The sequence below is a fragment of the Crocuta crocuta genome, unplaced genomic scaffold (assembly GCF_008692635.1).
Source record: "Crocuta crocuta isolate KB4526 unplaced genomic scaffold, BGI_CrCroc_1.0 scaffold452, whole genome shotgun sequence".
Lineage (NCBI taxonomy): Eukaryota > Metazoa > Chordata > Mammalia > Carnivora > Hyaenidae > Crocuta > Crocuta crocuta.
The window spans coordinates 1,872,930-1,945,018 of record NW_027528851.1 but is presented as its reverse complement, the minus strand read 5'-3'; positions in this window follow the sequence as shown (position 1 = coordinate 1,945,018).

Genomic DNA, 72,089 nt, shown 5'->3' with positions numbered 1-72,089 from the left:
TGCTATCTGGCTTGTCAAGAGTAATTCCTAGGAGCTGGTATAGTGTGACACAGAGGTTCTCAAAGTGTGGTCTCTGGACCAGAAACGTCACATTACCTGGGGACCTGTGAGAAATTTAAGTTTTGGTCCCCTCTCCAGACATACAGAATCAGAAACTCTGGGGCCAAAGCCCAGAAACCTGTGTTTTAACCAGCCCTCAAAGTGATTTTGGTGCACTTTCAAGTTTAAAAAAATCACTAGAGTAATTAAAACAGACTGAAGCCATACTGCCTGGGTTTAATTACCAACTCTATACATTGCTCACAGTCAGGCAATAGAACTTTACTTAACTTCTCTGGGTCTCAGTTTCTTCATCTATAAATTGAGAATGATAATGTTTAAGGTTGTTATAATGATTCAATGCCTTAATACACAGGACGTACTTACCACAGTACTTAATCAATTAATGATTCTTAGTAAGTATCAGCTCTTATTCTTACAAAATCACTATCCTCATGAAATTTATGCCCTATGAGAATCTATTTTTATGCTGGCCAATACAACTGCTAGAAAGTTTGAGGAGAACCAGGGATGAGCAAACAGGACTTCTAGTTCACTCGAGGCCACTTGAATTGCTCTCACAGGTCCATAATTATACATGAGATTCAGTAAAACAAAGAAAAAGTAGAATCTGTTTTCTACTCTGATTAATTGGGTCAAGACTAATAAACACTGCTTTTGGTTTTTATAACATATCTTCTTAGTGTTATAATCTCTTTCTTTATTATTCAGTAGTTTTGTGCTTGACAGTAGTCACTGCTTATCAAATTGAATGCCATCTCCACAAAAGAAAGGCATTTGAAGAAAAAACACCCCCAAAATGCAAAATTGTTTAAAAAATATTTAGGCAAGAAAATGTTTTGATGTAGGCAGAATATTTTGAAACACTATTTTTCTGGAAAGCACAATGCTCATCCATTCTGCCCATTAATAGATCCTGTGCAGCTTCTCGACATTTTCCAAATACTTAATAGCACCTCTATATTTGAATTCTTAAAATTAAAGAGATAGTATTAGAGCAGCCAAGTGACAAAGTATACAGGTACAAAATTTTATGGGAAGATGACCAGAAGTATTTCTTGCCTTCATTACCTGTGATAAAAAGGCATTTATACTTATTTTTGTTCATAATATTATTCAGTTAGGTATACTAATTTGCTTTTGCCACTATTATCTTGAAGAAAGAGAAAATCATATACATTAGCCAAAAACATATGCATTCATATACCACAAAAAGGAGCTAAATTTTAAAGTGTGCATGTTCCCTGGTAATACACATAAGCAACTATCTTAAGGTAATCACCCTTTCAGGAATATTTTAAAAAAGCAACTTCTCTAGGACTGAAATAGGTCAATGATCTGACATACAATCCACTGCCCAACAATTCATAACCTTTTGTTTCAGAAAACTTCAGGCAAGGTATTTTCAGATTTCTTAGAAATCTTTTTTTTTTTTTTTTGGTCACATAAATAAACATTCATTTTACTGATGTCTCAGCACAGTGTAAGATTTATCATTCAAAGAGTTAATATGGACTTGGAGGCTTGTACTTCAACTACGGAATTTAAATTATTTTGAAGGCATCATAACTAGGACGTGATTGAAAATGAAAACCCTAAAAGTAGTAAATAATCTTGTGATTAATTCTGTAAAGAGATGAATAAGGCTACAGTAAAAAAAAAAAAAAAAAACTCGCTGAACAGCATGTTTAATTTTGGTATCCCAATTTGAGAAGGCAAATTAAAGAAAGTTTCAAAAATTCAAAACGATTAAGAGAAAAGGTGACAGTAATTAATGAAGAAAGCTTACAGGATCTCACCTGATAGAACATGGCGAGGCAGTGCTTAGAGGTAAAGATGATAACTTACTGATATTTAAGGAATGTGAACAATGAGAAAGAATATCACTTTCTAAAAATATTGGTACAGTGGGAATAATTAGGGATATTAGGAGGAATTTTTAAGGGGAAAAATGAAAAGAATCCAAGAAGAAAATTGGATGATGATATGAATTTATAGCTTAGGTCTATAATACTAAAACAATCTGTTTCACTAGTTTACTAATTCACATGTCAACTGATTTTTGTGTGTATAAATATAGTACAGAGAGTAATACCTTGCTTACAAACACTAAGTTACTATTTCAAAATCTCTGACAATTAGTCTTACAATGGTCCTATATGTTAATATATCAGCATTAAAATTATATTTTAAAAAAAGTGTCCTCTGGCCAGACAGAAAATTCCTATCACCGTGAGAAATCTTGTGAGTTAACTTATTAAGGAAACTCTTTAGTATATCTCCTGAAAGGTGTATCGGACTTTAAATAAAATGTTGGCACAGAAGTTTCACGTATAAGCTGCCTGATACTAAAGACAATGCAGATAAAGTTAAGAGAGAAATGCATAAGGATTCTGAAAACTGGATTCTAGGATGGGTTTGCTCACTTTACTGGCAGATCTGAAGCAAGCCATCTTCTCTACAAGTCCCTGTGTTTCCATGTCTATAACGAAAATAATGATACTTGCCTGCCTAACTTAGGGGGGGTATATGAATCATTTGGATGATAATCTACACCAAATGCTCAATAAGATAAATCTCTAAATAAATAAAATATGTTCAACTTAAATTTTGATAAGAATCTTCAGTTTTGAGTAAAAAGATCATGCAAATAACTTATTATTCATCCAAGTTCTCTGGTTTCTTAAAATAGAGAAGTGAGCTTGTTTTGAACTAAGATAAAGCTATTTATTGTATGAATTGCATGGATAGAAGTCATTATATAGTATTTAATCCTATAATTTCAGTCATTACTTACAAATAATGATTTGTGTATTTAGGATGCTTAAGTGTCTGTTTTATGTTATCTATTGCCACATAACATGTTAGCCCAAAATACTATTTTATCATATCTCATGACTGTGTGGGTCACAAATTCTGATAGGTCTCTGCTGAGCAATTCTCGTGCTCCACTGGCATCAGTGAGGGCATTTGGTAGTATTCTGCCAGGAGGTGATCTGGTCTCGAAGCCCCACATAACTTCATTTACCTCCCTAGAACCTTGATGAGGATGTCTGGAGGGATGAACTCATTAGCACCAGTCTTCCTCTCAATGTATCCCTACTGCCTCTCCACATGGTTTCAGCAGCATGAACTTTTTGCATAAAATTGGACCTCTTATATGGTAACTTGGGGCTCTAAGAAACCAAGGTGGAACTCCCAGTCCTCTTAAAGTCTTGTCCAAGAAATAGCATTGCATTACTTCCAACATACTCTCTTGATCAAAGCAGTCATAGATCAGCTCAGATTGCAAAAGAGAGAAAATAGACCTATCTCTTGAAGGGAGGTGTGTCAAAGAATATGTGGCCATCTTTAAATGCCTTTTAAAGAGAACTAAAATATATACATAATTATAATCTCCTTCACTGAATTTTTTTTTCAGGTAAACTGAGAAGACTACGGCTTTAGACTTAAATATTTCTATTCAACCAAATCAATATAAGTCATTTTGTCAGAAATAGTTAAACCAGTTATGTACTTTGCTATGTCTTGACTTAGACTAATAGTTAACAGTACAAGATTAAAAGAACAGTTCAATTTATTTGCTATAGTCAGATACATGATTAAGCAATGGAATCTGTGGTTATTTAGCTTAAATAAACTGTTCAAGTCACCAAAGAGTCACTCTGCTTGGGCTACACAGCTAAATTTACAGGTCCTTAAATTCATTAATAGATCTATATGTAATCATGTTTTAAGTAGGCATATATATTAATAAAAATGCTTAATTTATAGAATATCAGTTGACAATACTGTATTTTTATATTAATGAACAATTTTGCATTTTGATCAAGTGTGAAGGTATTTTCTGACAGTAATTTAGCATATGTTCTTTAATGAGGACTTATCATAGATCTTAATCACTAAATTATTAACTAACATTACCTAGAATTATATGCAAAGGCAACACTATGCTTGCTTTTTATTAAGAAGAACATTTCTGAAAAAAAATTTAGTTAACACAGGGGTTTGTGTATTTGTAATATTCCCAGTATAGTCTACTTTCAGCTACAGAGTGTTCATTGCCTAGAATTCTGTATTACCTGGTACCTTCTCATATCTATAATTCTATGACTTAACTTTATAATGATCAACCCATGACACTAAGTACCCTGAGATAACATTTTTGCATTAAAAGGTCAAGTAATACATTGTTTTAGCATTACATTTATATTATTAGCTTTTAACAAATCTATCAAGTATGCATGATAAATGTATACATATATATTTACACACAGACACATACACACTCACAAATATTTATTCAGAGGTATAGAAGTGACACAGAAACTCACAGCCTGACAGCTTGTAAAATGGCTCTCTTGCTCCCCCTTCCTCAATTTTTTATCTTCTACTTTTGTAATCTTAGTCATATAAATATAATACTAAATATCAAGTGTAAATAATTCTAGATTAACGGGGGGAAGCATCTCTATTTTTTAGTGTAATGGTCATTGTCAAAATCTAACATGTGCATTACTATTCCTGACTACTGTCAGTAGTTGAGAGTGTTGAGTGGCTGAAATAAAAAGAAATAAAAGTAGTACTTAAAAATCCATGTACTTTATAAAATTGTATGTGTTTATGCAATCAATTACTCATTCAACAAACTACTTGCAGGCAATGGACCAGGCCCTGGGGATACAACATTGTTTGTACTCCTGAGTGAAAAGGCAGGAAAAAGAGAATAAAAGACATTCCTGTATCCCATATAATGACCATCACTGTGCAAAGACACAAAGATAGAGAGAATGATGGTCTGGGAAGTTACAAATGGCTGGGAATGAACAGATACTTGAGTGCAGTGTAGGGGATGGCAGTGAAAAGTAGGAACAAAATCATAGAGATTCTTTTGTATCATGCTAGGAGGTTGGGTTTTATTTTTTATGCAAGTGATGAAAATTAATGAATAAATTAATTAGCCATGGGGTCTGATTTGTCATATAGAAGTTTTACTCTGGGGCAATTTAGAGCAGGAATCAGGAAACTACAACCCACCTGCCAAATCCATATGCTGCCTTTTTTGGCAAAAGTTTTACTGGAATATGCCACATCCATCTTTTCACAAGTATTAATGGCTGCTTTCCAGCCAAAACCACAAAGTTGAATAGTTGCAACAGAGACTATATGGATGCAGAGCTTGAAATATTTACTATCTGGCCCTTTCCAGAAAAGTTTGATTCTGATTTAGAAGATTAAAGGGGCAAGGTGAAATTTGAGATTGAAAGAATAAGTAGGAGGGCACCTCAGCGGATCAGTTGGTTAAGTGTCCAACTCTCGGTTTCAGCTCAGCTCACCGTCACAAGGTTCATGGGTTCGAGCCCCGCCTCAGGCTCTGCACTGGTGGTTGGCATGGAACCTGATTGGGATTCTCTCTCTTCTCCTTCCCTTTGCCCCTCTCTTGTTATTGCTCACACGCTCTGTTTCTCTCTCTTGAAATAAACATTTTTTTAAAAAAAGAAAGAACAAGTAGGAAGTCAAAAATTGTGATGGCCTATACTAGGTGGCAGCAGGAAGGAAGAGAATGTTTATAGAATAGAATAGTGAAACTTTTGGATTAAGTAAGGAATAAAGGAAAATCTAGAATGGCTCAAAGATTCTGGGCTATGTCACCAGTTAGACTGTGGTAAATTGAAGTGAAATGACAGATATTTAATTACACGTTCCTTTTAGAGAACATTTAAATGAAAGTATCTATTAGGCCTAAATTTTAGGAGAAAGTTCCAGGACATCAGATGGTAACTGAAGATTGGCTTTGCTGTGGTCATTAAATGGGATGTGTGAGAAGATGTGCTGAGTAAGTAGAAAACCAAAGATGGAACCCTAGGACATAGGACAAGAAACATTTATGGGGAGGGAATGAGCTAGTGGGAAGAAGCTGGAGACAGGACTAAACTGTTTCTGTTAACAATCATGTATAAGAGAACTTTATCTTATTTTAAACCGTGATTTCTTTGATAGACAATGGCTTGATATTTTAATATGTAATCATGTAACACAATTAAGTCAAGTTCTATGTAAAAATGAATTAAACTGTAAGTGGCATATAATGTCTTTTGACACCTTTTGAAAGTTGTGCAGATAATTGGTATTAATATAAAACAAGAAAAAGTTTAACTCNCGAAAGTCGGACGCTTAACCGACTAAGCCACCCAGGCGCCCCGGAAATAAAGTATTCTTAATCATGTTGCCAAGGCAGAGGTTTTATGGAATATATACCTCATAGTGGTGTTTGGGAATTGAACTAGTAACTGTATTACATCAGAGCTCCACAATGCATAATTATTTCCTGAAGATTTACATTGTAATTATACACGTTGTATAAAAATCCATGTGATAAATGCCAGGTTCCAATATGATTCTTTTATGATTGTAAACTCCGAGGCTTGTCATTAATTTACACACTTCAGATAAAACTATTAATAACATTATATTTCATCAGAGAAGCCTAACATTTATAAAAGTCTTTAACATATGAATTTATTATGAACTCACTTTATTTATTTCAAACATAATCTTATAATTATTATTCTAGAACTTTAGAAGTTCAATTTTTAAAACGTTTAATGATTGCCCTGTATTGTACTATAAAGTGAAAATAGCCATATATGTGAATCATACTAATAGTGATGATTTATGAAAAGTTAAAGGGCACTTAGTTGAAAAGATATAAATAATTTCACTTAAGCAGTAAGATAGTGATATAATCAAGGTTAACATAGCATATTCTCTGCCAGTAATATAATTTTGTACAAATAAGATTTTGATGAACTAGAATCATCATTTAAACACATTATAATATCTGTATATAATGCTACACAAACTGTAACTGAGATTAAAATAGTCTATTTAATTTTATGAAATTCCTTTTTATCATACTCTAGTTAGTAAATGTGAAAACATGATAGAAGTTATTAGGGCAGTAGTTTATTTTCATTATAAATAAATTATAAATAAACCCATGATTATAACTGATATCAAAGAAACTACAGTTATATTTTTTTTTGAAATTCACCCTTTAAAAAATGACCTTTGCTAACTCTGTAATAGATGATGACTACATCACCTTGGACCATGCTGTCAGTTAAGTTACCTCTACAAACAGGGGTGGGGGTGGGGAGGTTTATATTAAGAAGAGAATACTGAAATATTTCTTTTAGAGACAGGCTCTTCTATAGTTATTTCATTTTCTGGTTTTCAGATGTCTTGCATTAAATAAGAACCTCAGTCGATAGCTTCTGCATTTGCCTGTTTCTGGTGTTAATTATCTTTTGTTTGCCCTTGATAATCCTGAGGTTGGTATGCAGATGATAGGAAGGCTGCAGAATCATCTCAAAGTGTAAAAAACAATGGCATTGTCAATTCTGCATCACAACACTTTATAAATTATGAATGTTATCCACATTAAGGAGAGTGGTAGACTTTTAAAATTACTTCCATGAATAGATTAAATTACAAGTATTATTACATTTCATTTTATTAAGTGCATCTTAGTAGTTATTAGAGCAAATGAACATGTTCTCTCAATTACATAATAACATTAGAACTAAAAATTATGCATCAACACTCCCAGATGCATAATGGAGCATTGTATATTAATCACTCTAAACAATATTTTTGAGTTTATATAAAGGCAATTATTACCTATTGAACAATAACATTATTTTATTGGTTTATTAAAATTCAGTTTAAGAACTACCTCTTTTATAAAAAGCTCTATTTTCAATTTTTTCAAAGAAACATAATGTATATAGTAGTCCAGTTTACTTACATTTGATAATGCTTACTTATCTTACTATGAAATCATAAAATTGTATAATAGAATGGGAAAACCATCACTAAAATATGATATCCTATATTATTCATATTATATGAAAACTAATTGACAATTGTATTACTAAAAGTTTTACTTGCCCAGTTTGAAAGTTATAGCTCAATATCATAATGAATACTCTAATATATGCATATTAGTGTTATTAGACTTAAAACTAAGAGTGACAAGTTATAAATAGGATTATAATCAGCCTAGCTTTATAGGATCAATTTTTGCTCGTCTAGGTGATTCATGAGTATCAATTTTTAATAGAAATATTTGTATATATACTTAATATTCTAAACACATTTGTTCTGTTTAGTTTGCTTTAATTACGGGTCAGTGGCTTAAAAGGGATGATCACCGAATATTACAGTAGAATACTACTTCAATGTTAGAAATTAAAGTTTTTCTTCTATTTCATAAACTGTTTTTGCTTTAATGTTAGAATCTTATTTATGTCAACAAAGATTTTTGTAAATTTAATTAGAATTGAAGATAACAGTTTCCAATATCAACACCCCTTTGCAGATGCACAAAAAAACCATCAATAACTTTAAGTGCCTGGAAGACAGCAGTTAAGTTATTATAATGTAACTGAATCAAGTTGCTTTATATTTTTTGAACAGCTATGGAACATGGACTTTATATTAAGAATATATGGCAACATCAACTTAATTGACCAGAAATTTGAATCTAAATTTAAAATAGTAAAATGAGTTAGTCTTTCACACTGGCATCTTTATAGTATTATTATCATCCTTTTGATTTAGCAGGTACATTATTTACAATAAAAGTAAATTGATGATTTATAAAACAGGAGAAGGAAATTGTTATCTACTGTCTAAATAGCATTACTTTACTTGTTTATTAAAATGCAATTTAAGATTTACAAAGAAGTATCTTTCAACTATGTGTATTTATATGTATATAGGTATATGTTTTATTTAAACTTTTTACATGGATATGAATTTCTTAATTATACTTTTTCTAAATAAGGACTGCTTTATTTATAAACTTTTCTAATGCTTCCAGAAGGGGTAAATGTAAAATATTTCATAAGAAGAAATATCCTGAGAATATACTGACTACTCACATTTAGATATTTTTATTACTGTTGAAAGAGATATGAGCCACTATGATTCATTCACCCAAGTATTTAAATGAACAACAAAATGATCTCCAAGATATTTTTAGAACATTCATCTTTTTATGCTTCTCTCAAAATGGTATACACAATTTTTAGGATATATAGCACAGCGTAACTAAATTTGTCTTACACTGCCTCCAATTCTTTTTTGTTCTCTTCTTGCTTGAGAAGTTTCAGATATGAAAGTGTTAATAATGTCTTTAAAAATTACTCTTATTCCAGAAGAAAAAATTATGTTACTTCGTAATCTTTCTAATTCTCTTCTCATAAGATGAACTTAGATTTGTTTCTTTAACACTGAATCCTTTTATAAAGACCTGATTTCTTTACTAATGAATTGGGGAAAAAAATGACATCAGGTTCCTAGGTAAGTCCCATTAACAAAGTCACACACAATAGTAATACAGTTTCATGTGACAGAAAATAAAAATTTGGTTCAGTTTACTGTATATGTGCTTTTTTTGTAAGCAGTGATTAAGATAGGTAAATAGTATGCAAAAGATTAGGCAGTAGTTTGTAATCTGCCTTTCGAGCATCACTGAAAAATTTCTGCTAGGAAATGAAAGCCAAGCATAATTCACTAAAATTACACTGAACGCCTCTTGATCAATAGAGATAAATCTAGTTTTGTTGTTAAATCGATTTTCTCCTTTATAGAGATATATTGTCCTGATGGTTTTAAGAATAACTGTTTCACTAAGGATTTTTATGGTGATTAGGAAAAAGTAAACAAGAGAAAACTTAACGCAGCTCCCTGGCATTGCCAGCATTTCAAGTTAATTTGTTAGAGATAGCAATTGAGATTTATATCATCTTGAGCAATAATGTTTTCCTCAAAGAAATTCAGTGAGGTCGATTTCCTTTCAGAAATAAGCAACCACAGTGTTTGTTTTACTTCTATAAAATTTTCAGGTCTTGCCAATATAAATACTCACTAATGCACACTCTCTCTTCCAGCTTTTATCACTTTCCTTGATTTTTTGGCATAGATCATGTTTAAAAAGTCCAGATAATTTTTTTTGTATTATAAAAATGTTTAGACTAGACTCTGGGACTAAGGTAGACTCCAAGGATTGCTTACAGTGGTGTTGCTGAATTATTTCTTAAACCTAAATGTAAGTAAGAGCTGTGTGTGTGTGCATTGCATCCAATTTCCAATTTTTACTAAAACACTGTATATTTAAATATTCCATAAACAATATTCATATCCAATACACTTAAACACTGAGGATGAAAGAAAAAACAAATTTAATAAATGATTGTTTTATTTTTAAAAGAACTGAAACGAAAAATATTTAATTAATTTTCCTGAATGGTTTTGGTAAAGCGACCAATATAATGCTAGATACATATAAATGGATAATAAATACAAATATAACTTGATTTAATTCATATATTTGTATATTATCATTTATATGTCCATTTATGAAAAGTAAAATGTGTATTTTACTGGAACTGGAAATATTACTTATAGAATCTTAAATTAGCAAATTAGGTACTTTTGTAAATAATATAATTTCTAAATAACATAGAAGAGCATCATTTTGAAATTTTATTAAAGCCTAAAGTTTAATGTGAGATATTTCTTTGGGTCAACAACAATCTCACTGGTATATAGGTAAGATAATTATACTTCAGATAAACAAGTGCTATTTTCCCATATTAAAATATACATTGAGATTAAGTTGTAATATTTTAGTAAGAAATCAATCTTATGCTTTCTTCCCACTTGTATGCACATACTGTAAAAAAGAAACAAAACATTTAATCAATGAATCCACGAATACAGCATTTTGAATTTATCAGTATTTTTGCTTGTATTAAAAATAGAAATCCTAAACAATACTACAGCATGGCTTCTTTTGAAAATGTAAAAGAAATATTATACTTGGCCTGCAAATTTTTCTGAAATATTCTTATTATTTTTAAATGCCAAGTAGATTTTAACCCATAATAAGCTATTTAAAACCTTCCTGAGAGGAATCTTGTATGTATGCATGGGTGCACACGTGTGTGCACGCACGTGTGTGTGCATGCGTGTGCACACACACATGCACACTCACGTGCACACAAAGTTGTTCTGCCAGTAAAGTTTTGGCTTTTCAACAATTGCTTAGGTTAAGCTCTCAACTTTGCACGGATTTCATCATATTTTCTGCAAATTTTCTTTAAAACTCTTCAATACTGAGGAATACACAAATTGTCTTACTTATATATATCTTAAAATATAAATAATTTTTCCTTCAGTGAGCTAAAATCTGTAGTAAATAAAACTCAAGGAAGGGAAGTGAAATCGAAGTAGTTGTGACTTCCAAATAGAAAACAATGTTGCAAGTCAAAGACAGGAGAAGATGACGAGTCCTCAGGCAGGGGCTGGTGTAGGAGCTGTGTATGGCATTGTTGTAACATTGAAATTTATGAAACGTACTTCTCTGCTATATTTGATGTGCTTCCTTTGACCTGACCCCAGAACTGTGTGTAGAAGCTGGCTGCAAGGTAATTCTTTCCTTGATTTCTTTGTAACAGATATATATGAAATAAAAATGGTCCCATTGTATTTAGAAATGAAACATTTGGTGCAATATAAAAGGCATACTTGTAGGCAATCGGTACACATATTTATTTAAAAAGGTGTTTGCTCCATTGCTATAGTACCTGGATAATGGTTACTGCTCACATCACCTTTATAAACACTTCACTTCAGGCTTTTACAGTTAAAAATAAAATTAACCCTTTAAAAAAGCTCCAAATTCTTTGTGGAAAATCACATGCCAGTGGTTATTTTTTCTCATGGAAATGTGATAAGGCCAGAAGATACGCTTTGAGGTCACAGGCCACAAGTAACCTTATACATATTAACTATTCTGCTATATATCAATGCACCAAGATTTCAGCAGGCTCTGGAACATTAAACCTTCTGTCATTCTTGTCCCTACTGAGTTTGATTCTGCTGAGGTTTAGTGGAATTATAAACACATATGAAAATATGCAGAATATATTTCTTTTTTGAAGTGATTATAATGTGATGTTTCTGCACTGCCAGCATTCATAATAAAGCAAATGTGATGTTTCAGTGCAATATGACATCCACCGTAATCTTATTAACATGTAAGCAGCGTAAGACAAAACATGCACTGTATTACCTGCTGTATTTAAAGACATAGAACAAATAGATTTATTAATGTAAACTTTTACTATCTTTGGCAACAGACACGTGCCATCAAGTTTGGAAATCCTTGCAGTTTGCAGGCAGGTTTGTCAAATGAAGGGTTTTTAACAGTTGTTAAGTTCTCCCTCACAAATAAAACAATAATATCCAAAGTAACTAAGTGTAGTTTTAAATCGATTGATCATTTCGAACACCCAAAGAAGATGAATGACAGTGAGCAACATTTACCTGACACCTTTGAATATTTCACAGAGACAAGTTGATATGAGTTTGTATAAATACTAATATTAAGCAGAATTAGCTTTGGAAAAAAATAAAGAAATTGTACTGAGGTGAAAATTGTCACTGTCAGGAGAAATGAAGTTATATCAGAGAACAAGTGACATACAATTTTCTCTAGAGTGTTTTTAATAAAAATAGCTTTTCTTTGAATATTTTGAAGTCAGACATGAGAGGCAATCTGGGCGTTTGTCAGAGTTTGAGAGTGTGAAAAATTGCTGCCTTAAATCATTTAAGCTGAAAAGCAACTTCTTCCTGCTGAGATAATTTCACATTGACTTACCGTGCAAGCCCTTCAGGCATTCCCAGCTCAGAGCAGAAGTTTTCAAGGTAAAAACATAGAGCGAGAACATGGGAGAAGCTGGGACAAGGATCAGCAGCAACTCCAGGCGTTCAGGCACATCTGACTTTGATTAATTAGAGAGCTGCTTTTCTATTTCCACATGTACCGCCTGATGGAAAGGTAGACTGGACCGGGATACACAAACTTGGAGTTGACTCTGTTAGATATCAGCGGGTTTTGACATCTTCGACTGAGCTGGCGGAATCTCTGCTTAGGAGGACTAAATTGCTGAAGCACACTTTTAATTTATTCATTTTCCTAATGCAGAGAAATTATCTGAACTGCAATAGATTTGATTTTCAACACTGAATAAATCAGTTACTGTAAATGTTTAGGTTAGATGAATAGGCAACTATCTTGCTGCATAATGAAGGATTAGTTATTTCCACTTTTTTTAGAAAGTTTTTTGACATAACAATTCAATTTTGTGTTTAAGTACCACTCAACATGATTTTCCTTTTATTTTATTGAAAAATACTTTAATATGTGGAAAATCTTTTCATATTTCTCAGTTGTTTTATATCTGATAAAGTGTTTTCTTAAACCCTATAAATTGTTAAAATTTGAGAGATATTCTACCACTTAACATTTTATAGAAAATTAACACATAGGAAAAATCACTTTAGAATACTGATATAAGGCTACTAAAATTCAAATAATAAATATAAACTCAATTAAAAAGATCGTTTGTTACAAGTCTAAACTATCTTATTTATTATCTGACATTTGGAAAGATCAATATGAACGCATTCTTCTGGTATAACTTCATTTTAATTTCTTATTTCAGGAAAAAAAATACTTAAAACTAAAGCCTCTTGTTTTCCAGAAAGACAACTTTAAAAAAAAAATTAGTTTTCTGGGGCGCCTGTGTGGCTCAGTCAGTTAAGCATTGGACATTAGCTCAGGTCACAATCTCATGGTTTGTGACATTAACACCCTGTTGGGCTCTGTGCTGACAGCTCAGAGCCTGGAGTCTGCTTCAGTTTCTGTGTGTCTCTCTCTCTCTGCCCCTCCCCCACTTGTGTGCGTGTGTGTGTGTGTGTGTGTGCACGCGCTCTCGCTCTCTCTCTCAAAAATCAATAAACATTTAAAAAATTAAAACTAAATAAAAATAAAAAATGAGTTTTCTTAAATCCTTCATTATTCTGAATGCATTTTTGTTACATGATGAAAGTTCTCCCCCTGCCTTTTTTTTTAAAATTTTGCTTATTATGGAAACTGATTTTTTGTTAAGTTTCAATTTATCTAGTGAATTTCATGATTGCTTATTACCTTCTTATGCTTCAGTTCCTAAATAAATCTAGCAGGATAAGTGACAGCTTCAGTAAAATTTCTATGTGATTCTGTTTCTTAGACCGTTAGGCTCATAAGAGTTAAGGTTCAAACTGATCTTGATCAGCATTTCCTCCATTTCTGGTTTGGTGATATAATGGATGAATACAGACTTGATATCAATCACTTCTAAGGTAAATTCTGAGAAAGTCTTGCTGTGCATCAGCTAAGACGTAGAGTCCTTAATGAAATAATAGGATCCTTAGTTATTATCATAATTTTTTTATAGAGAAGTCCTCACATCAGACATTGTCCCCTGCCTCTGTCAATCACATACTGCAATTAACTTATTAAATTGCACTTGAATTGGACTGACTACTAGAGAGGGGAAACTAGAAAGTTCTTGAAAACAGATTCTTTTTTATCCTTCAAACACTTCTGAATCACGGAATGTGGAATCTTGGTTTCCCTTTTACAGCAAATTAATTTTTCACTTTTAACTTAAAGGAGAGATTTTTTAAAAAAACTTCTTCAGTGAAATGGATACTTAACAGTGTATCCCTCATCCCTTCCTCCCACCCCCACCCCAGAAGGGAAGTTACAATTAACATGATGATTGAGATATGCTTAATGAATTAACTATTGACCCTCCAATTCAACTCACCAAATACAAATTTAGCTTAAAAATATGTGCAAAACACAAAGATAACACAGAACTTATGCCTCCAAGTATCCCACTATTGAGTTATGTAATAAGAAGAGTATGGGACGTCTGAGTGGCTCAGTGGGTTAAGCATTGGACTTAGGCTCAGGTCATGATCTCGAGGTTAATGAGTTCAAGCCTTGCCCTTGGACTCTGTGCTAACAGCTCAGAGCCTGCAGCCTGCTTTGGAGTCTGTGTCTCCCTCTCTCTCTGTCCCCTGCTCCTTCATGCTCTTTCTCTGTCTCTCTCTCTCTCTCAAAAATAAATAAACATTAAAAAATGTTTAGAAAAGTAAATGACATATGCCAGAGAATTTAGAATAAAATTTCTGGTGAGTTCCACAGAGGACAAAATCGATTAACTTTTAAATCCAGCCACAAAATATTTACTGAGTACCTGGTGTGAGTCTGACACATATGACATGATTCCTAACCTCTAACAGCTCACAGTTTTATGGTGGAAACACGTGTTTAAGTGTAAGTATACAAAGAATCAATATCATAATAAAGGTGTAACAGAATGTTAAGGGGAGGTACAGGAAGATATGGAACAGTGCAGTGAGGGTCCTGGGAGACCTAGAAAAGACTTCACCATGGCTATGACAGTTCAGAAGGATCATGAAGGTTTCCAGGAGAAGCAACAGCATTAAGCTAAGGCACAGAAGACAGGATGGAACTGGTATGTCTGGGGCATGGGGGGACCACCTGTTGTGTCCCAGACATAATCACAGGTCTGTACACAGTTCATAGGGGGACTAGGAACTGCCAACATGAAATCACATAATCTTTAATATTACATACTTCTGAAACTTCACCAAAGGCATAATTTTCTTTGTAAAAAAGAAAGATAAAATGACACATGTGTAAATTAGGAGTAGCTTGGGCTGCAAGAACCTGAATAACTGACCTCAAGTTTAAACAAAGAGCAGTTTATGAAGGAAGGGGGCAGCTGGCCAGAATTTCTATGATTTCTTTGGTCACAACATGTGACATTTAGGAATAACATCCAAGTTCAAGTGAAAAAGAGGTTGGAAGGATGAAGAACTTTCTCCTTTTATTTAGAAAGAGAAGCTCCCTCTGCAAACTTCTACCCAACTTTTTCTTAGCCAGAACTAGGCCCCACGTGTACCTCTACCTGCAGGGGAGACTTGAAAATCGACTTTCCAGCCTCATAGTAAAGTGGGATGTGGAAGCAGTGGTTTGAGAACAAGAACTGAGTGAGACAACCTGTGGCATCTGTGATGATACACTCTCGCTGTGCTGTCGTTGGTGACACATTTGTAAAATCACATGAGCTACATTTTTCCCAGCCCAAGCTCCAGATCCCAGATCCAACGTCTAGGAGTACTAGAAACCTATTCATTCCTTTTAGGTAAAATAGATTTCCTTCATCTCCGTACCATATTCCATGATCTTCTTAGGAAGACAATAAGAAAATACCTTAAAACCTTGGATTGCAAGTAACTTGTTTTGTGAGTGTTCCACAAAACAAGCAAATATTTCCAATCAATTTTAACTTGATAAGTGAGTTGATACCTTGCAATATGAGTAGTAAGTGATGCCGAATGTCACATGATCACTACTGAGCCAATGGTTCTTGAAATTCGCCTTGATAGGTGAGTGCTTTGGAATACAAGCACGTTTACGGAACAAATTAGGCTCACAAGCCAAGGTTTATTGTATTTTATTCAGGGGTCAGGAACCTGTCATTCATGGTACACCTTTTATCAAGGATAGAACAATAGCCAGCTGTGTGGCCACAATTACATCACTTTTTCCTTTCCTGTCTATGCTTCCCAGTCCCTCACTGAAAGAAAGACACCAAAGGTAAATAAATTCAGCAGAGTATAATGACCCATGGGGGAGGCTGACCTAAATGAGAAAGAAGTGTCTCTTATTCATTCCCCAAATGACCTACCTGAGCCTGTTTCCTTACCAGTGAAATGCAAATTGGTCTTGAAATTAGGAACCATAATAAAGACTTTGGCTCCGGTGTGATATATGGATTAAATGAGATAATAAATGTAAAGTACTGTGCACAGTATCAAGTGCATATAATTGCTTAAAAATTTTTTAAGGTTCTATCTCCATTATGAAAATTAAATGCTCTCCCACTCCTTTCATATGGTAGAAGCTTGAACTCGGCACCCCACCTCTTAAAAGTTTTTTTTTTCCTAAGTCAATAACTTACATCATATCTCTTTATGTTTCCTTATAAATTAATGTAATATCTCAGAAAACTAATCATTGGTGGCACCAGTAGAATTATTTCATATTCATCACAAAGGACCTCTGCTTTATGGTATATGATGATGCTGCCATTTCTTTCTGGTGTATGTCTTACTGGACTTATTGGGCTGCAATGGGTCAGATATTTCATGGTCAAAACAGAAGCAACAATGAGAAGTAAAGTATAAGGCTTTTATAGGTACTGAATGGCAAGTGGCCTTTAAAGCTACAGAACTAGGTAAGAACAATTTACACTGCAAAGTTTAAAAATGTATGAAGTCTCTCTTTTTCTTATTAAAAAATTATCATGACTTATAAATAAGGGAGAGGGTAACACCTCCTCACATTGCTTTAGAGATGTGACAAGAATAGACTTCAAAAATTTCACAGATAATATCACATTTGTGTGTACAAGCCCACAGTCCCTTATCCAAAATCATACTTGTATTAGTAAACGTGGTATTTCCAATTTTATAAAGGAAATAGTGTTTATCTACCATATATTCCATATATTCCACAGCACAGGGCCTAAACAGCACCCTATAATCAAAGACATTTTATGATTCAGAGAAATTTAAGAATATTCACACTGCTTATGATAAACCATGAACTTTAGTTTTATGTCAACTCAGATGATATTTTGTACAAAACTACTTGCAAAACAGAAAAGGTTTTCAGAATGTTTTGCATTTTAGAATTTGAATAGAAGCTATGGATGTGTACGTGTGTATATAATTTATTATTATAACAATGATAATAGAAGAAAATGTTTAACATTAAATGAGAAACATAATGATGTTTTCCTCTCAATGGACCCTAAGATGTAAACTGATCTTTGGATTTGAGATGTATTATATTTATTATATTTATAGAGAAGTCTTATGCCTCTTTAATCACGGATTTATTTATATTTCATTCTGACGGATGATGATGTTGGAATAGTTTACAAAAATATAAAAAGAGTTTTTAAAAATGGTTGAGGAAACTGGACCAAAGGAAAAAATAAAAGTGAGATATCAGTAAAGCTACAGGCTGGACTAGGATGCATAAATGCATTTCTTTTGGCCTCTACATTTGCTAGAAGCAGATAACATAGGTAGTACTGAGCTTCCCAGAAGCCAATGCAAAAAGAGTAAGGATATGAGCTTTAAGTTTCCCACTGTCCATAAAATAAATGCAGTGCAATCTTTTATGCACAGAAGAGTACTTTGTGAATCTGAAGTTGAGAGTTTTCTTTTCACAGAGTTCTAAAAATTTCTTTAGCAGCAGAAGCAACAGATTCTTCTCTGTTGTTTGTCCTGCCCTTAAATGTTGACTTGCAGTGTAATAAAAGCCATATTACACGCAATAGCCAAATAATGAGTGCACAGACCTCTAACCTGTAAAAGATCGATGGACAGAATTATTTCTTTTTTTTTATAACTGTACTTCTTACTATTGGGCTTTTGATACCGATTCAAACTTATGTAGTCTAGTGTTCTCCAGTAAGAACCATTACCCATTTCGGAAAATTTAACTTAGGAGGAAGAGATTATCTTCTAGACATAAAACTGAGATGCACAACTAAAGCTGCTTCCGGTGATCTATCACTACAATCTCTGTTGGAAAAGGTGTGTTTGGTGTTTTTGAAATTCTTAATGTCTGATTTACTTCTCTTGTTGCATTCCCTTCCTGCCTCTCTCTCTGGAGATCTCAAAGCAGGGAGCAGCTGCCTCTGACATTAATAACTATCAGGGTTGAGGTTGCCAGGAAAGACTGCAGAGGATACGTACTGCACACATCATGGTCTATAAACATGGTGGTCCTCAGAGCTGGCAGCTAATAGTTAGAGCCCTACATGGCTGCTCTCCTGTATCTGTAATACTCTCCTCTCTTCCCCCCACCCCCACCTAAGACAGGCTTTACAGATGGCATCTTCTCTGACCTTGAGTCAACTGTGTAGTTTCTGCCACAACTCTGAGAATTCTTCTGCTTCCTCTCAAACTCCTGTTTCATGTCCAGCGTTCAACCTCCTTTCTATTTTCCCACTGTATCATTATAGGAGCCTTTTATTTGTGTCAAATAGAACAGCATCAATAATTATAATTGACTGGCACCAGGTGGCTCAGTCAGTTAAGTAGTTGAACAACCGACTTCAGCTCAAGCCATGATCTCAGTTTGTGAGTTTGAGCCCCGCATCGGACTCCGTGCTGACAGCTCAGAGCCTGCAGCCTGCTTCAAGGATTTTGTGTCTCCCTCTCTCTCTGCCCCTCCCCTGCTTGTGCTCTTTTTCTCTTTCTCTCTCTCAAAAATAAATAAACATTAAAAACATTAAAAAATAATAATAATCACAACTGACTTATATACCCTAAGTTTTCCAGTCTCTGAAGTAAAAGCTGGCAAATCACCACAGATATATCCTTATTAATATCATTACCTTCATGTATTACTATACTAGACTACAGTAATAATGACAAATAATTTTTAAGAATGGGACAGAAACAAAAAAATAGATTGCATGTCTTACAAAATCAAAATTATTTTGTACCAAGTTTTTATTAATATTCACTTTAAATAGCCTGAGATCAAGTTCACAAAATGTTATATTTTGGTGAGTTGTTACAAATGCAAAGCTGAATGTTATTTTAACGTTTATTTTTGGTGACTTAGAAATCCACAAAATACTAAACAGCACTTCCTACCCTACACCCTTTCTCCTTAAAGATCATTACTATTTTCTTCCACTTATGAATTAAGTTTATAAATTTAGTACTGATAAACTATGTATCAAAGCAGCAATTCCTCCCTACAGTATTACTAAAGAAGTAAAAGACTGTCTTTAGACTTTCCTACACATTTATATTTGACTCTTACAAAGAGAAAAATATGATTTTGACAATGCCACAAAGTTCAATTTTTGTGGAATTATTGATCAAGAAGGAGAACAGGGTTTTAGGAGATTATTTCTCTGACTCTGGTCTCTCCACTTTCTAAATGTTTCTGTTTTAAGTTAGACATAAAGAAGTCTTGATTGATGCAGCTGATTGGGGAAACCTGGTTGCAAGTCTTTCGCTGTTCATATAGTTTCTTTGGCTTAAATATAAAGTCTACAATGAGCTCATGATTGTAAATACACTCATTTCATCAACTTCATGCTGTTCCTAATCAGTGTTTTTTTTTTCTTTCCCCAATTTTTTACATTGTTATATGTTTTCCTATGCTCTCTCTGCACCCCACATGCCTCTTTTATAATTAATTACAACTGCAGTTAATTACTTATTTAGGCTCTGTCCCCCTGCCGGATTACAAATCCCATGTCTCCTTCACTGTGGTCCCCCGTTCTTACAAAAGAGCCTGGCTAATCAGAGGTGCTCCACAAACATTCGATATGAGGGCAAGCATGAGGGAGTAGAGACAGCAAAGCAACACATTTTCCAAAGGGACCGTTTAGAAGACATTCTGGTTTTAAACAAATCTCACATCTATTTGGTTCAGCTTTCTTTCTTTTCTAAGCCTCTGTACTTTGAAGGCAACCTAACATATGTTTTTATTAATCTATACTCAATTATTCAGGATGCTCAGAAGAGCCTGTTTGATGTCCAAGAAACTTAACAAAAGAAACAAAAAGATACATTTTTTATGAATGACATTTATTTTTCCCCCTAAGCATAGCTTACCACTAGACTTATTTTGTGGTCAGGTGAGATCCACTTGAAATCTGAATTTTAATGAATTTTCAAGGTTCTCAGCATCTAAGGTTGGCATTTGTGGGAAAACTATTCCAGGAGATTAAAATTTGCTATAAAGTAAGGGGACTGGTATGTTTTTAATCCACTTTTATCAAAGTTATTAAATTTTTAGCTTACCTAAACAGGTATAGATATTGACTACATTTCATACTCGACCCTCTTAGACTAGAGCATGACAGACACAGTCACCTGAACTTTTTCTGAAAACAATCATCACCACTACACAAATTCTTCTTAGCACATAATATCCTCTCCATCATACTAACAGCTTTAGAGAACTGATGTTAGAGGGCACAGATTTCCCTCAGTATCTCTTCTCTAGTTCTTCCTTCATAATTGCAATGCCTAATTTTTAGCTAGACCACAGCGAAAAGACTAAATCACCTGGCCTCCTCTTGTACAAAATGAATACATTTTGACCAAAAGAACTCACTGAAAAGCTTCTGCTTCCACAAATTTTTCTTACAGGGAGGAGTCATGCCCTCTCCCAGCTGCCTTCCTCTTTCCTGCTGGCTGGAATTCAGCACAAGGAAGAAGGCTGGACCTCAAGCAGCCAGTGAGAATCAGAAAGGAGAAGCCATGAGCTAAAGATGATGGTAAAAGCAAGCTCAATTCTAAATCTCTGAGTATTTCATGAGGCTGTCCTGCACACTCTGGCTTACCTATCTCTAGACTTAGTATATGCAAAAGAGAGGTTAATTCTGTCTTCTTCGGGCTACTATTGTATTTGATTCCTTGACCTTACGGACTAATCTAATCCTAAATTTAAAAAAAAAAAGAAACCTAGGAAATAATTTAAAGAGAGAAATATGATGAAAATGGTAACAAAGTCTTGTCTGCCTAGGACATTGCCCAAAGGTAAAGACACAGGATTCTGGGAAATTTTGAAGAAATTAGTTACTGTTTTATCATTTTCCTTTAAATTATTTCCTAGATATGCCAGTAAGGAATAGCTTCACTGTACTACACTGAATAGCTTCACATATCAGGCTTCTTCTGCCCTTCCAAAGAAAAAAAAAACAAAACACTTTATGATCGGAGTGAGTATCAAGACATCTTAACCTAACAGTCACACTAAACTTTATTTATTCTGATTTGTTTTGCATTTTATTGTATATATTTTCATCCTTAATTATTTTCCACTTGTGGTCTTATTAACCTTTAGTCACCTTCTGTGTGGGAGGATCAGGAAATAAATATTTTGATGATGACCTGATGTATCAAATTAAATGAGGAGACTCCCTCTTTCATTTACAGTGCTTTCTCTAAGGCCAAGAGGCAGGTTATAAAGAGAGTGATGCCTGAAGGACAAAAACTGTCTTTTCATCATCCAGTAGAATATATTTTAGGGCAAAGGAGTAGAATGTATATGGATTAGTTACTAACTATTAAATGTAAATTGAACTTATTCTGCTTGAATACAAAATTTTTCTCCTTTAATAAAGTGAAAGACTTCATTCTTGTGAAGAAATTATTTCCCTGCCTGTGAGGGGCTGGCATGCACATGGCACCTCACCACCAGTAAGGGTTGCTATGGGGTCTGAAGATTCCAGTGTATAAAGACTAACTTCGATTTTACCTACATAAAAATATCTGAAATGATTAAGACATGATGATCCCCTAGGATCTTCACATGTTCTTCCTCACATCTCTCTCATTGTACCAGATTTATTTGTACATGGGCAAATTTGGGGGCAATACAGAGATCATAGTACATACTGTTATACGGGCCAGCCATAAAAGATCTCTCATAAGCAGCACTTAGGACACGAGATAGAATAACTTAAGTAAATCTCGGACATGTCTCTCTTCCCTATCCCTCTTTCCTTGCTTACAGCTTTTGGGTTTTTTCAGTGTATCTAAGATCTAGAAGAGAAGGATCTCTCCTTGGCATGTCCTGTGGATTCTTTCCGATTGCAGAGCTGCTGCAGAGGACCAGCTAGTTTGTCATTACTTCTTAGTTTCTAAGCCTGCAAAATGGGCTTGAAAACGAAAAGATGGAAAATCCAGTGTAGTATGTGAAGTTCATCATTTCAAAGGAAAGTACATTGAAAAGGCAATATAATCCGTATCTCAACCAGAATAAATAAAACATAAGAAATAGTAGAGTCTCTGGGGTTTAAGAATCCGCATGGCATCTGGGTGAGAGACCTGCATGTTCAGATCTCTGAGTAAATGCCTGATTTTTATCAATGTGCATTCTGCCAGGTTTTAGGCAACATCTAACGCCTTCTCTTCTAGCAGAGGAACTTCTGTATTTTCTGAAAGTGTTAAGGTCATGAAAAGCAAGGAAAGTGAAGAAAATGTAACCAATCAGAAGAGGTTAAGTCCACATGACAACTAAATGCAATGTGGTACCTTTGACTGGGTCCTCCAACAGAAAAAGGACATGAACGTAAAAACTGGTAAAACCTGAATAAAATCTAGTTTATTTAGTAGTATTTATCGATGTTAATTTCTTAGACTTGACTATGGTTATGTAAGACGTAAACATTAGGGGAACCGAGATGAAGGGTACATGTGTACAGGAATTACACTACATTTGTACCTCTTCCGTAAATCTAAAGTAATTTCAAAATAAAAAATACTTTTAAAGGATATACAAAAATTGAAATAGAACTTCACTTGGAGGATGGGAGAATAAGAAAGAGTATAAAAGCTAAAATCTTCATATCCTTTTGGAGGAGCAAATAATTTTTTAATTGATTAATCAAGAAAAGGCATAAAAACACTACAGTCATAGTATGTAAACGTATTAAGTCAACATGTTGTACACCTTAACCTTACACAATGTTATACATCAAATTTATTTCAATTAAATAAAAAATAAAGAAAAAAGCAGTCTACACATATATTGAGAAAGAGAGACCCAAATACTAGATATTAGGTTAAAAGAACTGAAAGTGACTATCTCTGAGAAGTAGGGACTACAAGAGAGAAAGAGGCTACTACCTTTTCTTTATTATTATTATAAGCCTTTAGAACAACTTGACTGTTATAAGATAGTGCATATATCTGTTTGACTGTAAAGAGTTAAAGTACTTTTAGAAATAAACAATAGACCGGTAGATTCCTAAGAATTCTGAGTCTGAGATAATTTCAAGGATGAGGACAGGACACCAGGTGCCAACACCAGTTATTGAGCATAAGAACTACTGCCTTCCAACAAAATTGCAGCATCCAGCACTGATTAACACAAATACACTGCACTACTGAAAAGTCTTATATAATGTTACGAAAATCAACTACCTGGAAATGTTGTGAAGCTCATGAAAATCAAGATATCTTAGAAATGTAATGGATCCTTTAGAAGCCTGACATTCTGCCTTCTATTACAAAACATGGGGAATTAGATGCTTGCAAAAGGTAGATAAAAGCAAAATAAATATCTAGTAAAGACGTTTTCCCTGTAAAGACTAGGATTAGGACCTGATGGAAATGAGATGCTATGGACTTTGAGGGCATACATTACTTGTGAGGGAAAGGGAACTAGGGAAGCTTTTATTTCAATTTCAAGATTTTGTTTTTTAGTGTTTCTATTTTTTTTCTCCTTTCCTGCTTCCAGTCATTATTATCCACTCGCTTTCTCTCTTCTCCTTCTCTTTTTATTTATAATTTTTTCATGTTTTCCATCTTCTGTAAAGGAGGCCTCTAATAGAACAGGAATAAGTAGCCTTTAATGTAGTCAGAGTAATACTGTTTTCCTAATATTTTGATGGTATTTTGGTGATAATCACACACTATACATAGAAGACGTCCCAAGGATGTTTGAAGTTCTTTAAAATCTTTAGAGGCAGCAAATTAAAATAAAATGTTTAGAGGTAAAAAAATGTGGCTATTTTACTGCTATTTTATTATTTTTATCATTTTGTTTCTTCATAATTATTCTGAATTATTAGATTCCAAGAATATTCTTGAAGATTGGAAATGTAGAAATTTTTGAGGAGAAATGATACATGTTACTAGTTCCTATGTAATACTCCAATTTCTTTCCCTGTGTTTGTTTTTCTGTTTTATTGCTAGATCCATCTGTAAAGAAAGGCTGGAGTCTTTGCCTGAAGGAAGGAGTATATGAATATGTAAATAATACTTTAATGTGATGAGATTTTCTTATTTGAATATAAATTTGATAGGTAGTGTTATCCTAAATATCAACACAGTTCAGAACCAGATGATCACATTCTGTTAACTATTTCTAGATTCCATTTGCAACAGTGATTTACTGAACACGTATATGAAGATTGAAACACGAAAACTGTATGCTTTTTATTTAAAGAAATCTGGGCCTTTTTTTTCACCTCACATATTTTATTAAGCATAGCTGAAGGCAAAAAGCAAAANCTAAGCGAAAGTCGGACGCTTAACCGACTAAGCCACCCAGGCGCCCCAACACTGCATAGATTCTTATATTATAAATTCTTTTTCACAGTCTGATTTATCAATCTACTAAGGATGTGCCTAATTTCCTTATCGAAATTCAAAATTGAAGAAATATCCTTCAGTGTTTTACAGTAAGGGGAAAATAGTAAACACTGTTATTAAAAATCATTGAACTACCAAGAAAACACACTGAATTATGGGAACTGGATTAGCACTTACATTCTTTACTTATCAAGAGATAGTTCATGGATAAGGTCACTGAGAATTTGGCCTTGGTGAAGAAAATCATGAATAACATTCGAGTGTATTTAATAAAAAAGAAGGTCAGACACGGATTTCAACATTGACAATAAGGTGGGGAAGCAGGGCAAATAAATAGTAAGAAGACTATTTTTTAATTATACTGAAAATGTTACTACGGAACAAGGAGTAATACTTTTTAATATTATATCTCTGTCTAAAAATGATTGTCCAATAAAGATGGGAAAGAAACCTGACAGCCTACTTTGTGCTGGCAAGTGCCCTGAAATACAGTAGAGGAAAACAAATTCAAATTCATATTAGAAGAAAGTTAGTGACTAGAATAACAGAGGTGGGTTAGGGCTCAGTAAGTCAGCTAGTTCGTGTCATTGCTTAACGGGTATAAGAAAATCATCCAAAGTCAACTGGCTAGTCCATTATAATACTGCCTGTAAAATACACTTCCTTCTGCAATCAGCTTTAGTAAATAGTTCCAGAGTATAAAGTACTATTTATTGAGAAAATATTATCTCAAGGTTAAGAGAAAGAAATGCCTTAGTTATTGTGATTACCATACCTGATGTAACTTTGCAAACATGATAGAACTCGTCAAACGATTTATTAGAGAAGGTGTTTTCATCTAATTTTACAGCTTATAAATACAATTTAATTTTACTATGACTTACAAATTCATATGTCTAGCTCTCACCTTTCTCCTGAACACTGCATTTGTGTATCCAACTCCTAATTTAGTATCTCCATTTGGATTTCTAATATTCATCTTAAAACTAGCATATCAAAAACTGAAAGTCTACATACTTTCTTCCTGCACACGCACACAAACATACACATGTATACACATACTAAGCCCCAGTCTTGCTGTTTGAAGAAATGGCAACTCCATGCTTTGAGCTGATCAGGTCAAAAATCAGGAAATCCTTTAGGCTCAATTTTTTGAAGAGAACTAGAATACCAACACTTTTCATCACCTCCATTACTAGCTGCTTCAAAGTCATTATCATCTTTTAGATATTCAGTTGCCATAACTTCCATAAATTCCCATGCTCTTCCCACTTTCAGTAGGGCAGGGTACTCGTTACTTACTTACTGATTATAATCTCTGTGCCCTCTTATAGTCTACTCTTATGAAAGCCTCATGATACTTCTACAATGTCATTCAAATCTTCTCATTCCCCTGCTAACAACCCTCATGATTTCTTACCTTATTCAGAAAATGTCATAGAGTCTTCTCCAACCACTCCATATAAAACAGCAATCTCTATCTGGCATGCCTAGACCTTTCTGTTCTGCTTTATTATTTTCTCTGATACTTATCACTATCAGACAAATTCTACATTTAGTTATTTATATAAGTGCTGTCTGCCCTCATTAGAATCCAAGCTCCATAAAGGGAAGGGTGCATATGTATTTTATGTATTTGATTGTGACCACCTAGAAAAATACTCAGATGAATACATGTTTTTGAATGCATAAATTCATCAAGCAATTAATGACAGACATAGTTAAAGGGATTGTCACAGAAATGTATTATATAACGAATTATTATGGATTGACTTGCATCCCCCAAAAAGATATGCTCAAGTACTACCTCCTGGAATCTGTGAATTGACCATATTTAGAAATATGGTCTTTGCATTAATTAAGATGAGGTCGTACTACATTATGGTGAGCCCTAACCCAATGATTTGTGTCATCATCATAAGAAGAGGGAGATGTGAATACAAACACATACAGAAGAATGGCATGTGAAGGAGACAGATTGAAGGAATGCATCAACAAGCCAAGGCATGCCAATGACTGCCCATAACCACCATAAAATAGGAAGAATCCTCCCCTTAAGCCTTAAGAGGGAGCATGGTCCTGATGACATCTGGATTTTGTATTTCTAACTTCTAGAACTAGCAGACAATACATTTTGGTCGTTTTAAACTACCCACTTTGTGATAATTTGTTACAGCAGCCCTAGAGCCCTAGGAAACTAATACATGAATTTTATATACTCTTTTCCCTCAAATCCTAGAATACTAAAAGTTCTTTAAATAGAACCTTTAAATGGAGGTTTTAAAATATATTTAAGATCTTTTCCACAGGACAATTACTCACTATGCTTGACCAACAGCAGTAGTCTTGGGTTTGACATGCTCATCAAAATCATGAAACAAAACAGGCTTCACTTAGCCTCTAAGAATAGGCTTTCACAGAGCCTCTAACAAAGCATGCAGGATAGACAGCTGAGCATGCACAGGAAACACAGAGCAGAGGCTCATGACTTCTAGCGGCAGCTGTCAAATTTCCCAATTTCTCCAAGTTGAGATGTATATGATTATTAAAGTTGAGGACTAGTGGGTATGGGCCACTTTGGTTCATGAAAGCAAACAGCTTCAGGGTCCCATCGATTTTTCTGCACTCATAACCCCCTCAGAGGTATGGAACTAAATTCCATCTCTGCTGTAGCTGATTACTCATCATTTACAGGTTACTCAATAAGCGGTATAGAAACCCTGACTATATGTGCATCATCCATTATATATCATGCTTAGCAGTATTCTTTTTTATCTTTAATCTGGCACACACTATAGTTCCTATATTCATGCATCAAGGAGGATAATTCAACCAAGGGTCAAATCTGTAGATGTCCCTCAAGGCTAAAAAAAAAAAAAAAAAAAAAAAAAAAAAGGCAGCAGATAAGTAAATAACCATTTCCTTCCAGAGTACAATATATACCTTAAAAATACATTTCTAAGAATTGTCTACATGCATTATTACAAGATATTTCTTTCATTTGTATGGCATATTGTACCTTAAAGCATTCACATATAACCACATTTACCCTCAACAACTCACTGAGGCAAAATAGGGCACTTGTGATCTTCTTTACTTATTATAATCCTCAAAATGAAAAACTCAGTAGCTCATAAATGGCCCTTATATTAAATCTTCCAACACCTATGTTTAGGAGGCTGTTACTGTTAGTTAAGTCAAGTTAGAAATGTTTAAATGAATTCCCAAGTTTTTAAGGGCAAATTTCATAAAAATAATAATTATAAAAAATTGTGATAATCATTCCTCAATTCTACATTAAACATCAATTAATGGGATGTTACAGTCATTACTGTGATCTAGCCCAGTATTCTAGAAATACAAAATTTCCTACCCAATTGTGGATGGCTCTTGGGTCTAATAGAATGAATAGAATAGCCTAATCTCTTGAAAGTTTGCCAGTCACCATGGTAAACTATGGCAAACTCCACAAAACTGAACAAAAACTAGGAAGGCAAATCTACTAAATTATTCCACAGTAAAATATACTACTACTAATAAGAATCCAGTTTATATAAATCAAGACAGGATAGAATCTTCAAGGAAGCCTATCCTATTTCTTAACCAGAATTTTGTGTTATCATTCATTTATACATTGATTAAAATTTGTTTTATTTACTCTTTCATTTTCTGTAGGAAAAAATGTATATGCACAGTTTTCTTCTTGATTTGAGACTTTTTTTTTAAACTCTTAACAACACATAGTTCCATGCATTAGCAGTCTCAGACTGTCAAAAAGTATTGCTAATTCAGTTTAATTATTACATTCAATATAGCAACACTTTAGTTTGATATAGCTCTTACTGCACCTTTATTAAAGAAATATGTATTGAACATGTGCTATGTACCAAGAACTAGAAAGTGCTAAGATGTCTGCCACAAGGAAATAAAACAAACACTCTCTGTTTCACAATCTGATTGAAACCAATCTTTAATGTTGTGAAATTCTTTTAAATGTATGAATTGCAATCACATGATCATAACCAGTTGCTTTACATTCTATTTTGGAATTTAGGTATGAAATTTTAAAATGTTTTCTAATCTGATATTTTCAACATGGAACATAAGTATTAGAAAAATTACTAGAGAAATAAAATCCCCTGGTCAAACAAGTTTGAAATACCAGCACACTGTATTCCAGAGTATATTACTTCCTCACTGGCTATGAAAAGTACTTCAATAAAAAAGACTGTTTGTCCCACTGGTTCTAAATTCATTTGACTTTAGATTAAATTTTTCACAGATTACCCAGCAAAGTCCTAGAGAACTGATGTTTTGCAGAACACAATCTGATGTATTGTACTAAATACTGATGGGTCTATTTAAGAAGTATGCTTAATTCATGTCATTTCCTAAAATATTTGTTTATAGGTTGAATAATCTCAGTCTTTAATAGCTAGCTAATTTTAGGAAAATATCTCAACTTAAACAGTACCACATCGGGGATTAGGTTAGTGTTTTCTCCTGTTTTCCTTAGCTAGAAACAGCACAAAATAGTACACAATATAGAAAGGAATAAATATTATCTTAGAGGAGATTAATTCATTTGCTAATTCCACAAATATTTATTTATCCATTTCTGTTTCAGGTTTTGTGTTAGGCACTAGTAAAACAATGAGAACCAAACAGACCAGGCACCTGCATTAGTGGAGTTTATAACTCCAATAACCATATAAACATATGCATACATTTCAAATGAATAGCTCTTATAAAGGAAGTCTACTTTTCCATATTCAAACAAAAATTGATCTAATAGTATTCACTTAGCTATGTATAGGTAAAAAGCAAATTACCTTTAGGTGATCTTTCCTGTTCTTGGAAGAAGAAAATGAGCAATGTAGCTACTCTTTAAGCAGCTTTGGGATACTGTTATTGGTGGCTCTGCAGATAGCTGGACATAATTATCTCTGGGGCTAGAAGTAGCCCTGATCACATATGCCCCAGGGAAGGCTGGCTAACCCACATTTGGAAAGCCAAGGCCTTGAATTACAAGACCTGGTAGCCATAAGAGTAATACTGGATCCTCAGGCCTCCTAACGTATGAAGACCTCTCAATTCAACTTAACATTGGCGATTAGCAGAACTGCTATGAAAGTGTTCTGCCCTCCTGATAGAAGTTGGAGTGAAGGATCAGCTGCCTTCACTGAATTACAGAATCACCCTTCAAAACTAACTTTCAGGTTGAGAATGACTTCATAACTCACCAGCCTGCAATTTCTTCCAGAGATATTCATTCTTGAGTCTTGAGGCACAATCATATTGTGTCTCAATATCTATTGCTTCAGGCCTCTGAGGAAACGAAAATCAGAACCTGGCTATCCCCTTCTCTCTGGGGGTGACTTAGCATCCAATGGCAGTGATGGGGTTGAAAGTGCTTTTGCAGTAAGAAACAGGCACTCCTGGCTTATTCATCTGGCACTGCTCTTAAACAGGCTTGTTTTCATTGAATCTGGAAATATAACAACGTAGGGTTTTTTTTCCTTTCCATTTTCTTACACATAATATTTGTCCTTCATAACAAGACTTCCATTTACTGTAAGTTGGGAGATACGAATTAGTATCATTAGGGCAGAAAGATTAGAGAAATATAAAGTTTTTGATTTTTATAATAGATTTTTATCATTAAGACAACTATATTTAAAAACAAAGTTTTATCTAGGAATACTTTTCTAAATACTAGCATATTAACTTTAAATATATTGACTCAATATATTGACTATAGACCTGGTAGGCTACATCACAGAGTTTGACATAGAGAAGGTCCCAGGCAGAACAGAAGCCCAGCCCTCAGAAATATGAGGATTATCAATGGAAGAACACAGATAAATGAAATTGTCAGTGGAATGTGTGTCCTGATCTCTGTTTTCCAGATAGAAGCTTAGAGGTAGAAGGTAAGATTGATCAAGAGGCCTTGAAGTGCAATAAAGAGCTTGTGCCACAACTGTGCTTGGGAATCTAAAAGGAACTCCTTCATAGAATTGCTCCATACCCATCAGAGGATGCATGATGGAAAACTCTGCACCCTTCATACTTAGGCAGAAGAGTTTAGTGCTTAAGTTTAGTTGCTTCCTAGTCAGCCAGAGTTGAATCACTAATCACCTACATTAAAACCTCTCTGTTGAAACATTTAGTGCAGTTCCAGTGCTCCTTACTAATCTGGACCAAACTGCTAACAATCATATTGTTTTTAATTCTAGAAAAAGTTTATGTGTAATGCAATTTAAGGTCAATTTCTTCTGGGGGATAAAAAAAGAGAGACTAAAACCCAAGTCCAAATTATTCCAAAAATAGTGCTCACATACATAACACAGCAAGTTGTGCCCCTGACTAGATTCATAAGGTTCTTTCCCTTCCTAAATGTACACTCTCATATCCAAAGAGATTTCTCATGTTTTCCAGGTCCTCTTTCTTTGTCCTGCATGGGTATGAAATTCTGTCTATATTGGGAAGTGCAGCTGCGTAGAGATGTTTATCATGTTGACTCCATATATCCTAACATTTGTGTAAAATAAGTGGTTACTTGGATATATATCTGTAGGTTTCATTTTCCATGGTGGGACAGAAGCATGGTCTAAAAATACAACACAGTATTTATATCTTAGCCTGGATGAGAGGCAAATTTAAGAGTAATTTAAAAATATACTGTAAGAAAAATGAAAATTAAAAAGTAGAAATTTTCTAAATACAAAATAAATACATCTGCAAGGGAATGAACTCGTTTTAAGTGCCCATCACACCACATCTTCTCCCCAGAGCATAGCAGCTATTATTCTATATTCCTATATGTACTTAGAATATTGTAATATTTTTAAGTGAAAGATACTTTTTTAAAAAATAATTAAACCATGTGTGTGTTTCTGTAGATCACAAATTGCAATATTTGATTGACCTGGTAATGATCAAAATAATAATGGTATTTTTAAGGGGTGTGTTTGATATCGAGAAGGGCTGCAAAACTGACCAAGATATCAAATACTTTTATGATGAATACAAGCAAAAAGGACATCTTACATGAATGGTGAATGTTGAGCTGATGCCCTAAGGGATTCAGAGGCTCTAACCTAACTAAATACAACATCCTGAGAGGTGAGAGTAGGAAAGCATGCTATTATATCTCACAGGAAACATTCTGATTCTGGTGTCTCATTCTCATGACAAAGGTGGCAACCAGAATAGAGAATAGCACAGCATGGATCCATCCTCCCGACAAAGACAGGAAGAAGAATGGAAAATAATGCAAAGTTAGCACCTTCTTGTTCAAATATATTGTAATCTTAGGGTCTTACTCTCTTCCAGAAAGGATGTAAGACACGTAGTCCTGACAAAGTGTAACTGTGATCTAATAATTGCTAGAACTCCAGGCTTTAGGGAATTTCAGGGTTTTACAAATAGGAAGGCATACTAACACTCATAAGTGTTTTCACTTTCCAAAAAAAGGGTTGTTTTTTTAGCTTAGCTTTTGAAAAGGAAATATAATTGTTAGACCACTGAATCATATAGAAAGTAGAACCAGGACTCTTCAAAAATTACACTGTGGTACTCTGAAGACTATTAGCAAGAGAAAATAATTTATGTTGGACAAAGACAGGAAAAAACCCAACACAAATCCTATGCTTACAACATTTATCATTGCAGCTAGCAGTACTGTAGAACAAATAGCATAGCTCCTTCTATGTATGTAACTGGAGTGTTCACATCATTCTGTATGTATGGATGAGAGATAAACCAGAGATTGCAATCACAGAATAAATTTATAAAGGTCAGTAGAACAACTTATTGTTACATGTCATTAAAAATATTTTTCAAGGGTCAAAGATCCACAGTTCAAGTATACTGAAGAATGTAAGTATTTTTAAGATAAAAAATGTGTATGCAAATACAATTATCTAGTTACCCCTTATATTTTCTGTAATAAGTTGATCATTCCAAACTGTAATTAGGGAAATTCACTACAAATTCAACAGGTTGTAACTATTTCAAAACCTATGGATGTGAACTTTCAAACCTTCAATCCAAAATATTTTTTGTCATACTGAGATCTTAAACTTCTGAAATAACATTTTGAGAGGTTCTAGTAGCAATCAAAGGAGGCTTTATTAAGAGCGTCTGGGTGGCTCAGTCAGCTGAGCAACAGACTTAGGCTGTGGTCATGATCTTGTGGTTAGTGAGTTCTAGTCCCGAGTTGGGCTCTGTGCTGACTGCTCAGAACCTGGAGCCTGTTTTGAATTCTGTGTCTCTGTCTCACTTTGCCCTCTACCCTGGCCCTCTCTCTCTTCTCTTGTCTTCTCTCTCTCAAAAGAAAATAAACATTATAAAAGAGAGAGGCTTTATATACATTAAGGCACTTAACTCTCTCACAACACCTTTGTGAAGAAGGACTGGTTATCATCTGTACTTTACAAAGAAAAAAAAAACTAAGCACATGATCAAACATCTATGTGGAGGAAGCTGGGATGGAATCTTGAAGTTCTGAAATAAGAAGCTGGAACTAAAATTGAAAATACTATATTTTGAAACATATACTGTGCCATATGGAACGGTATATGCGGAGAAATTTCAATCTATTTTCATATGGAAAAGTATTCTGATAATTCTTTCTAATTTATTAATTAATAGAAATATGAGACCCAAAACATGACTTCCTGAAGGAGTTGTCAGCAGACCTGGATTTTGCATACATATGCCTTCTCCTTGTTTTTTGTTTTAAATGACTCAGCTGTGGTTAAAACTCAGCTTGCTCAAAATGGGAAATTAAGTATTTGGGTACCTGTGGCACTAAGCTATTTGTGTGAACATCTTAAAGATCTCATGATAAAGGCAACAGCTAAACATATTGGAGTTACAGCTCTGCTTTAAGATGTGCTCTCTCAAACTACTCTGCAGTGAAGCACTGTATGGTGCCCCAGGTCGAGGAAGAAACCATTCTGAAGGAAAAGCAGGTTGAGGTTCACTAGCTGAATCTTAATCAATAAGATGTCAGGAGGAAAAAACCTTAATATGATGTAGTCAGTGGAGATCAGGCTACATGGGAAGTTTTAGAAATTGAAATATTAAGTTAAATAAAAATATTATAATCAGTTTTATAGAAATATGCTCAGAAANACTTAACAGAGGACCAAGGGGGAGAAGAAGGGGGGAAATGGTGGGGGAAAGGGAGAGAGGCAAACCATGAGAGACTCATGAATGCTGACAAAAACTGAGAACTGATCGATGTGGGGGGGAGGGGGGATGGGCATGGAGGAGGGCACTCGTGGGGATGAGCACTGGGTGTTATGTGGAAACTAATTTGCAATAAACTATTTGTAAAAAAATAAAATAAAATAAAATTCTATGCTGCCAACAAAAAAAAAAAGAAATATGCTCAGAAATAGAGATACTCAAGTTACTAAAAGTAGACTTGCAACATTCTCAGAATGTGTACGTGTATAGAAAAATGTCAACAATAATAACAAGAGCTAACATTTTTAATGGTTACTCTATAGAAGAAGGCACCATCCTGAGTGCTTTTTGTGCATTCACCATCCTCACAATGATTCTATGATGTCGCATTTATTAGTATTAAGGTCATATCATTTTATCCATAGGGAGACTGAGACACAGAGAGGTTTAGAACATATCCAAAATCACACCTCTATTAAGCACTGGAACTAGACTTTACTCAGGAAGCTAGTTCTGGGGGGTCTGTGCCCTTAATCACTAGGATGCACCCTCTTATAGTGTTGAAAGCATTATACAGATGGAGGAAGGAACCTGGGAGAAGGTGGGCATTCCAGAGATTCCACTGAAAAAAGTGTACAGCAATGACAATTTTCTTATTATTTGAATTGTGTCTTTTGATTGTACTTCAGGTTGGTTTGGATGGGAAAACACAGGTCACACAAGTAGAAGAAGGAAATGGAAGAGAAAGGGAGGAAAAAGAAGAAACAGAAAAGGAAACAAAGGAAAGGAACTCCATGTAGAACACTACACTTTCTACTTACTTTTTATATAATGAATTCTTTGTTAGTCTTTGCTGCAAGGACCCACATGAGCATGAACCAATACCGCAATTATTACCCTCACTGATGCCATCCTGAGCCACTGCTAGTTTATATTTGCTAATCAGTTTTGAGTTACTGGTTCTGTTCTCATAAAACTTGCTAAAAGTGGTTTACAGAAAAAAAAAAAAAAGAGAGAAAGAAAGAACATTGATTAGGATAATCCAAGAGGTAATTAAAATATTTTCAGAATCTTTGTTATATAAATAATACCTATTCATATATATTTGTTCTGTGAGGTATTACCAAATACCACTGAAAGAGTTAGAATCTCAGAATTTCATTACAAGAAAGAACATCTTACTACTTACCTTAGAATGTACCAGAGAAGTAAAGTCTGATGACAAGTATGTCAGCTCTGAGTGTCCAGGTCTAAGATGATAGATGCTTGTGGAAATAAGGGTGGTAGCTATTAAAATGTGAAGAGTCAGTATTTGGCTTCTTTCATTTTGTGCTTTTGATAAATATATTAGATTGCTAGATTAATTAAAATATTCTAAACACTAAAACACTCAAAAAGTCTGTATCCTAGGACAACTTGGTGTATATAAACCCCAAATGCTACCAGTGATTTTTATGCCTCTAAGGGGAACCGAAAAGTTACTTAGTTGATATCCCTGTGATCCAAGACATAATGTCCCCTTAAATATCTTTCACATCTGAAAGATTTTATTTTCTCTGTGCAAATTACTCAGCTTCTCTAGGTCTTAATCTTCTCATCTCTAAAATGGAACAGATAGGGGCGCCTGGGTGGCTCAGTCAGTTAAGCATTCGACTTCGGCTTAGGTCTTGATCTCTCGGTTCGTGGATTCAAGCCTCACATCGGGCTCTGTGCTGACAGCTAGCTCAGAGCCTGGAGCCTGCCTCAGATTCTGTGTCTCCCTGTCTCTCTGATCCTCCCCTGTTCATGCTGTCTCTCCCTCTCTCAGAAATAAATAAAACATTAAAAATTTTTAAAAAAATAAAATGGAATAGATATTAACTCTTCTCTCTATTGCCTTCTTTTTAAAATATAGTTGACACATGTTACATTAGTTTCAGGTGTACAACTTAGTGACTTGATTTTCACTATAAGTATAGCTACCATCTGTCCCATTACATCACTATTACAATATAATTGACTGTATTCCTTATGCTTTGTTTTTTTTTTTTTTATTCCTGTGACTTACTCATTCCATGACTGGAGGCCTGTATCTCCCTCTTCCTTTTACCCATTTTGCACAATTTACCACTCCCTTTACCCTCTGGAGACCATCAGTTTGCTCTGTGTATTTACAGTTCTGATTCTGCTTTTGGTTTATTGAGGGTTTTTTTTTTTATTTTTTAGATTCTACTTATAAGTGGAATCATAGGGTATCTGTCTTTCTCAGTCTGAATTATTTTACTTAGCACAATACTCTAGGTCCATTCATGTTGTCTCAAATGGCACAATCTCATCTTTTTTATGACTGTATAATATTCCATAATATATTCTATCACATTTTCCATATCCACTTGACTACTGATAGACCCATAGATTGCTTCCATGTTGGATGTTGTAAATAATGCTGCAATAAACATAGGAGTGCACATATCTTTATGAGTCAGTATTTTTTCCCTAGATAAATACCCATTAGTGGAATTATTAGATCTTATGTTATTTCTATTTTTAATTTTTTGAAGGCCTTCCATACTTTTTTCTTACAGTGGCTGTACCAACTTATATTCCCACCAACAGTGCATGAAGGTTCCCTTTTCTCTACATCCTCACCAACACTTGTTTTTTGTCTTCCTGAATTTAGCCACTCTAACAAGTGTGAGGTGATACCTCATTGTGGTTTTGATTTGCATTTCCCTAATTATCAGTGATGTTGAGCATCTTTTCATATGCCTATTTACGATTTGTATGCTGTCTTTGGAAAACTGTCTATTGAGGTCCTCTGACAATCTTTTAATTGGATTGCTTTTTGGTGTTAAGTTTAGGAGTTCTGCACATATTGTGAATATTAGCCCTTATTGGATATATCATTTGCAAATACCTTCTCCCATTCAGTAGGTTTCTTTCATTTTATTCACAGCTTCCTTTGCTGTGCAAATTTTTTTTATTTTGATGTAGTCTCAAGAGTTAATTTTTGCTTTTCTTTCCCTTACCTTAGAAGACATACCTACAAAAATTCTGCTAGTGCTGATGTCAGAGAAATTATTGCTTGTGTTCTCTTCTAGGGTTTTATGGATTCAGATTTCACATTTAGGTCTTTAATCCATTTTGAGTTTATTTTTGTGTGTGGTGTTAGAAAGTAGTCCAGTTTCACTCTGTTATATGTAGTTGTCCAGTTTTCCCAGCACTATATACTGAAAAGTCTATCTTTTCCCTATAATATATTCTTCTTTAAAACATTTTAAAAGTTTATTTGTTTTGAGAGACATAGAGAGAGTACGAGCAGGGGAGGGACAGAGAGAGGGGAAGAGAGAGCATCCTACTAAGCAGTCTCTGTGTGGTCAATGTGCAAAGCCCAGTGTGGGGCTCAAACTCAAAACTGTGAGATCATAACCTGAGCCAAAACCAAGAGTCAGATGTTCAACTGATGGATTCACCCAGATGCCCCTTCTTTTTTTTTTTTTTTAAGTTTATTCATTTTGAGAGTGAAAGACTATCTGAGAGTACAAGAGGGGAGAGAGCGAGAAATAGAAAATCCACACTGCCAGTGCAGAGATTGACGCAGGGTTTGATCCCACGAACTGTGCAATCATGATCTGAGATATAATCAAGAGTCTGATGCCTAAACCCACAGCTATCCAGGCACCCTTCCCTATTGTATATTCTTGCCTCTTCTGTCATATACTAACTGTCAATATACATATGGGTTTATTTCTGGGCTCTCAATTCTATGCCATTGGTTTATATGTATTTTTTGTGCCTGTACCATACTGTTTTGAGTACTACAGCTTTGTAGTATTTCTTGAAATCTGGAATTATGATACCTCCAGCTTTATTCTTTTTTTCTCAGGATTGCTTGGTCTATTCAGAGTTTTCTAGGGTTTCTGACAAATATTAGTTTTATTTGTTCTAGTTTTGTGAAAAATGCTGTTGGTATTTCAATAGGCATTGTACTGAATCTGTAGAGTGCTTTGTGTAATATGAACATTTTGACAATATTAATTTTTCCAATCTGTGAGTATGGAATATTTTTCCATTTGTTCATGTCATCTTCAATTTTTTAATTGCCTTATAATGACATTTTATTTAAAGATCACTTTCTGTTCCTCTAGCTGCAGGAATCATTTTAAATGATATTTTATTTTTGAATGTTTTATATTCAAATCTGTGCTAATGATGTCTACTTTTAATATTCAAACTTAGCATTCAGAGAGGTGTTTGAGTATGATAGAATTTATCTGTGGAGTAACCAAATAGACATTCATGCCTATATCTACCTATTATATAGTATCCACACAAGCAAGCAGTGTTGGAAAAATACTCTCATAATGTTTAAAATTTTAAGCATACTAATATTTATATAATCGAAAAAGGTATTCTATCTTCATTGAAGCAATTGTCTTGGAAGGCTGTACACTTTATTTCAACTACACCATTGTTCAAAACAATATTTCAACTTATCTTCTGGAATTGCCTTAAGAACCTATGGTACTTTATGTTAAGTGCCTTAATTGTGACAAAATTTTATCAGTGATGGGTGGGTTTGGTTACTCACAAAAGAAGACTGACTTTCTTACAAAACTTATTCAATGACTCTTATAATACCAAAAGCAGGTATTCAAGATTGTTTTGAACAATGGCAGCATCATTGCAATACATACACTCAACTAAGCTGGAGTGTGATACAACTTCTATGAATGAGCTTTCCCAAAGGAATTAATATGAAAAAGAATATCATTAAATTGATAGTACAATTCCTAGCTTTCTTCTTTTATAAATTCCTTGCTTTAGCATTTATATATCATTTACACATGTTTTTTCTATTTATAGAATGGGATGAATATCTGTCATAAAATAATTGTCATAATGTATTGATAAATTTATCCTTTCCGTATTCATGTATTTTAAGTATATATCAACACACTGTATAATTGTAGAATTACACATAGTTACCTGTAAGGTGGGACAGATAATTTATGATGACATTTTTCTTTCTATTCTGTCCAATTTGTGTGTGATATTTTCTTTAATAGTATTTTTAAAAAGAAATATATTATTTGATAAAATTATTGCTCAACTGAATTCCATCAAAATGTCATCATTTTTATGTGCTTAAAAGGCTTCTTATCCTCTATTATTAAGTGATAAAAGATTATAATTTGACAAAAATGGATACTAAAATGAGTGATTTAAAAATATGTTTCAATAAAATTTAACATAAAATGCAAAGCAAATATAAAAAGAATCCCTTTAATATTTAGAAACTACATTTTAATTTTTCTAACTCATTGTATATATTTTATATATATTCATATGTTTCAGTGTGCATATATATATTCACACATATAGCACATGATTATACATGCATTTTATTATTTAATATTCTTGGTTATTTCTAGATACATACCATTTTTTTTAGGGTTTCACTTCTGGTTTACATTGACAATACTGGATTTCTAGATACTTAAATATTTCTACATGCTTTAATAAAATCTGTATGTATAACATAAAGGTTCATATATTGTTACTATGAAAAATACTGCACTCAGTAAATGTCAATCATGTTAAGTTAATTCTCTGCTGAGTCTATGTAAGAAAAAGTTCTACGAATAAATTACTTTTTACAAAAATATGCTAAAGATAAATTTAGTAAAATTATACAAATATATAGTTAATGATCCTAGAAACTTAATTGCACATGACAAATTTGGAAATAGATTTAATTTTCATGGCAAAAGAAAAGTGCTTTGTCCATAATTTGAGAAAAATGAGGTACTTTTCAGTGGAAAAGGAAATTTGTGGTATCCTAAATCAGCTATAAATGTAAATTTCCAAAGTAGTAGATATAGTATCATTTTAGCATTTATGCTATTCATTGAATATGAATTATACATAGGGCCAAAACCATAGAAAACACATAGAAAGTAGATATCATCATTCAATTTAAGAATAGATTCTATTAGAGAATACCAAACTGGCATGAAAGAGTTATCATACACATTGAAATGTCATAGATGCTATTATAAATACTTATTCACATTCTTTAATAAAGCAAAAACAAAAGGAAATAAACAAAAAACCCAGATACAATCATTTCAATTGTGAGTACTGAAGAAAAGTACCTGAGGGACAAGCCATTTTGATTCATCCATAAAGTTATCTTTTGCCACATAAAAATTTATCCCTGGGGCACCTGGGTGGCTCAGTCGATTAAGCATCCGACTCTTAATTTCAGCTCCGGTCATAATCTCACAGTTTGTGAGATCAAGGCCTGTGTAGGTAGGGCTCTGTGCTGAGTGTGGAGCATGGTTGGGATTCTCTCTCTCCTCTCTTTCTGCTTCTCCCTTGTTTGCTCTTTCTCTCCCCCAGATAAATAAACCTTAAAAAAAGAAATTATTCCCCAATTTAGCAACTTTAATATACATCTATTATCTCACAGTTTCTAGGAATCATAAATCTGGATACAGCTTAGTGGGATCCTCTGCCTTATACTCTTTCTCAAGACTGCAACTGAGGTGTCAGTCCAGGGTCTGCAGTTTCATGTGAAACCCCGGTAGGGAAGTATCCACTTCCATGTTCACTTAGTTTTGGTGGCAGAATTCAATTCCTTAGACATGGTTGGGCTGTGGACCTCAGCTGATCAGAAAATACCCTCGGCGCCTGGGTAGCTCAGTTGGTTGAGCATCCGACTTCAACTCAGGTCATGATCTCACAGTTTATGGGTTAGAGCCCCGCGTCAGGCTCTGTGATGACAGCTAGCTCAGAGCCTGGAGCCTGCTTCAGATTCTGTGTGTCTCCCTCTCTTCTGGCCCTCTCCTCCTCACGCTGTCTCTCAGAAATTTATTTCTCTCTCAAAAATAAATAAAAACATTTTTAAAAAATAATAATAATAAAAAAGAACATACCCTCAATCTCAATTCCCTATGATGGGCCTCTCCAGCATTGGCAGCTTGCTTCTTTTGAGTGTGCAAGTCATATAAGGCAAAAAACAGAGGGTGCTAGCCAGATCAAAGTCATAAGCTTTTGCAACCTAGTAATGGAAGTGACATCCCATCACTTTTGTTGTATTCTAGTGGTTAGAAGCAACTCACTACATGCAGCCCATACTTAAGAAGAGGGTGACTGCAGAGGCACAGAAATTCAAGAAAGTGAGGTCACTGAAGACCAACTTCAAACTCTGCCTAACATAGGGGTTAATAAAAATACTTATAGAAGCTCTATTGGAGAAAATAAGGATAAATAATTTCAACCCCATAAACTAAAGAAAACTTTCTTAGGGCACTATCTATTTGGATTGATCCTTGAAGTATTAATTTAGAAGTCTGTTAACATTCCTGGTAACCAATACATTTTCATTTTGCAGCTTGTTCGTTAACAATAAAAACTTGTTATACAAGTGAGCTGTTCAGAATTCCTTTGACCTAGGATCATGTTATTAAAGATAACTATTTTTCGAGCACTTACTACATGACAGCCACTGTGCAACTATGTTCTTATTCAATATAACAATCTATCTATATAAATGTATTTAAATGACAAAAACTGAGCACATCATTTAAAGGTACTTTAGTGTGGTATATCTTGCAGTAATAAATAGATCTATCATGCAATGGCTCAGGCAACAGAAAATTATTTCTTGCTTCTATAACATTTCAGTGTCTATCCAGGTTCGCAAGGGTGGGGGAGAGGTGAATAGCCCTCCCAAAATTTTCCCCTGGGGACTTATTCTGGACATCTCTACTGTCTTCAATATGTGGTCTCAAATACTGCCATAAAAGTTGCCAGAAAACCAGAGGACTTCATGTGAGTAGATCTTCTGGGCCTAGCCTAAAAGTGGCACACATCACTTCTGTTCACACTCTTTTGGTTAAAATTCCAATGTTTGGCCATCCCTCACTGAAAAGAAGCTTAGAAGTGCAGTCTAGTTCAATAGCCTACGAAAGAATAGAAAATGCATTTTGGTAAACAAGTACCATAAAGTAAATGTGAAGACTCTAAATAAGGCTGAGATCACTGATGGAAAATCTGTATCTTCTAGACTGTAGTACACCTATGTATTTCTTTGTGCTCTGAGTATTCTGAACTCCAGGTTCCAAAGGAAATAACCCAAACTACAAAAACGTTGCTTTTATCTAAAGCCAGGGTATAATAAAGTGGTGTAGTTAATCTCATGTTAGGATAAGTTTATAGGATTGGATAAGGAGATTTTTAGCCATTTATTTCAACCTACAGCTGCCTAAAAGAGTCTTGAAAAAATTACAAATAAATGTTCAGTTGCAGTGGCCACTTAAGAGTTCCTGAGATACAGGTCGGTATGTCTAGATACATGAGAAGAGTGGAGAAAGCTGACAAATATTCATGATATTAAACATAGGCCATGGGGAATTTCATGGGCTTCATTTTGGGAGCATAGACATTACTACCGTACCACTTAAGTATGACACATATGCTTAAATCAAGGACCAGTTCAGGAAACCTAAGAACTTAGTGTCCTCTCGATTTTCTAGTGTTTTCTGAATAAAATTGCTCTAGATTTGATTCTTTTTTAACACCTTCCATGAACATAAACCTATCTTAGTGATGGTTGATCTTCAACATGATGATAAAATATTTTATCCCCTTACTAGCATTCACCATATATACATTTCATTAGTGAGTCACTGACCATGTATTGTATATCCAAGAGTCACCTAGTGACCCAACTTGTGGGGCCCTATGTTTATCAATCAAATATTAAAAGTACTGTTTTAGACCCTCCAAATTCATATTTATCTGGTTATTAACCACCATCCATTGACTCCTTGTCAGAAAGAGCAGATTAAAATATATATGATAGTATATATCCCACTGACAAACAACTAGTTTACCTACTTCGTTGTAGCTAAGAACACACACAACTCACTGCCTTCTCTATCCAAAATGCTTTCATGGCTCAAGTAGTTTCTTAAATATATATTTTTTGAGTTTATTTATTTATTTTGAGGGAGAGAGAGGAGAAAAAGGAAAGAGAGAGAGAGAACATTTGCACGTGGAGGGACCGAGAGAGAGAGAAATCCAACCAGGCTCCGTGCTGTCAGTACAGAGCCTGATTCAGGGCTCAATCCCACCAACTGTGAGATCATGACCTCAGTTGAGATCAAGAGTCAGATGCTCAACTGACTGAGCCACCCAGGTGCCCCATGGTTCCAGTATTTTTGACCCCTACTAAAACTCTATACTCCAGCTGTTATGGTCAGGAATTGAATGGACATGAGGTCTTTCTGGTGGAACCTCAGGATCCACTATGGAAAGATCAAACTTGGTACAAGAATTATACTAATCAGCATCAGGCCAAAAGGGAGCCCATTCAGGAGCCCATTCAGGGAGCCCTGTTCAGCTTTTGAACACCCCGCTTTGCCATAAAACAATTACTTCAAAGTGATTCAGGGCATTAGATCTTAGTCTTGTAATACCTGTTGTACGTGTCCAAATGAATCTACCCTATGTTTCACTGATACTCACTGAGCTTCCACAGTCTATTCTTTCCTGCATTTATTTTCCTATTCACTCAAAATAGAATATTCTAATATTTCATACAAGGTGTGAAGACTCCAAAGGTGCCATGATTCCCTTCAGTGAAAGTCCAGTCAACCTTGAACAGTGCAGTCCATGAAACAGTTCAGGCTAAGAACCTCTCTCTCCTTGGCATGCCTTAGAATTAGAATATTTGACACCATAGATGAAAAGGCTTATAAACACATATTGTTATATGTGTTTATATTAATATAAATTCATTTAAATTGTTTGGCCTTAACTTCCCTCTAGCCATGAAAGTAGCCAGATATCCATACAAGAATTAAATTCTCTACAGACCATAACCACAGATCTTCTTCCTAAGTTCTGGCTCATTCTTACCTGACTGCCACTAGTGGTTCTTCTTTTTTAGCTAATTATTTCCTTTCCATCATGGCTCTGAACTTGATGTTTCAGATGTATTTTTCATCTTGAAATTGTCTCATCTATATTGTGGACCTTTGCCCTCAATGACTCACTCCACCTAACTGTGACTCTTGACCCTCTCTAAACTGCCTGATCAGAATACCATACTGACTCACTACTTTGCGTAAAATATAAGGTTAAGCTTTCCTTTTAATGCGTTTATGCAAATGCACAAAGATCAGCACAGTTTACACAGTGCTAGTAACTAGAAATGGTCTTTGTCTGCATGACCCCAGGAGGAATTTCCATGACCAAAGTAAAGGAGCCCTAAGGCAGATTATCAGGGCTAGCCAGGAACAAAGATGGACATTTCTAACCAATCCCACTGTGTGCTTGTGTCAAAAACTCGAGGTCTTAACAGAAAGGATTCTGCATGCACCTCTCTACTATGGCAAAGATACTTTCTGAGCTAGACAGGACCATTACACACCATTATTCCCATCAGAACCTCCATTTCTATCTTATCTATTTGAAGGCTATTTTCCAAGAACAAAACTGAGCCCATCATAGAAAAGCATGGCCAGGGCAGCACTTCCTCTTGTAATGGGAATTTTACAATTGAGAGGTACCGGGGTAGGAACAGATTTGTATGCAATGCACTCTAAAGTAGCAGTTTTTCCAAGAGTAAGATTATAGAACTTTTTTCAAATAATTGGTGAATGCCATATTTGAAATAATTCTGTGTGCTCAGATGATGAGGCAATGAGAGACTGAGACTTCCTGCCCCCTCAGACCAGTAGCATGTACAAGACAGATAGTATTACACAGTGGTCAAGTGCTTGGGCTTGGCTCCTTAATGATTATATGGCCTTCAGCAAGTTACTTAACCCCTCTGTGCCTCGGTTTCCCCATAGGCTTTTTTGTGAGGCTTAGATGAGTGAAATCCCCTAAAGCACTTAAAATAATACCTGGAACACAGCAATCACTCAGTAAATATCAGTTATTTTATTATGTAATTAGTAATTGGAGACTAGAAATTCACATGGGGAGAGAACCAGCCTTCTAACTTAATAACTTAAAATAGATGCTGACAGCACCTAAGAAAGGAATGAGGGCAATCAAGGAAAGTACTCCCCCCCAAATATTGGCAAAGAACTAACCTCAATCATCCCATTACCAATGAGCATAACACAGACACATGCATTCTCATACCATAGATATACCTGTCCATACACGGCACACATGCACACACTCAAGTGAAACCTATAAAGAGAATCCACATCAGAAACGAAGATGAAAAATAAATTTATTCAAGATTGAAAGTAAAAGAAACTCTTGAAAGATTTACTACAGCAAACAGAAGTGTTTTGGGGAAAGCAGATCTTGTACTCATCATTAAATGGAGGAGCATGAACACTGAAAGAGAAGATGAAATATTAAACAATACAAAATAGTCTCAGATGAAAGAGATGCTAAATGAATAGCAGGCAGATGTACAACAGTGCAGGATGAAACAGGAAAATTTTGTAATGAAACTAAAAATAAAATATCTGAATATATATAAGCTTGCGGAATAAAAAGAACAAAATCGACACTACATAAAATTAAATCAATGATTAAGGAAATCTTGAGAAACTCTCCCAAAGCACAGAGTATAAAGACAAAGAGATGAAAAGACAAGTAAGATTAGAAATGTGAAACAGGAAGAAATGAAATTGTATTCATGGCCAACTGGTATTTCAGAGGAGGGAATTAGACCAATTGGGACAGGGGTAATAACCTTCAATCTAAATTGGCCATAATACAAGGGCGGAAGGAACCTTTCTATCTCTGGAGAAAGATACAATTCTACAGACTGAAAAATCTCATTCTGCAATAAATATTAAAAGTAATTTAAAAATTCTATTTATTGGATTACTGTTCCATGTAAAAGAGGGGTGGGTTCAAAATTAGTAGCAAATTAGTACCCCATCTAAGACATTCAAGATGGAAAACTGTATGTTAACATCTCTAAGAAATTATGATATAATCAATTTTTCAAAATTACTTGACCATGGATTTCCTTCTTGTAAAGACTTCACATTCTGCAGAAGTAGTGTTCTGTATTGCAGTTTCATAAACACCAACAATCATATGTTGTGAACTTTTGGAATAATAATGTTACATAACATTATAGTTTCTGGAGTTTATAGACAAAAATAATTAAGATTCTGATTACACTAAGATACAGCTAATATTCTGTATTATTTTTCTAGTTCTGCCACAACAAAGTACCACAGACTATGTGGCTTAACTTATTTTCTCACAGTTCTGGAGGATAGAGGGCCAAGATAAACGTATTGGCAAGGTGTTACTTTATGAGGCCTCTCTCTTGGGCTTGTAGATGGCCATCTTCTCTATCGTCATGTGGCCTGTGTGTGTGTTTGTCTATCTCCTCTTCTACTATTCTTATAAGGACACCAGTCATACTACATTAAGACCCACTCTAATAACTTCATTTTTTATTTTTTATCTATTTAGAACATGAGTGAAAGAGAGGCAGAGAGAGAGAGGAAGAGAAAGAATCCCAAACCATGAGATCATGACCTGAGCCAAAATCAAAAGTCAGAAGCTTAAAGGATTAAGCCAGTCAGGCACCCTTCTAATAACTTCATTTTAACTTATTTACCTCTTCAAAGCCCCTGTCTCCAAACACAGATATATTCTGAGCTACTTAGAGTTAGGATTTCAACATATGAATTGAGGAGAGAGTAGAGAGGGGAACACAGTTCAGCCTATAATACTACCAAAAGAAAAATAAAGCTTTTTGTAGAGTTCTATCCAAGATTAAAAGCTAGAAGATATGGAATAGTTAAAATGGGATTTTGTGGGGGTAAAAAAAGTACATAATTGAATAATGTTATGCCCAATCAAGGTATAATTCACATATAAAGACAAAGAAATTTTCAACTATACAACGGCTCCACAAATTAATCCTATTGATCAAGACACAAAACTAACTATTTTAAAAATTTATCTGAAAAAACTACGTTCAAAATAGTAGCCATGTTAAAAATCAGTTTTGAGAACACAGATAGATAAGAAAATAAAATGAATTACATCTTGGATTTGAATTTCCAAAACTAGTAAATGGACATAGGAGTACTGAAGGGGAGTTAAAACTATGTACTTAAATATTTCTGATTTTAGTTTAGTTATGTCAATAGATATGACTTAATTCTTGATGTTTTTAACTAGTGTGTATATTTGTTCTTTTTCCTTAAAGGCAAACATTTGTAGAAATAAAAATAGGTATATAACTCCCAAAACATAAGAGAAAACAAAGAAACCATGATTTAAATGAGCATTTCTCAAACTTTTTGATATCAGTACACTTTTACACTTTAGAAAAATTACTGAGTATGCAAAAAAGAGTTTTTGTTTATGTAGGTTATATATGTTAACACTTGCCATATTCAAAGTCAAAACTGGGCAATTTTAAAACACAATTTTAGGGGCGCCCGGGTGGCTTAGGCGGTTAAGTGTCCGACTTTCGCTCAGGTCATGATCTCGCGGTTCGTGGGTTCGAGCCCCGCGTCGGGCTCTGTGCTAACTGCCAGCTCAGAGCCTGGAGCCTGTTTCAGAGTCTGTCACTCCCTCTCTCTCTGACCCTCCCCTGCTCACGCTCTCTCTCTCTCTCCTAGAAATAAATAAAACATTAAAAAAAAAAACACACACACAATTATAGGCAAATACACATTCCATTAAATATCAGAATGATGACATCATCACTTGTCTTTCAACCTCTGGAAAACTCCACTGTATACTTATTAGAAAATGAAAGTTGAATAAGGCAAATGAGGTCTTAGTATTGTTATGAAAAGAATTTTGGCTTTGAGGACCCCTTAAACAGGTCCTGGGAACTCCCACGGGTTTCCATATTTAACTGGTGATTTAAATAAATGAAAATACTAATAAATCCAAAAAGAGTTTGAAAAAATGAGACCAAATTTGTCCTTTATAAGATATTATAAATAAACATTATGAATGAAAATTGATTCAGTTTGATACAAAAGCATCTGCAAGCTGGCTTCCCTCTACCCTCTTCAAAGAAAGAGCCTCTCTCTCCTTGCTGTCTCCGTGATGCTATTTTCTGCCAGTTCTTTTTATGTACCTTTTATCACTGCTTTTGTTTGTTTAATTAATTAGTTGCTTTTATTGTTTTTGTACTTCTCTTTCTCTAAATTCTGCTTTTCACCCTCTTGTCTTTTAGCGCTATCTTAAAGGCCATCTTATTCACTCTCCTGTCTTCATAATATCTTGATGATTCTTCCCAAAGTGTTCAATACATGTATTAATATATTTACATATATGTTTATATATCAGACTGCTTAAGGGACAAACCACCCTTTTAAGTTCAACATATTCAAAACTTTACTGGGAAACTTTTTCCTATAAAAACAGTTTTTCCTTATACCTCATTCAATTAGTCATCCCTTGTTTTTACTTCCCAGTTATTTTAAAAATCCATTTTCTTTTTTTGCCATTTTCAGAACTTTGTCATATCTTCCCTGAACTACTGGAAAAACCTCTTCTGTGGTCTCCTAGCCACCAATCTAGACTTACTTTGACCGTGGTCCATCTTCATCACAGCAATCATCCTAAAATCCAAGTGCTACCACTGTATCCAAAATTTAAAGTTTTTATCACGTACAAAGCATCTGGTATGACACACAAGTCCCACTACTTACCACTATCAAGTGATCTCTGACATTCTGCTCATGACATTGAAAATAAATGCTATATATAAAAATACACATATATCAGCATGTGAAATGTTTATATTGGATTTTTAAGTTAAAAATGAATATAAATTGCACATAAAAACTATGATCAAAACTATGCTTTTAAAGAGGTGTGCCCATGTGATTCAGTTGGTTAAGTGTCCAACTCTTGATTTCAGCTCAGGTCATGATCTCACAGCTAATGAGATCGAGCCTTGCATTAGGCTCTGCACTGACAGCACAGAGGCTGCTTGGGATTCTGTCTCCCTCTCTCTCTGTCCCTACCTTGCTTGTGGCTGTGCTCTCTCTCTCACTCTCTCTCAAAATAAATAAATATTTTTTTAAAAGCTACGCCATTTAACTCTTATTTGCAAAAGAAAAAATATTGAAGAAAAACACCACCAACATATAAGACTGATTTTAGAAATAAGATTTTTCTCCTGTCCCCAAATATTTGATACTATGATCATACTGCTTTGCAAAAGAAAATAATACTGTTTTTCTTGTTTTTATTTTTAAATATATATATATAAGTTTATTTATTTATTTTGAGAGTAAGCACGAAAGGGAGAGGGGTGGAGAGAGAGGGAGGGAGAGAATCCCAAGCAGGCTCTCTGCTTTCAGCAGCAGAGTATGATGTGGGGCTCAAACCCAGGAATCATGAGATCATGGCATGAGCCGAAATCAAGACTCAGAGCCTTAATGAACTGAGCCACCCAGGCACCTGTCCTGTTTTTAAAATTCCATGAAACATCTATCTTAGAGGTTTCCGGACATTTATAGTAATATCAGTATTTTTATCTTTCATATGATATAATATCTAAGCAAAAGAATGTCCATTGTATTTAAATTTTTTCTCTTTTCACTCTAATGTTTTGGTTATGTAATAAGATGCCAATGCAGAAATTAAAGTTCACATTCCTAGAGCAAATCACTTTTCTACCAAAAATATTTATACTTTGCTTTTAATATACACTGTCTCAGACCTCTCTGGGAATGTAGGCATTCAGCCTCTATAGTCTAAGATCAGGATCAGAAGCCAGACTGCCTGGGTTTGTCACCTCCACTCTGCCATGTGCTTAATGGCATGCCTTGGGAAAGTTATTACCTCACTGTACCTTAGTGTTCACATGTATAAAATGGGAATGATAACAGCACCTACCTCATATGGTTGATAAGGATAAAATAATCAAAACATGTAGAGCACTTAGAAGGGTGCTAGGTACATATTAAACACTAAATAAATGTTTATTATGAACTATTATTACCATATTATGTATAAGTACACCAAATATATCTGTGTATATGTTATACAGTCTATAATTATTGTTATATCTTAATTAGTTCTTCACATGCATTATTCATTTGAAATCTCACCATAAACCTGTAAGATAGATAGGGCAGATATTACAACTGGTTTTGTATATAAGAAGTCTAAGTCTCACAGAGATTGGGTCACCTGCCCAGAGTTTGAAAATTAGACATTTACCAGATAAAACACAATGACTCATGAATATTCCAACGTTGCCCCAGGGTCCAGCCCCATCATATGACTAAAGTATCTGAGTGAGATGAATTCCCTGGCCAAAGGCAAGAAGCTAGAGACCTCTTCTTGTTTTCATTTCTTATTTCAATATAAATGGGCATATATTTACAAGTGTTTAACAACTGGCTGGGGCCAGAGGGAGCTCTGATTTATAACACTTGCCCATTTCTTGTTTCTGTAGTATAAATAGTACTCCCACTATGGCCAATTTCAAGCCAACCTATCTGATGTCAGTGAATACAGAATTTGGGAGAGATAAGCACAAGGGGTGTTTCCTAACCAACATGAGCTGGTTCCAATTTATCATAGAACATAAAGAAAGAAAAATGATAATGGAAAACTTCACCCATGGTTGGTGCCTCAATGTTTAAATTAACATTGAAGCTATTTCTCTGTATAGGAATTGTGGCTAACCAGACTACTTAATCGTTTTCACTTAAGACTTCAAAGGCATCCCATACTAGAATAGCTAGTCCGTTATAAAATCTTCCAGTTCACACCTTTTTCTTTCTGGGTTTTAGAAAACCAGGGTTACCCTGAACCACAGAGCTGCTCACCAGTTTCTCATTTTCAGTGCACATATCAGGAGGCATTGTGTGTTCTGAGATGTTTACTGGATCCTTGGCTGTTATCAAGAAAACCCCATTCATCAGTACTGCTCTGTCCTCAGGGGAGGGCAAGGAAGGATAACCAAGACTTCACAGTTGATCTCTATTCAGATCTTCCTCCAGCCTTCTCAAATGTAGGTACCACACTTTTTCAGAAGGGCATGTTTCTTATTCTTCCTCTACTAGTGCTATGGGTCCTTGCCAGCAAGTGGCCTGACACTGTTGAGAAGTCAAAGGAAAACATTTTCCTCTGGTTCCCCTATCAGGTCTATGAAAACTCACTATATTTGATATGAACTCTCTACTGACTTATTCTACTGAATAATTCTTGGGAGAATTATTTATTTTCTGATTTGTCTTGTCAAATTGCTAAAAGTAGTTACCTCAGAAATGGTAGGCCAGGGACTCCTAGATGCTATACAAAAATGAATGTATATTTGAATAGTCATAAATTCCCAGCTTACTGATAAAACAGTAGTCATTAGGGCATAATACAGTTACTTGTGTTAGTGTCCTAAATACTATAGTACCATTTTGTATTTACTGAAAAAAACATCCAAAAGACTATAACAACACCTTATTGTGTAACTTCCTGGTGCCCTAGACATATATTTAGTTAGGGATCAGACTGACTTACCAGAGTGTAATCAGTTATCTACAAGTCTGGCTCTGATATGAGCCACCAGTGCTCCAAAGTCTCAAAATACAAGACAGAATGCTTGTTAAACTCTTCTAAGATCATTGGTGATTATAAAAACCTTCTTCTACTGACATGTGGAGAAAGTGACAATGATGGAAAGCATCAGCTCTTGATTAAAAAGACATGATCACCCTCCTCCTTTTCATTTTCATACTTCCACCCTCCCCACCATATACCACAGCTTCCAAACAGTCACTCAGGGACTGCCTTCTGGATTTTTCTGTATTGAGTTTGACAGATGAGGCTTAATAATAAGTAACCTGCCTGCAGCAGAAATAACTTTATCTTGTGCAATATGGTAAGCCTTTGCCCTGGTGGTAGAAGGAGTGAGAGAAATAGTATTGATTAAAGAACTTTATGTAAATAAATGTAGCATGGGCACCACAATAACACACCACACTAAAAGTCACAGCATCTAACATTTACTCTGGCATTTTTTGTACCCACAAGAAATGCTACTGCACAAATCAGAAAGGGAGGAGGTGGTATTTAAAAATCTGATGTATACACCTCAATTTTCTGTCTTCTAAAAGCTGACCCTAAGATAAAGATTTAGGTCAAGTAGTTTATTTGGGAGGTGATCCTAGGAAGCATGGTGTGAGACTGAATGAATGAGAAGTGGAGGAAAGAGGGCCATAAAGGGGATATGTTAATGGATAAGTGACTACTGGAAGCAACTGGAGTTCACTCCCCTTGGGAATCCTCAAGAGACAACATAAACACATCTTCAGGAAGCAGATAGCTTGGGTACTTAGCAATCTCTCTTCTCTCAGTGGTAAAGGGTGGCTCTTGGTGGCGTTGAAAACAAGATACTTTGGCCTTGTCCTATCATCTAGGTGCACATGACCAAAGGAAGAGAAAAACACTGGTGCTTAAGGCAGGAAGTCATTGGTATATACAATAACTGTGTCAAAGCTGCAGGTGAACCCAGAGCGAGCCAGGGGGTGGGGGGATCAAGCACTGGCAGCGTCTGCTACAACATACCTACTTAAAGCATGGTTGGTTCAAGCTTGGAAAGAATAAAAAAGCAAGATTAAGTGTGCAAAGAAGGTGATGGCAGCTTCTAAATGAGCCATATAAACCCACTTTCCCCTCTTCCTCTTGCTGTTTCTCTTCTTTCAGGAGATTCCCTGACCTCACACTAAATTCCCATAAAGCAGCACTCATCACAGCCCATATGACCTGCACATTTCTCAACTGGTACCTAGCACATTTCTCTTATCAAAACTAAATTTACCTGTACTGTTGCTCAACTCCTTAGAGATACTTTATTCTTCAACTATGACACATCATCACCAGATAAACTTTTATGTACTAAAAACTTGTTGGATAACATATCTCACCCAAAGATATTTATAATTTGTCAGAGGGCTAGTGGATATTTAACGCATTAAGGGGATAATAGTATACTTTTAGATAAAATGGCAGATCAATGGCAGAGGAATCTGGAAGTACAGCGGTATTCTCCTTTACATATGAAATTTTTTCTCCTCAAGTGTTAAAGAAATATATTTCCATTTCAAGATTCACAATGAATAATATTATGCTGAGATCTCTAAGAAGTCCAGTTTTAAATATATTTATTTAATTGTTCTCCACATATTTTACCAAAAAACACTTACAAATGCTTAACCTATTTTCTTCATTACCTTGTAAAATATAACATTTGATATACACAAATACATGTAACATTTATGTGTGTCTGTATATATTATATATACATATAACAAAAATATACCAAGACCTCTGATCTTACCACACACTCCTAGAATGAAAGATTAACCATTAACTTGGCAAGCATCTATATGTTCTTCTCTATGTTCCTCCTCACCTTGCCCCCAGGAGTAACTAACCCTTATCTTGAATTTTGTATTTATCATTACTTTTACTTTTTTAAAAAAATGTTTTTTATCATATATAACACATGAATAAATAAGATATTGGCTAGTTTTGTTTGTTTCTGAGATTTATGAAAATACGCAGTATTTTGAAACTTGTGACTTTTTATTTTTCAATGTTGCATTCCTAAGGTTCACCCATATGACTGCACATAACCTATAGCTGTACAGCATTCCTTCTCATCACTGTGTAAGATATATTTGTAAATACATTTCGATTTCTTTACTCAGTCTCCTATTGATATAGGAGTTGTTTTCAGTCTTTCTGCTATTTTGAGCAATTTTCCTATAAGTATTCTTTAATCTGTTTCCTTGGTGCCTATGTCCAAGAGTAGGTGCCTACATGTGCAAACAATAATTTATGCACTAATATGTATCTACATATGAAAACTTCAAGTTCATAAGATAATGACCCATTTTCAGAAATAGGAATAAGTCAGACTGTCTTTCCTTTTTTCATCATACTGAGTTCTAGGAGTTGGAACTCATCATTATAAACAACACCCACAAATAGAAGACAACTTCTTTAAGTAAAGTCAATGTCAGCTCATTTGTGTTTTTAGGTATCCTCTGGGTGGGGGGACAGGGAAGCAAGCATTAGACAACAAATAAAAGAAACCTGTTTTTCCTTTCAGAAGGCTGCTATTCAGAAAAAGGGAGGAAAGTATATTGTGGGTCCTCAAATTCTCCTGGGACTCTTCCATGTCCCTTTCCCCCAGGTTTTTGGGTGATTTGGACTCAGCAAATGCAGAAGTATGTTAGGTCATGTGCAACTCACAAATAGCTGAAGACAGCTGGACCAGTCAGCCCTGTTATCATTGGAAAGGCTACATTANGTGTATATATATGTCACAATTTTTTTTTTCTTTCGTTCCTTTTTTTTTTTTTTTTTGGACATCCATTTGGTAGCGTTTCCATTACCACAGTGGGTTTGAGCATGGATCAAGTAGGCTTAGTAGAGATAGCTGCCTATGCTTGAATGCCTATTTTAGTCTCAATGTTTTCCTTGGTTACGAACTTAAGTTTGTAAAACAGGTATTTTGGGATTGTGAATAACTTGCTTAAGTCCATAAAAATTGTTCCATGATTGTTGAGCTAGTTGAGCCTGAGTGGTTGGCCAGACTGAACAAATAGCTAGGCCATTAGATTTGACCCCTGAATTTGCATAAAGGTAATTTTTCAATATTGAGATAACATGCACTGTGACCAGGACAACTACCAGAAGTTAGTAATTGGGGAGCATATCAATTACTGTAAGATATCACCAATTTTGTCATTATTATTGCATATGCATATTGCTATGGCATTACTTGAGATTTTCCCATGTTGGAGAGACACTTTTTCCTTAGCAGTAAATCATGGTAAATTTTCTAGGCACATACTGAGCCAGAAGATTGGGTAAAGCAATAAGTGAAGGTGTTTATGGGGCTAAGAGTCTGTTCATAAAATTTGCTAAGATATTGACAATGCCATTTCCATCCTGCAATGCAAAATTCAGGGGATGCTTATCTCTTCTAATGGGTGTTGAATGCAAAGGAAACTCACTATAGAAAGACCTTGTCAGGTCAGAAAGTCTTAACTTTTCATTTATTGAGACAATCTCCTTCCATTATGGATGAGTGACAAACTAGTGGCTGCTACTCAGCCCACTTAGCAAGGGAAAATGGAAGTCTAATGACAAAAGCTCCAAAAAGCTGTGAGATTAATCTTTCTAAGATACCTATAAGTACTTGGAGAACTAAAGGAGATAAGGAGATTCAGCATGGGGTTGGTTTTATTGTTGTCTGCACTTCTTCCTATAGGGGACTCCTCTCAAATTTGGCAGTTTATTTGGTGACTTGTATACAGGCTTGTAGTTAAAGTTCCAGTTGTGGAGCATGCAGTTTCCATATCCAAAAGAAGCCCATCCTAGGGTTGGGAGTCATTCTTCATATATGTATATTTTTCTAACTCCCCATGTCTTCATGCTATATTTTGGTCATTTGTTTATATATAATTCCAGTCTACTCATTTGCTCTTTTTTGTGTCTTATTTTATACATGTCTTTTATAGCTTTATGAAATAAAACACAAAAATTTGTGCACATTTAGTGTATGTATCTTTTTGAGTCTGGACAACTATTTTTGGATAATAGTTCCCCTAATAGGTATGAGATGATATCTCATTTTTACTTTTATCTGCATTTCCCTGCCTTATCTACTATTTAAACTGTCCATTAAAGTCTTTTTTCCCCCCTAACACTTGTGTTTTTCATTCTGGAAGTAACATTTTGTTTTTCAAATCTCTCAGTTCATTCACGATCGTTTTGTCCATGGTTTCTTTTATCTTTTTCTTAACATGGTTGACCCCTTTATGTGCTTGACGATCTTCAATTATAAATGTTTTATTTAATCGTTTCTGTCCCATAGGACTAAATTGGGAAAAATTTCCTCTCAAAACTATTTCTGCTTGTGGGTGACTTCAATCCTCTTGTTGATTTTGCAAGGGAATCCAACTTGCAACTTTACCACCTTACCAGAGAAACTTCACTCTGTATTGCAATGCCGCTATTGACATCTTGACTTCTCATCTTTTTTGTCCTGACTCCACTCCGCTGATTTGGTTCCAGCTGATGGTTAATGTGTGTATGTGTGTGAGAGGGGCTGTAGGGAGGTCTTGAACACATGCCCTACATTTACCAAAACAAGCAATACTCCCAAAGATGATCTTATCATAATATAGCTGCTTTATACTGGAAGGATCCATTTAATTAGCCCAAATGCCAGAAGTATGGAAACATTTTCAAGCATATATATTACCATTTTGGGTACACCAGTTCAAGGTACATAGCTTAGGAATAAACAAAATGTCCAAAATACTAGATTACTTTTCAGAGAGTCCAGGTTCTAATCTTTTTATCTACTATTCCACTATGATTTCATGTTATTCTATATGAATTCCTCTGTTAAATGTATACCTGTGCATATATCTTCTCTCGCGGGCTCAATAGTCTATCAATTTTGTTTTCTTGAATCAATAACTAAAAAAAGTGCATGTTTGAATTTCAAATCTATATATAATTTCATTGATGACTATGATCGAAGATTAGTAGCTGAAGAGACAAGAGAAAGCGACTAATAGCTTGCATAAATCCATGAAATAGTCTGTCATTTTTAGGTAAATATGGGTGGGACATTAGTACACATTTAATATTTTTTTCTAAAATGAGTTTTAAAAGAACTCTCCACTCTTTTACTAGATGAATCTCCCTTAATTTACATACAATGAAATCAGCAAATACACAGAAATATTTCATACATTTATATTTAATTGATGCAGAGTTATAAATGAGCCAGGAATATGCACCTGCTGTTCTAGAGGAGAAGGTATCAACTTCCTCTTTTGTCCAGTTTAATGCTTTATTTTTAAGAGTCACAAAAATTACTTATACATGGGATTAGTACTTTTGATCTTTATCAAATGAACCAGTATTTTTTAGGGTTTCCTTAGATTCAATCATTTTTCTTATATCTTTGAAAATACTGTGATTTATTAACACAGCTAATTAAAAGTAAAATTAGAAAAACCTAAATTGCAGGATTCAAATTCTAAGAAATATTTAGGCACATAAAAAAATCACATCTGCTCTTCTTTTTGTAACATAATATTTTTATCTTTAATTTTATTGGCATTTAACTTTGTATCTGGTATTTCTCCATATCCGCGCTTGGAAATATTTTCCTCGTTTTTTAATAACTACATAGATGTACTGTCACTATAGACAGATACATTGTTTAGAACTTTACTTATTAAAATCGTACTAAAATGAACACTGGAATATATATCTTGGCTCACTTGGAAAAGTTGTCCATAAGACAAATTCTTAGAAGTAAAATGCTGAATTAAAGATAAATTTATTTCTCCTCCAAGAAGTTGCACAAGCAGTTTCTACGACTGCCTACTTCCCATATCCTTGCCAATACCGAATATTATCAAATTCAACTTTTGTCATTTTGGTAGTTGTGATATGTGATTTTTTTCCCCTTTCATCTTCTGTTCCATGTCGTTCCTTGTCCTTGTGCTCCGTTTTAAAAATTTATATAAGGAATTTTGGATCCCCTGGTTCAAAACCTCTTTTAACTTTTGTCCCTTATTTTTCATTTCCTTGTTTTTTGCTCTAAATCCCAAGACATTTAAGCTTCTTTCTCAAATCACTTTTTGGGAAATATTTCTATTACTTTAGATTTTCTTTCAGGGATTTTCTTTTTTAATTTTGCCAATCATATTTTTTCATTCCCAATAATTAATTTTGTTCCCTGATTAGCATTTTTAAACTAGTAGCTTATGTGACACTCTCTTAATCTAAGGATACTATTTCCCAGGATTATTTCTATTTGTTCTTACTGATCCTCCCCTTTCAAACTATTCAGTTTTCATCAAATAACTGATAATACATGGTTGTTGGTTCCTATTTGTGACTAAAGGACCAGGTTGATTAATATATTTCACAGGGAACACTGCCCCAAAGATAACTCAATTCTCTAAAAGAGCCCATCCTTTCAGTGAAAATTGGTGGGTGGGACGCAGGTCAAGGAGGAGGGATGCTGGTAGCAGTATCTGTGTTACTAGACAAACCAAGCCAATCAGTAGGCTTTGTTTGGGGTTTATGAGCACTGGGGAGCTTAACAAGTGGAGATGCCTCCAAGCAACCACTTTTGGGGTTATTCCCAGTCATATAAACGTCTTTTATTGTCCCCATCCAATTCTTCCTGGTGATAGCAAGAATCTAAGTGAAATTCTGCTTGCTTTTTTCTTTTCCACCCTAATTCTCACCCAAGAAAGCCTTCCCAGTTCTTATTTCTTTGTTTTTAAAAGAAGGCTTATGAAACTGGAGCTTCTCCAGAACAGCAACCTCCTTTTAGGAAGAGAAGGGAGCACAGTATCCTGCTGGTCCTGACCCTAGATGGCTGCCTTATTGGCCACTAATGCTTATTCTTACTCCTTGAAAAACAAACAAAAAAAAACATTTAATAGTTTTGTTGACATATAATTCACATGCCCTAAGATTATTTTGCTGACTCTAGATTAAACATTTTTCCTCGGCTCTTGGGAAGTCTGCACCCATCCCTGAGGATTAAGCTGCGCCTCTCTTTCCTCTCTATTTTTTCCCTTGTCACCTCCATTCTATCTTCCAAGATTTTCTCAAACTTTCTGGTTCCCAGCTGCTGCTTCTTTTTTAAAAACGCCTTTTTTTTTTTTTAAACCACACACAGCATAGTTTCATTTTTTAAAAAACTTTGTTTTTTCCATGGGATCTTTGGAATAAGGAAAAGGTAAAGTCATCAGCTTCAGTCTACTTCCTTCCCAGTTCCATTTTATGACTTAAGGTAGTTTATTACTAAATTTATGACACATATACTTTACTAGTAAGGTCCACAGAACACATATCCACTGACAACTGGTTGATGGAGGCAGTTCACTTAAAGATTGGAAGAACTCCCCCGCTCCCCCATTTTTTAAGTTTATTTTGAGAGAGAGCACAAGTGGGGGAGGAGCAAAGAGGGAGAGAGACAGTGAGAGAGTGAGAGAGAGAGAGAGAGAGAGAGAGAGAGAGCAGGGGAGAGACAGAAAGAGTGAAAGAGTGGGAATCCCAAGCTGGCTCTGCACTGTCAGCCCAGAGCCCAACGTGGGGCTTGATTTCAGGAACCAAGAAATCATAACCTGAGCTGAACTCAAGAGTTTCAGGCTTAACTGACTGAGTCACCCAGGTACCACCACCTCCCACCCCCATTTTGGAGGTAACATTAGTCTCTGAAGAGATGACATGTTCAGAATAAGCTTTTAGAAGTAACACAACATACTTTTATCACACAAGAACTCTGTACAGCACTAAGCGTAATACTTCGGCTCTATCAAGTACACAAAAAAGGCTTACTTGATTTAGACCTCTACATGCTTAAATTCAGAGTTTCATTTGTGTTATCTGAACCTTAAAATACACACACACACACACACACACACAGACACACACAGACACAGAGATATTTCAATGAAAACATGGGTTTACGTTCTATTGCAATATATATTTATGGCTTCACTATCCTAAGACTTTCTATACTTCTCAGGTAATACATTCCATGACAGTCTTACATTAAACCATCTACCAGAAGGATTGACATTAGTAGTGGGATAGAGTAGTCACAGCTCTTTAGACATATAACTACTGTGCCATTTTGATGTAATTCTGTATAAATTTCAAACATTTCTATTTAACATAATCAAGTGGTACGAAATCTTCTTTTTAAATGGCAAGTATATAGTACTAGCTCAATTGGCACTTAGCAACAGTCCTTTTACAATATGCACAATAGCTTCCAGCAGGGAGTTTTTTAAGGACCATCCTTTGAGAGCACAAACTCACACATGTACAATCAGTAGACATCAAGGTTCTATCTCCAGCTCCCCTTGAGATGTTATTTAGCTAATGTACAAATGTTACAGCTAAGCTGTTAAGCCTGAAAAATAGAACACACAGTTGTATGCAGGTACACTCATTTTTCATTCTCTCGGCTAATATCTTCATACCCTAATTCTACATAAAACAATATCTAGAATGAATTGGGATTAATTTTTCTAGTAAAGGCATTTTTCATTTTTTAAAAAAATGCTATTAAAGAGCATTTGTGAGTATAATTTTACATACTAGCAGAGCACATGGAATGGATATGCAATGAAACAAGTTGCCTGATTGTAGAATATTTAATTTTTCTGTCAGATTATAATTATGTCATAGGCTGCTGACACTTGCCATTGTAACAAAGGATGTACAATCTGTTATTATTTGGCTTTACAGCATGCTCTTGGGATGTGGAACTGCGTCTTATTGTGTATCTCAGCGAAGGCTGGGTGCCTGGCACATGGTTTGTGCTCCATCAGTATTAGAATGCATAAATTAATAAACATAGAAAATAATACTTTAAATAAATCAAGGTAATTTTTACACAGTGTGTACAAAAACTAAATTGACTGACACAATAGATTTTATATTAGGGAAAATTATACATATTTTAGAACACATTCAACGACATTTCTATTTTCTCCACTTACCTAGTAAATCAGTGTTAGATTCTTCTACAACAGTAAGATTATACTACACCCAATTCAAAATTCCTAGTTGGATTTCATTATTGCAGTTTCATTTTCTCTGTTCAGAGTTTATTCTGATGTAGCTTCAGAATGCAAACAGAATAATTAGCAGAGCACTGTGTGCCACATATACCCAATAGGGCACTGTTTCAATCCCACTCCAATCCAGCCTCCTCTTCACTGTGGCCTCATCATTTAGGCCCTGTTGACCTGACTACTTTTCCTTTCTGTCTCCCTGAGTTGACTTACTGGTGCCGCTGAGATTATATGGAAGGAAGAGGGGAACACAGGAAATCCCCACAGGTTCAAATTCAGCTTCCTTCTCAGAAGTTTGCCCTTATTATTAGCTGCCAAGTACTGGCATCCTGTAAGTTGTTATATGAGGAGCTGCTTCTGCTCTACCATACTTGCATGTTTTGTAGGTGATGGCAGTCAGGGGGGCACGGATCAAATTATAATGTAGGAACACCAGCATCATACTCTTTCTTTTGTTCAATTTTCCACTTCATTAGTAAATGCAGTTGCAAAAATCTCTTGATTTGAGTGTTTCTAGAAAAATGTCAGTGCCTCTTTTTCTTTCACTTTTATATCCTGTCTTGATCATACTCTTTAAGGTAATGTCATAATGACATTAGTTTTGTGGCAGGAAGATAATTAAGAAAATGATTTATCAACCTCACCCCATTTGACAGATCCAAAAATTGAGGTTAAAGGCTGAGTCTAGTTTAGATCTCAATGACAGTAGCACACTACTCAGTTCTCCATCTACGGTTTTCACTTCCTTCCAAAACTACTATAAAAATATAGTATTCATTTCATTAAACTCTGATGTTTATTAGACTGAAAGGGTTGCATATAGATGGACTATGGAGTCAAACAGGGCTTTGTTATGGAAAATGAAAAACTGAGAGGCCATGAGTTGGCTGTAAATCTATTTTTTGAAATGCATACTCATGTTTTAATCCCAGATAAATTAGATATTTTTTCTTTGCTCTTGCTACCTTTACACAAAGAGGAGAACATTTCAATTTAAATGAGAAAAGAGAGTACCTGCAAAGTGGTTTTATAAAATTACCTCTGCCCTTCCAAAGCCACCCTCCCTATGTAGATCCTAAGGTTATTCTGCATCACCTTATAAAATAGAAGATCACAGTTAGCATAAATGCCCACAAAAGGACAAATGTACAAGCCACACTAACCATGAGCAAGTACTTAGGACCCTGCCTCTCCACCCGCAGCCTCTTTTTAACCTTCTGTTAACAGCCTTCGAGTGCACTTGCTGATCCAGGCATACAAGATGGCATTATGTCCCTCTGTCTGCTCAGTTACTTAAGAGCGATCCAAAAACTCTCAAGTAAGACTAATACTGTGGAAGTTTAACTGAAACTGGCAACCTGCCACCAAAGTCTTTTGCAGTATCTGGATCAAGGCAATTCAAAAGACTCTAAACTTTGCAATGGGGTGAAGTTGGGAAACCTAAGCCATCATTTGAGCTCTCCCCTTCTTTCCTACAATTTGCAAATGACAGCTGACCTCAAAATTTAGCTACAAACTGAAACTTAGCTGGGCCACGAAAATATTGCTCATATGTATATGAAAGAGGATTGAAGGGTTTTATGTCTTAAAACTATTTCTCTCCATTTCTAAATTTTCAATATGCTGGGAAACTATTCATAGACAAAGGGAGTTTCCCCCTCAAACTAAAATCTCTGGAATTTTATTTTTGAATATGTGAGTCCCTGAGCAATAAGAAATTAACTAACCACATTTACTTCTTTCCCTCTAAAACCTGATTTTTAAAATAACTGGTGCTGGTTAGAACTAATTGTTTAAACTTTGGTCAAAGCTAAATAATTGGCTACTTCACAATTTGAAAAGCCATAACTAATTTAAACCATTAAAATAATCTATGGAGACAAATTGCAAGCCAAGTTTTCAGTGGAAAGGATCCAAAGTCCCTGAGATATTAAATTTAAAAGCTTACTCTCTTACCTTTAAAATTCTAAATTACAACATCATGACCCTGATGCAATATATTTTTAAGAGAGTGCTGTGGTACAGTACCCTACATAATTATTTCACTCCTAGGCAAAAAAGCCCATCATTCAAAGGGAGTAAAGCTTTAAGAAAGTTATAAAGTCCATTTCTTGAGAAACACATGCCATTTACATCACCAAGTTCTACTATACAGTTGTGTCCTATCAACTTTTGGGATGACTGCCTAATATAATATTAGTCTTTCAAAATTTCTTCTAGCTCTCTTTGAGATAGAAGCTTGGAAGCAAATCATTTTTCAACAGAAAATAAACTTTAAATGGCAACTTATCAAAATTAAAATGATCTTCAATAATTTTCAGTCTTATCAAGGAACGGCTAATCTAAGTTTCAGTATCATTGTTCTGAAGTTTCTGCCCCAGGAGCGTATAGAATTGTTTTCACTGCCAGTTTAAACTTTCTTTTTACAGGAGTAATTTAAGCCACAAAAGTTAAACATTATTTGGATTTGCTTTTGACTTGAGAATAGTTTTAGTTGCCCAGTGATAAATAATTGTTTTTTCTGCTCCTACTGAATCACATCTAGGAGATCTACTTAAGTTCTTGCATCTTTTTAAAAATCACTATAGGGCAAATAAGCAAAGAAAAAAAGTACAAGCACCAAGTAAATGCATTTTCTAAATCTAAGGATTTTTTTTAATTCCCCCATTCCTTGGTTTATAATCACCAATACCTCCCAGAAGAGACATTACTCTTTGGGTTTCAGCTTATAATTCCATAAAATATTGAAGGAACATATTATACCATAGCATAATGTGGTTTATTTAATTTAACCTTATGCCCATGCCTTTATAGGAAGATAATTCCCTCTGTTTATACTGTATTATGATTTGTTAGACCTACTTAAATATATGACTATGTACACACACAAACACACACAGAAAGAGAGAAAGGGAGAATTTTCACTAGTGTTAAACCTTTTAGAATTGGTCTTTTGGTAAAACAAATATACTATCTAATGTCCATATAATTATCGAAGACAAATTACTGGGGTAATATATACACAGTGATATTTTGAGAGCTGAGAGAGATAACTATATGTCTTTTCAGATGAATTGAAACAATTGCCCCACATTAAAGTTTGCTTTTTCTTACTGCAGCATAAAAAGTTTTCACTCTATCTTTTCAGGATACCAGAGCAATTATCAAATATTTCTACCCTCAAAAATTCTACCTCAAAAATTCAGGAAGGTAATTACTTAGGAGTGAAACATTAAGAAAATGTTGTCTGAAAAGAAATGGTCCAGATTAAGAAGTCCCGATAATTTGCTCTACTCAGCAAAGTTAACTATAAAGTACTATGTAAGTAAATACAACTTCCTCCTACTGAAATAATCCAGAACTTAGAGTCTTTGAAAGAGAATTCCCTATCAGTGAAAAGTAACTTACAAAGTTAACTTCCCAAGGTCACATATCTCACTTTTATTAGTGCTTAGGCTGGCTCCCAGAAGATACACTTTCCCCCTTTAATATTTTAACTTGGCTTGCTACGCTTTAGTATGACTGAAGCTGAAATTTAGAAAATATTTTAAAAATTTTAATACTTTATTAAATAATTTGGTATATCAAAAGGAAAACATACAAAAAGCATGATAAATACACAAACACTTGAATTAAAATGTCATTTAACTAAATGCATTTTTTATTACCATAGGCCTTCAAAGAACTCAGTCTACTTATGTGCATGTTAAGAAATACAACTCAGAGAATGTAATAACTGCAATATTAAATGTGCAAGAAATAGTCTCAAATTATCAGGAAAGGCTAAAGAAAGGGTAAAAGATAACGATTACTTGCAATGCTGTGCCAGAGCTAGTTCACACCAGTTCTCGAGAGCTGATTGTGCATATTTCTTTCCAGAAATGTCACACTGGTATCTTGAAGTTGGCCTTGGTGGGAGTATTTATAGCACAGGAATAGGCAAATACTACACATTAGGGAATTTTCATTTGTTTTTGGACAGCGCACTACTGGTCTGCCACCAGCAGGACACAGAAGGAAAGAAGATCCAGGCAGAAGAAACATAGGAATGATGGGGAATTTATGAAATAGTACAATGTTTCAATAAATTTCAAGTGGATTGGTATTGCTGCAATATAAAATATAAGAAGAGAGGGACAATATATCCCTAAGACATATGTAAGAATTGGATCATGGTGGACGTTTGTATGAATGTTAATATACCTGGGGGTTATCTGACAGATGAGGGTTTCCCATTGTACAGTGGTCCTTCAAACATTCAGACCTGAAAGATTAAGATTCCTGACTCCTATTCTAAACCTACTGACTAAGAATCCCTGGAAGCAGACTCAGGAATATGTATTTTAAAGAATTAGGCCATATATTTTAATATTTGCTCAAGTTTGAGAAATGTATTAAATGTTTTGAGGTAGAGGTAGGACAATATCACATTCTTAATCCTCTCACAATGAGCTTGCCCTTAGCCAAATCTGCGAATTTCAAGACGGAAAACAATGCCACGATAACCTTTTTGTGAGGATTTTTCACCACCACTGACATTTGGAGCTGGGTAAATTTTTTGTTGTGGGGACTGCCTTGTGTATTGTGGAAAGTTTTGCATCAGCCATGGTCTCTATGTGCTAGATGCCATTAGTACCTCCCCCAGTTGTGACAACCAAAAATGTTTCCAAACATAGTCAAATGCCCCCTGGAGGGCAAAGTCACCTCTGACAACCACTGCTGTTTATCTCTGGATGTTCCTTCACTTGGCCCTTACCGAGGTGACTAATCACGAGAATGACTTCACTTCATAGTTGAGACTCATTTTTTTTTTTTTTGATGTTTATTTATTATTGAGACAGAAAGAAACAGAGATGGATAGGGGAGGGGCAGAGAGAAAGGGAGACATCGAATCTGAAGCAGGCTCCAGGCTGTCAGCACAGAGCCCGATGCGGGGCTTAAACCCACAAACTGTGGGATCATGACCTGAGCTGAATATGGACGCTTAACTGACTGAGCCACCCAGGCGCCCTGAGACTCCATTCTTGATACACAATCTTGACTTTATCATCGTAGGACTTGCAGGATAACCATATTTTGATATTCCACAGTGATCAAATAAATTCTAGTATTTAATAGCTACTATACTTACTTAGTAATGGTGTTATATTTTCATGAAAACAATAGTGAATGAGCCAACATGTGTGATTATTAAAGGCTTACCTTCTTCATCTTACACATACCTAAACTACCCCTAATTCCTATGCAGTACCTAAATTTCTTTTAAAACTACTTTTTTAGGTTATTAGTTCCCTATAGAAGTAATCTATTGAAATGCAAAACTAGGAAAACCTTACAATTAATATAGTTTTAGCTCATTCATAGGAAAAGTTTCATCTACACAGGCACAAAATAACTTTCAACTTTGTCTTGGTACCACCATCACCTATTACATCACTTAGTAATAGGAGGCATTTTTAAAATGTTTACATAAATGAAAGAAACAGTCTTCAAATAATACAGTTTTATCGAATATAAGATCAGAAAGAGGCTAGTTTCACCTTAAGAGCAAAGAGTACAGAGAACTTTTAGACAGAGCATACCTTCTAGGAAAGAGGGCATCAGGACAATGGAAAGGAGATGAGGATAAAACACCTTATTTGATTTTTTTCAAAAGGGCTGGCCTTGGTTATTTGATCCCTCTTTCTTGTTGCCTTTTTGTCCCCAACTTTTTTTTTTGTCTTATTTATTTTTGAGAAGGAGAGAGAGACCAGGGGAGGGACAGAGAGAGAGGTAAAGAGAGAATCCCAGATAGGCTCCACACAGTCAATGCGGAGCCCAATGCATGAACAGTGAGATCATGACCTGAGCTGAAACCAAGCATCAGACACAACCGACTGAGCCACTCAGGTGCCCCATTTTTCTCAACACTTCTTATCTGATGATGTAGCCCACTTGATAATAAATAAGCCAACTTAGGGCAATGTCTCACATTCTCTGCATTTTTCTGTTCTGGTAATTTCCTTGCCATAGTTGGCAAAGTTTCAGATTAAGCAAGTTCTGAATTTTTATAGACGGTGACTCACTGCCTGCTAGGATGGTGGCATATTTGGTAGACTGTAACACTCTCCAGTGTGAATATTCTGGAGAGTGCTCTTTGACAGTTCAGGGAATGTATTTCACAATGTCTTCCTGGCATTTTACATATTGATTTAACATCTCTAGTAGCTCTGAGGAAGATGTTTGATATTTAATGATTGATATTTCTAGTGGCAAAATATTAATCATATAGTTATAGCTTAAGATACTCTTTTGCAGATTTTTCTTCCACTGAAAGTTATATAGCTTATAAAGCGTATTCTGGTAAGTATAGGCATGTCCCAAAATTCTAGTGATCAATCACAAACTGATTTTCATACAACCATAGTTCACTAACTTGTTTGCAGAAGTGTCATGTCCCATAGGATATTTGAGTCTTGAAGAATAGCTATCAACTATTCTGATTACTCCTTGGTTTGAAAACCACTGGTTTTCAATCCTCACAATTAGAGTGGTCATTTCTTGCATTTAGAAATAAATCATGTTGGCATTGTTAAAGCGTCCTCTGATGGATACAATTGCTTAAGGCATAGGCAATCTTAGGAGTATTTCTCCCCCCAATTTTATATATATAGTAAGAAGATACTCTTTTATTTGAGTATGATTTTATTCATACAACACTCAAAATTACAGCAGACAAAAAAATCCCTTTAGATATTTATGACAGTTTACAAGACTATGGTTATTCTTATTGCTGGAGGAAGTATGAAAATTCTTTTTCTATCTCAGACATACAAGAGCGTGTGTGCACTTGCGTGCACGTGCGCACACACACACACACACCCCTTTAAGGCATATCTTTTTTAATAAAATTTTAATGTCTTATTTCTGAGAGAGAGACAGACAGACAGACAGACAGATAGACAGACAGTGTGAGCAGGGAAGGGTCAGAGAGGGAGGGAGACACAGAATCCGAAACAGGCTCCAGGCTGAGAACTAGCTGTCAGCACAGAGCCCAACGTGGCGCTTGAACCCATTAACCAGGAGGTCATGACCTGAGCCAAAGTTGGATGCTTAACTGACTGAGCCACCCAGGTGTCCCAGGCATATCGTAAGAAAAAAGCAAGAGGTATGTTTTTTATAAAAGTGATGCTAAGACCTCTCAACTAAGAATATTCACTTTCTATGATCCATAGCACCTGAATTTTCATCATGTAAGTTATCATATGCAATGTGGGACCTTTTTTTTTTTTAATCAAAACAAGTGTGAATGCAATTAGTTCTTGAATGGAATGGTCTGTTAAATATCTAATGGTTAACTGACTTAAAGATAAAAACCATTACAGAATGGCATTCTGAAGAAATGAGAAAGAAAGAGATAATGTCAAAAAGGGTTGGCAAGGGAGGTAGAAAAGCCAACGCTGTCTACTTCATAATTGTGCCTAAAATTATTTCTGGGCACCACTGGTGACAGTCAAGCCGAGATGCCAGATGAAAATTGAAAGTTATGTAGAAGCTATAATACTATCCATTGTTTCTACCCTACCGGATATGGATAAAAATTAAATAAGATGGTATAAATTCTTACAACAAACATTAATTTCCCTTGTTTATTTGGTGTAACTACAGCATCTCTATTCATCCCTGTTTTTAGTAGAAACCTGAAAAATGGCACAAAAAGGAAATATATTAAATATACTATAGAAAATACGATAACTCACTCTTCTTTTTTGCCCTTGGTTCTCTGAGTATATGGTTATTATTATTCCAAATGATGATAATATGTGAAACAACAATGAGAGATAGAACTGAACATTCAATAGCAAACATGATTTAATTTTCCCAACCTTATCTTTTAGTTATTGACTATTGCTATAATCAATCATTTAATTCATCTTTGTATAATTGACAGGTTTTCTTTTTTAAGAAAATGGCTAACTACCTATGAAGAAGTCATCTGTTTCCATTTAGATTCTGAAGAGAGAGGGTAAAAATAACATATACAAAGAGAAAACTTTCAACTTAGCTACTTGACTGTCATACCCAATCTTACCGCATCTAGTATTTGGAAAGTTGAAGAGGTTAAACACACACATTTAGTTTGATTTCTTCCATTGTGTGTATGTGTTTAAAATATATACTCAGTTATATTTTTGTATTCCACAGAGAAAAGGCTTACTTACTTAAATTCTATCCACATGTATATTTGACTGGAGAGAATGTCCATTCTTTTTTCTTTTTAGTAAGGCATTAAATTAGCTTGCTCAGTGAACCCAATTGTTTAAAAACAGGAATTTGACAGACTGAGTATGAATATAGTTTATTAATTGAATCCACATTTGTTTCATAAATGAGTACTATTGCTACTAAAAACCTTCCTTGTTATCCAAAAAATAAAACTAAAAACAAAAACAAAACTCTCCACACCTTACAAATAGATCCATGAAAATTTATTCATGTTCATGTGGCAAATTGGGAGTTAATTGTTAATTACTTCTTCTTAAAAATTGACTCCTCATATATGTTATTAAATTTTTCTTGGGTACTGATCATGTAGTTCTCTTCTTGTTGTTTCTACCATTTTTTTTTTCCTAAAGATGGAATGAATGTAAAATGCCCAATTAGGAACAAATCAGATTTTTTGAGGCACTGGTCTATTGATAAAATAATTGGAAGCTTCACTCAACACCTGGAGAGGCAGCTTTAATTGGGCTTTTAAATCCAAGAAAGTTCTTTAAGCATAATTTGATCATTGTGTGGATAAACTTATAAAATATTAATTAGATTTAGTTGTGTATGAATTATGAGTTAAACTTACACTACAGGTGTATGAGTTTAGTATTTATTACCTCTTCCTCCTCAATAGGGAGTTGGTAATAATTCTTTTGCCAGGAATTGGCTGAGCCAACATTTTAGTCCTATATTCCCAACAGCTTTCTTGTTCTTATGTGTGTGGCAGGTTTACTCATTCTGTAGTATGTCTAATGGTCAGTATCTATTTCTCAAGATGTTGTCTTTCTTATACAGGTCATTCTTCCTTTCTCAAGTATTCTCAACTATTTTCTCCCTTCAGGCACTATGCTGTCATGTCTGTGTATGTGTGTTCCTCTCTTGAGAAGTGAGATGATTTTGCATTTTCCAGAATGTTATAGATAAGGTCACTGATGACTACCAGCTGCAGGCCCGGCTGACCCACATAGGAAGGGACCAGAACCCATAGCAGAGCCAGTCTGTAGGACTTAGAAATTACCTGATCACTCATAAACCCAATACAAAACATAAAAACAGTAGAAATATGGGCCGTCTGAGTGGCACCACTGATTACATGCTTTCTGAATTGGTGCAGACTAAAAAATTGTAGCGTTTGCCTCAGTATATCTGTCTTGTATTTCAGTTCCACAATGAGACTAACATTCTGTCCTCTTCCTTAACTTGATTGGTTCATATGACAGTTCCTGTGCCTTCACCCAGTAGGAGGGCCAGTGCTCAGAGGGTTGTTCGCTTTGTGGCCAAAGTGGCACTAGGCTGAGGCTGGAGTACATCTCCACACTTAGCTGAAGTAAGAAACTTATCAGGCAGGACTGTGGGGCCAGGAGTCCCCACTAGAGGGTGTGTGTGACAGAGGGGGCTGGAGAAAATGAGAATATATATTATATAGAATATATACTGTATCTTGGTAGAGCCAAGATCCATGCATTGGGAGGAATTTTAAAAGTCTAAAGAAAATAGACTCTAGAAAATGGGAGACAGAGTTCTGGAGTCAAAAGTTCAGAGATAAAAGAAATCAAAGGAAAAACAGTTTTTTGTTTTAAAGGGAGTGGTCTCTGGTGCGCCTGGGTGGCTTAGTCTGTTAAGTGTCCGACTTTCGCTTAGGTCATGATCTCGCGGTTCGTGGGTTCGGGCCCCGCGTCGGGCTCTGTGCTGACTGCCAGCTCAGAGCCTGGAGCCTGTTTCAGTCTGTGACTCCCTCTCTCTCTGACCCTCCCCTGCTCATGCTCTCTCTCCTAGAAATAAATAAAACATTTAAAAAAATAAAGGGAGTGGTCTCAAGTGACTACCTCAGATACTTACTGTAAAAGCTGAAATCCACAAGGTACTTGACTAATTCTAAGTTTAATGGGTCATGAAGCACATAGAACCCTGACATAAGGAACTTTTCCCCAGCAATCATGGTTTCTCATCTTCTGGGGTCAACTTCTATTCCAGATTAAGGCACTAGGTTGACCAACCAACACTTCTAAACTCCTCTTTGCTTTACCCTTCAGTGGTTTCTCATTGACTGGATTTCTGCTATCCCTGCTATGTTTATCAACGCATAATATTGGTGCATTTCATATCTAGGTTTTTGATGTGTGTGTGCACACTCATGGGCACACACACTCCAATGCCTGTGTTAGCCTTCCTGAATGCCTAGAGACAGGCCACTGTAGCTGGATTCATTTCTCCAGTCTCTGACTTCCTCCCTTTCCCAGGTTCTTCCCATCATTGTGCAGTCAAGCTGTTCTGTTCTTCACACTCTTTGTGCCTATCCAGTGAAACCCAAAATAAGGCATTGTTCTCTTATTTCTGTTCTCTTTTACTTCAAATCAGTAGGACTCTCTCTTAAGTGCTATCCATCTCATTTCTCTTTGTTCTGTGCTATTGACCTCTATTAAAGTTTCACATTCTTTCCTTCATTTTCTACAAACCTCTGAATGACCTTCTGCCCGGTAGGTAGGTAGGACAACTTTTCACTCTCCTAAAACCTTTGGGAAGGGAAAGAACTGGCTTCTTCTCAGAACTCTAACAGGAAGACAGACATGATAATCAAAACATTTAGCAACCAGTACAAAAGAGACACTGGCCAATCAGAATAATCTCTGGCCTCAGTGCTGGTGGTCCCCTGCTGTGCTGGGCACTAACCCTTTCTTTGTGGGATTGCTGGAAGGTCCAGGCAATTCTTTATATTTTTTTAACATCTGTTTATTTTTGAGAAAGAGAAAGAGAAATAGAGAAAGCATGAGTGGGAGAGGGGCAGAGAGAGAGGGGGACACAGAATCTGAATCACTGGGTGTTGTA